The sequence below is a fragment of the Chenopodium quinoa genome, unplaced genomic scaffold, assembly GCF_001683475.1.
Source record: "Chenopodium quinoa cultivar QQ74 unplaced genomic scaffold, ASM168347v1, whole genome shotgun sequence".
NCBI lineage: Eukaryota > Viridiplantae > Streptophyta > Magnoliopsida > Caryophyllales > Amaranthaceae > Chenopodium > Chenopodium quinoa.
Genome location: NW_018745170.1, coordinates 2796668 through 2868756, shown reverse-complemented (window position 1 = coordinate 2868756; position 72089 = coordinate 2796668). Strand labels below are relative to the sequence as shown.

The 72089-nt window shown below is 37.9% G+C and overlaps 4 protein-coding genes and 2 long non-coding RNA genes across 7 annotated transcripts; 2 read left to right on the top strand and 4 right to left on the bottom strand.

Moving 5' to 3' along the window:
• Nucleotides 1-32274: 32274 nt before the first annotated feature.
• LOC110710333 (protein FAR1-RELATED SEQUENCE 5-like) lies at nucleotides 32275-34788 on the top strand. The gene is made up of 2 exons (XM_021888616.1): nucleotides 32275-32902; nucleotides 33427-34788. The coding sequence occupies exons 1-2, from the start codon at nucleotides 32803-32805 to the stop codon at nucleotides 34407-34409; spliced, it is 1083 nt and encodes a 360-aa protein (XP_021744308.1). The 5' UTR covers nucleotides 32275-32802; the 3' UTR covers nucleotides 34410-34788.
• A 2573-nt stretch (nucleotides 34789-37361) lies between these two features.
• On the bottom strand, nucleotides 37362-39018 carry LOC110710262. The gene is made up of 6 exons (XM_021888534.1): nucleotides 38599-39018; nucleotides 38352-38511; nucleotides 38121-38249; nucleotides 37902-38045; nucleotides 37587-37787; nucleotides 37362-37487 (listed from the first exon to the last, which is right to left on the bottom strand). The coding sequence occupies exons 1-6, from the start codon at nucleotides 38643-38645 to the stop codon at nucleotides 37362-37364; spliced, it is 807 nt and encodes a 268-aa protein (XP_021744226.1). The 5' UTR covers nucleotides 38646-39018.
• A 177-nt stretch (nucleotides 39019-39195) lies between these two features.
• Nucleotides 39196-39708, bottom strand: LOC110710369. Its single transcript, XR_002509156.1, has 3 exons — nucleotides 39676-39708; nucleotides 39531-39596; nucleotides 39196-39453 (listed from the first exon to the last, which is right to left on the bottom strand). It is a non-coding gene; the product is annotated as an uncharacterized LOC110710369 (long non-coding RNA).
• A 3500-nt stretch (nucleotides 39709-43208) lies between these two features.
• On the bottom strand, nucleotides 43209-44348 carry LOC110710390. 2 transcript variants are annotated; one of them, XM_021888681.1, is made up of 5 exons: nucleotides 44098-44348; nucleotides 43904-43996; nucleotides 43710-43772; nucleotides 43469-43549; nucleotides 43209-43383 (listed from the first exon to the last, which is right to left on the bottom strand). In XM_021888681.1, exons 1-5 carry the CDS (start codon nucleotides 44136-44138, stop codon nucleotides 43299-43301), a joined length of 363 nt encoding a protein of 120 aa, XP_021744373.1. In that variant the 5' UTR covers nucleotides 44139-44348; the 3' UTR covers nucleotides 43209-43298. The 2 variants fall into 2 exon arrangements, with proteins under 2 accessions (XP_021744373.1, XP_021744374.1); XM_021888682.1 differs by lacking the exon at nucleotides 43469-43549.
• Nucleotides 44349-45270: 922 nt separating this feature from the next.
• LOC110710305 lies at nucleotides 45271-46204 on the bottom strand. The gene is made up of 2 exons (XR_002509143.1): nucleotides 45409-46204; nucleotides 45271-45317 (listed from the first exon to the last, which is right to left on the bottom strand). It is a non-coding gene; the product is annotated as an uncharacterized LOC110710305 (long non-coding RNA).
• Nucleotides 46205-66079: 19875 nt separating this feature from the next.
• LOC110710197 (spermidine hydroxycinnamoyl transferase-like) lies at nucleotides 66080-68334 on the top strand. The gene is made up of 2 exons (XM_021888468.1): nucleotides 66080-67068; nucleotides 67695-68334. Exons 1-2 carry the CDS (start codon nucleotides 66164-66166, stop codon nucleotides 68128-68130), a joined length of 1341 nt encoding a protein of 446 aa, XP_021744160.1. The 5' UTR covers nucleotides 66080-66163; the 3' UTR covers nucleotides 68131-68334.
• The last annotated feature ends 3755 nt before the right edge of the window (nucleotides 68335-72089 follow it).

Genomic DNA, 72089 nt, shown 5'->3' with positions numbered 1-72089 from the left:
GGCTACACATGTGTGCTTAGCTTTTCAAACCTTAATTTATATGCCTCTCCACATCTTAAACATGATATTCATACCTTAATTGTCTTCCTTATGCCATATCCCCCAGGCAATCATACGCCTATGGCTAAGAGGCCACCATGATTTGGCCTCCAGCCCCTATTGAGTACTCATCATCGAGTATCCCAATGAACGTTCGACGGATAGAAACATAATAATGATTATGTAAGTCATGCTGTTGTACTCCTTGATCCCACCAAGGGTATATGGTTGTGGTCACAGTGGCGAATCTAGACATATAATCAAGTGGGGTCAAAAGACATTTGCTTAAATTCTAGGGAAATTGTTCCATGTATCCCTGAGGTTTTAAAAATTGCACCGTGTACCTCTGAAAACTTTTAAATGCACCATGTACCATTGAGGATTGTAAAAAACTTGCACCAAATACCCTTAGACTCACAATAAATGTTAATTTTGTTAAATTAAGACCCCTTAAGCATCAAATTCTATCAAATTATTACAGTTTAATGCTACTATAATGCTACACCATTTAATTATAAAGTAAACTTAATTAATAAGCAAATTTTAACACCCAAAAATTATGGATTTAGAATGATCGTTGGAGTTCAAATTTTGATGTAATTTATGCTTTTAGGCGGTTTTACTACATAAATATAAAATACTAAAAGTGAGTTAGTGTGTGGATATGATTTTATTTTGATAAGTCAATGATATGTGCATTTGTTAGAGGGTTAGGGTATTTGGTGCATTTTTTTACAAACCTCAGGGGTACATGGTGCATGCATTTGAAAGTTTTCAGGGGTACACGGTGCATTTTTTAAAATCTTGGGGGTACATGGAACAATTTCCGTAAATTCTATTTTTTTTTTCTTTTGAGGGATCCATAAATTCTATTATGATCAAAAGATCAAATTTGCTTTTTTCTGCATTGATGATCATCATCACGGGTATAACTAATCGTTAGAGTGCCATTTCAAAAAGGTTGTATATTATAGCCTTGTAAACAAGAGATCTTCCATAGTTCAAGATCTCTTCGACGATCATAATTTATATGAAGTATTTTTTTTTATTGGATTCAATATGTTATGTATTTGTTAAATGTGAACATATTTTGTAAACATTATATGATTTTTTTTTATTAATAGTTAAATTTTACTTTCCAAAATAATCGGCCGCCCAATGATTATAATCAAAATGACATAACATATATATGACGATTGTTTAGGGTGAAAATACCCTAAGACACGTGGCCCAATAAAGGCTTGACACGTGTCAATCTTTAAACGGTCTGCAAAGGCCCAATCCCTTTGCAGACACGTGTCCCTTATACCCTAATTGAGGTACAGTTCTCCCTTACTATAAATAGTAAGGGTAGACCTCATTTATGACATACATTAATTGCAACCACAAAAAAAAACCAAACAAAGCCCAAACCTACTGAAACGCTCTCGAACCGAGAAGCTTTTACTGTTCTTATTCCACTTCAAAAAGATACTAACTTAATCTTCGGAGGCGGAACTCCCACCCCCCATCCGGAGTCTCCGTTACTTGTGCAGGTACAGGCGTAAGAAGGAAGTCTGCTAGGTGCAGGTACAGGCGTAAGAAGGAAGTCTGCTAGGAAATTGTAACTCTCCCGAAGGACACATAGAAAACCCCCAAACATCTGGCGCCGTCTGTGGGGAGAGTACTTTCTAGATGACATCTGAGCCTATACTACCTGGTAAAGGCAATCTGCCTACTGGGGAGGTTGAGGTCCATTCGGACCAAGATACAGCCGATAACTATGACTTGGAAGCCTACACTGCTGCGGATGGCTCTTTGAGGACCAAGAACACCCGTTCCAAAGATAAGAGAGAACGGGAAGGGAACCAGGCGGCTCCTAGCAAGCCAACTAGGGGGCCGCTTGGGTTAACCTCTACCGCTGGAGACTCCCCAGTCTCAAGAGATGAGCTCATGAATATGATGATGAGCTTCAAAGGAGAGATCACAGGCCTTCTGGACTACACAGCCGGACCCCGTAAGGGTCAGGCGGAAGAAAGGCGTCACGGTAAAAAGACAGCCAAAACAGTAAAGGGTAGAGCATCTACCCCACATCCGAAGTCAGACATGCCAGCTAGGCTCTTTGATTTCTCAAAGATGCACACTCCTATAGATGGAGTCAGAAAGCCCGTCCGGCACATTCAGCCGGATGGAACCAAGAAAGTCTATTCTGATGCCAGGACGCTCATCCAAGATAAAAAGACTCAGCGATCCGAGTCGGCATCAACATCGACCTTTCGAGACAGCTTCAATGCCACCTCAGGAAGGCACTCGAGAACAAACAATGACAGCCGGACGAGCCAGGTTTCCGCTCGATCCGGCCCCCATATGATCCAACCGGCAGTGCATGGAACACCGTATACGCCCTTTGGATCCCCCTATGCACAGGCAGGTATTTTCGGGGGGCAGCATCAGTCGCCCGTCCAGCCTATGGACTGGCAGCTCCGGCTGCTCAACCTTGGGGAACAGCCAACGGCGTTCTCCAGAGAAATCACCGAGATGACCCAGCCGTCTAAAATAAAAAACGTGTTGGTAGGCGCCTACGACGGTACCACCAACCCGGAAGATCACCTTATGGCATACACCAACCTGATGTATTTGCAGGGTTTGGATGATGCCGCATGGTGCCGGTGCTTCCCGGCTACGTTGAAAGGGATTGCTCAACGTTGGTTTGGTAACCTCCCAGCCGGATGCATCAATAATTTCAGGACCTTGGCCTACTGGTTTACGTCCAACTTTTCTATGAACATCCCTGCCAAGAAAACAAGCCTTGATCTAGGGGCAATACAACAGGGAGACAAAGAGGGGCTCCGGTCATATGTCAGGCGGTTTAACCTGATGAGGATCCAAATCCATGGATTGTCTGATGACGTTGCCTATACTGATTTCTTCAAAGGCTTAAAAGATGGATCAACTTTTAAGTTTGACTTGGTTAGGAAGAGGGTCTCCACTCTTCACGAGACACTCATGAAGGCGGAGGCCTACATTCAGGCAGTGGAATTGTGTGCTGTTAAACTTCCAACGGGTTACAAAAGATCCGATAAAAAAGAGAATCGGCCTACCCAGTCGGCCAAAAAGGAAGACAAGAGAAAGGGGGTATGGGCGGCAGACTCATCCGGACAACCTTTCCAGAAAAGGAAGAGGTCGGATCCGTATGTGCCAAAGTACGAGTTCAACAAGGACTGTGCCTCCATTCTCAATGAAGTAAAGGACCGGTTGAATCTTGAAAAACCGTCTCCTATGAAGAGTCCTCTAAGCGCCCGGGATAAGAGCAAATATTGTCTTTTTCACGAGGAAATTGGCCACGACACTGAGGGTTGCTTTAGCCTCAGGCGGCTCTTCGACCGGCTCGCTGATGAGGGGGCTCTCAAATCTTATCTTTCCAAGTCAAGGGGTACACCTAAACAAGCAAGAGGACCGCCCCCAAAGAAGACGGCTACTCAATCGGATACGGATGAGGAAACCATCCTGACCATAGCCGGTGGCTTTGCGGGAGGTGGGCCTACCATCCGGGGTACAAAAGACAACATTCGGAAACTGGTCAACTCGGTGGATGAGGGCCAGTCGTCTGAATATTCATTTCCGGAAGTTAACATCTCCGAGAGAGATAGGGGCGAGGTCAGGCGGCCTCATGATGACCCCATAGTCATCGAGTGCAAAATAGCCAATCAAAGAGTTGGCCGGATCTTGATTGATACCGGGAGCTCATCCGACCTCATCAGCTACCGGTGCTTGGAGAAACTCAAGTATAAGCCCAGTAGCATGCTTCCGGCCTCATACCCTCTTGTAGGTTTTGGGGGAGGAGTAGTACATCCGGTGGGCATGATTGATCTACCCATCCGGTTCGGAGAGAAGGGTAAGGGCCGACATATGGTTGTCAAGTTTCTTGTTGTAGAAGAGCTGACTGCCTACAATCTGATTATTGGCCGTCCAACCCTTAACCTCTCAAAGGCAGTCATCATCCCATCTCTAATGTTGATAAAGTTTGAAAGGGATGATGGCACAGTCGGTTCCTTGAGTGGGGACCAAAAGATGGCGAGAGAGTGTTACCTCTCGGACATCAAACCAACGCTTGACACAGGCGGTCAAGAGAAAGAAATTGTTGAACTTGACGACTGTGATCAAAGCTTACCGGCTACAAAGCCAGCCGGTAAAAAGAGGAAGGCGGACCAACTGGCGCCTGTGAAGGAGAAACAATAGCAATCACTGTCCGGGGAGAGGACAAACGTCCTTCGCCCTCAGCCGGCTGGAGAAATAATTGATGTTGTCCTTGAAGACATCCGGCCAGACAGAACCGTCAAGGTTGGAACGGCTGCGTTTGAAAGTTTGGGATCAGGTTTGCTCCTTTTGCTGAAGGAGTTCAAAGATGTGTTTGCCTTTGAAGTAGAAGAGATGCCGGGTGTAAGTCCGGATCTTGCTGTACATAGACTCGCTGTGGATCCTAAGAAGAAGCCGGTCAGGCAAAAGAAACGGAACCATGGCGAGGAAAGGTCCCAGGCGGCAGCAACCGAGGTTAAGAAACTCTTGGATGCTGGATTCATCCGGCAATGTTACTACCCGGATTGGGTAGCCAATGTCGTCCTTGTGAAAAAGCCGAATGGAACCTGGCGGATGTGTGTAGATTACACGGACCTCAACAGGGCTTGTCCAAAGGATAGCTACCCGCTTCCAAAGATAGATCATTTGGTAGACTCTACAGCCGGCCATGCCCTGATGAGTTTCATGGACGCCTATTCCGGCTTCCATCAGATACCCTTGTGGAAGAAAGACCAAGAGAAGACGGCTTTCGTCACAGATCAAGGGCTATATTGCTACAAGGTGATGCCGTTTGGGTTGAAGAATGCGCCTGCTACTTTTCAGCGAATGATGAACTCGGTCTTTTATGATCAGATTGGAAGGAACGTGGAGGTGTACATTGATGACATGATTGTCAAATCAAAGCTGCAGGCGAATCATCTAGCCGACCTCCGAGAAACTCTCACCACCCTCAGACGGCATAAAGTCATGTTAAATCCTAAAAAATGCGTCTTTGGAGTTGAGTCCGGGAAGTTTCTTGGATTTTTGATTGATCAGAGGGGCATAGAAGCCAATCCGGACAAAGTACAGGCGGTGATTGACATGCATTCGCCACGTACCGTCAGGGAGGCTCAAAAGCTTACCGGTTGCCTGGCGGCACTGGGGAGATTCCTCAGCCGGTCAGGTGACAAGTGCCTGTATTTCTTTCAAGCAATCAAAAAGAGGTCAAGGTTTGAATGGGGTGAAGAGGCTGAGGCGGCATTTCAACGGCTAAAGCAACACCTGCATTCTTTGCCAAGATTGGTGAGTCCCCTACCCCAGGAGGCTCTCTACATGTACTTGGCCGTCTCGGATCACTCCTTGAGCGCCGTCCTCCTTGCTGAGAGAGACGGTAATCAGCTCCCGGTATACTTTATAAGCCATGTCCTCCGGAATGCTGAACTTCGTTATCCCATGATTGAAAAATTCGGTCTGGCTTTGTTCAAAGCAGTCAAGCGGCTGAAACCGTATTTTTTAGCACATCCGGTGACCGTTTACACTGATCAGCCGCTCAAAAGGCCTATGACCACTTTAGAGTCATCCGGAAGAATGATTAAATGGGCTGTGGAAATCCAAAGCTTAGAAATCACTTTCGAACCCAGGCGAGCAGTGAAGGGTCAGGCGTTTGCCGACTTCATTGTTGAAATGACAAGGCCAATACAGCCGGATAAAACTGATGAAGTTTGGAGGGTTTATGTAGACGGGAGCTCTACGCTGAATGGTTGCGGAGCGGGTGTAATTATTCACTCTCCGGAGGGGGACAAATACGAGTACGCTCTACGATTCAAGTTTCAAGCTTCGAATAATGAAGCTGAATACGAAGCCCTGTTAGCCGGTATACGCATGTGTAAGGCAGTCGGGGCAAGGAAAGTTGATGCCTGCTCAGATTCCCAACTCATCGTTAGCCAGTACAACGGTGACTACGAGGCTACCCATCCGGTGATGATTATGTATCTGCAGGCGGTCCAAGAGGAGGCTGGGGCATTTGATGAATTCAACCTAAGTCAAGTACCCAGATCCGAGAATAATCAGGCGGATGCACTATCCAAACTTGCATCCTCCGCCACATGTGATACGCCTAGATCAGTCTTCTGGGAAGTCATGGAAAAGAAAAGCATTGAACATGACCCCATTGGAGTTCTAGATCGAAGCTCCACATGGATGGACCCCATCCGTAATTACTTGGTAGACGACACTCTACCGGAAACCTCATCCGAAGCAGCTGCTCTTAAAAGACGAGCATTAAGCTTCGCAATGCACAAGGGTGAACTGTTCCGGAAGGGTTACTTGCAGCCGCTATTCAAGTGTGTTACCCCAGAACGGGGCAAGGAACTACTGGAAGATCTCCACGCCGGCTTCTGTGGATCTCACATTGGCGGGAGGACCCTCGCCAAAAGAACCCGGCGGCAAGGATACTTTTGGCCTACACTAGAGGCGGATGCATTAGATCTGGTGAAAAGATGCGACAAGTGCCAGAGGTTCGGTCGGCTGATAAGGCAGCCGACAACTGATATGACAGCTATTCACAGCCCAATTCCCTTTGCAAAATGGGGCATGGATATTTTGGGGCCATACACTCCTGCCCCAGGCGGCAGAAGATACATTTTGGTGGCTGTTGATTACTTCACCAAGTGGGTTGAGGCCGAGGCGGTAAAGGGCATCAAAACTAAGGATGTCATCTCCTTCATTTGGAGAAATGTCATCACCCGGTTCGGTGTACCAATGTCAATGGTCTTTGACAATGGCCCCCAGTTCGACACGCCTGTCCTGAAGACTTGGTTGCAAGATCAAGGGATTTCCCACTACTTTGCATCCGTTGGCCGTCCGCAAGCAAACGGTCAAGTTGAAGCTTTCAACAAGCTCATCTCAGGCGGCATAAAGAAAAAGATCGAGAAGGCAGGCGGGCTTTGGGCAGAAGAGTTAACTCACGTTCTTTGGTCCATCAGAACTACTGAGAAGGGGTCAACCGGTGAAACTCCATTCCTTATGGCATATGGCACAGAGGCGGTGCTTCCCATTGAATTATATGAGCCAACACTTCGAATCATGTTGTATGATGAAGAGGCAAATTGGGAAGCCATGCGCCTGTCTCTGGATACTCTTCCAGAAAGAAGGGGCAACGCCGCCTTGCGTCATGAAATCTACCGCCTTCGAATGACGAGGGCCTACAACAAAAAGGTGCTTAAACGCCCCCTCAAAGTTGGAGATTTTGTATTACGGAAGCTTGAAGCAACCGGTAGGGCATACGAACAAGGGAAACTAACCCCAAACTGGGAGGGACCCTACCGGATTTTTGAAGAAGTTAGAAACGGCACATACCGCCTGGAAACCCCAGACGGAATGCGGCTGCCTCGTACCTGGAATGTAGATAACTTGAAAAAGTACTACTTCTAAGGATTGAAATGTGAAAGCATATAATTTCCATTCATACAATTGTATTTGCACCTGTCTAGTGCAAAAACACAGACGGAAGAACACTTGTTAAAACCACTGCTCCAAAAAGAGCAGTCATCCGGTGACACCCATCCGGGTGAATCACTGAAGAGAACAGCTCCCTTCTGGGTGGAACATTGTTCTAGCGATCCCATAACTCAAACGGCGTTTGTCTAAAACGATTTGCAGCCGTTAGAAATGATCCTTTGCATCTGGGATTCATCCGGCAAGGACCCAAAAGAGGTCCATCCGGGTGAATCACTGAAGAGAACAGCTCCCTTCTGGGTGGAACATTGTTCTAGCGATCCAATAACTCAACGGCATTTGTCAAACAATTTTGCAGCCGTTAGAAATGATCCTTTGCATCTAGCATTCATCCGGCAAGGACCCAAAAGAGGTCCATCCGGAAAAATGAAATTCCTAATGAGCCACCGTAACCACCTAAACGGTTTTACATCCCATCCTATATATAATTGTACCAGACGGGGCAAGGTTAGGTCAGTCACTGACCCCCCATCCGGCTTCCATGAAACGACTGCCTGTCTACTGTTGGGGTAAACAGGTAGCCATTTCAGGGGCATATTGTGGTATCTCTTCTTCATCCGGCATATATAGAACGGCTGAAATACTTGTAAAAATGCATATAAAAAAAATTGCAAATAATAGATAGAAAACCCGACTGTGTCGGTTAATAGATTAATTGAAATGTTAGCCGGACCCCTGTCCGGGAAAGATACATGGAAAATACACGGCACGCAGGCCGGTAAAAAAAGAAAGAAAATATCAATCTTGCTGTTGCTCTTGTTGCTGAGGCTGCTCCAACTCTTGAGCTTGCCCAACCTGAGTCTCAGCCGTCTGCTCCTGCAGCTGCTCCGGCTGGTTTCCCATTGGCACCCCATCCGGCTCTGACCCTAACCCCTTCTCAGCCCACTCGTCGAAAGGAGGAGGGGCAGGAGTGCCGAGTACTCGAGCTTCATAAACTTCAGAAGCATACAAGTAACGGAGGTTGAAATAGTCAAAGTCAGAGTCCGGATGGATGAGGCCCCAAGCCAGCTTCATGCGCTCCTCGCAGTCGGCTTCATTCTCTGTAATCAGGCGGCTGAGTTCCTCGTTCAGCTCCTTTTTGTGGGCCGCCTGAATATTAGTGAGTTGGACAGTCAGCTCGCTGTTCTTCTGGCGGAGGTTGGCATTTTCCTTGTCAGCTCCTTCCAGAGCTCTGAGATCAGCCTGGAGGTCCTTGACCTTAAGCTCAAGTTCATCAACTTTCTTTTTGGCCTCATCCCCAGCCAGCACAGCCTCTTTCAGTAATTCCTCATATTGCAACTCTCTCTCTTTAGTTGCCAAATCATATTTAATAGTGTGAAATTGACTAACGTCAATTAGGTCAAGGGCACGCTTCTGAGCGTCTCTTACCTCCTCTTGCTTTTTACGCAAGGGGACTCGGAGCCCGTCCACTCTCAGCATCACCTATGGTACCAACCGGAAAAGGAGTTAGAACTAATGATGATAATTACTACTCATCCGGCAAAAGCAGAGCTTGAGACAAGCATAGGGCATTCGGGTTATTTACCTCAGCAAGAAGAGAGTTGATGCGATCCAGGTTAACCTGGTGTACAGCCGGCACCGCCTCCTTTTCAGAACGGGTCAGAGTCTTGACCATTCTCTTGGCGTATTGGTTGTAGTCGGGCCGGCTGGTAGAGTCATCTGCAAAGGAAGGGTTATCTGTCAGATACTGGGCATAGGCGCCGCCTATATTCATGCGGCTGCCAGAGGAGCCCCCAGACTGGCTTGCTTGAGTTTTGACTCTCATATGCCCAAGCGGCCAGGGGGGGTCAAAGGCAGAGGTTTTACCTTGTACAGGCTGTGGGGTGCCATCCCCCCCAGCCGCATCTGAGCCAGATCCCATCCAGGTCTGGCCCGCCGAAGCACTCGGCGTTAGCTGCAGGCTCTTCCCTGCAGTGGTTGGCCTGGCAGGGTCAGACGTCCTCTTTGCGGGACTAGCTGCCAAAGGTGGACCCGGCAGCCTTGGAGCTTTTGAAGCCGGCTGGGGTATCACACCAGCCGGTCTTTTGTGCATGCTTGCTAGTGATTTTGGCATGCCTTGGGTTCCACCCTGAAAATAGTCAAAACAAAGCAATCAGTTAGAAACAAAGGCAGATCATATGTCATCCGGTAAGAAATGGAAGAGGTTTTACTCCATTCTTGGCGGCCAGTGCCGCCTTCTTCTCTTCGATTTGCTTCTTTCTCAGCTCAATAGCTGAGAAGGCAGGTGTCTTTTCAGGAGGCACCATTCTTTTAGCTTTACCTGCAAAAAAGGGAAATTCGAGTTAGAGCGTGTACGCATAATCAGGCGTCAGAATACCGGATGGGTTAATGAACCTACTCTTTTTAAACATTGAACTTAGATTGCAAAGGGACAAGAAGGACTCGTCCCTGAACCATTCCGGGAGGGGTACCCAGAACTTTGGGATGATGATTTCACTACCGTCCTCCATCAGATGGGTCGTTTTGAGGAAGAGACCCGTCTCCATTATTTGGTCCCAGGCCTCAGACGGCACTTTCGGGAGCGCGCATTTTTTGCCCAGCAATGCCGGGTGCTTATTATACCGCCGCAGCCGGTGATTTAGGGAAGTGGAAGGAGAAGAGACGACATAAAATTTGCTCTTCCAGTTGGTCCACTTTGATGGCTTCTCCAAAGTCATCATGTATTCTTGGTTGGTGGTAAGGGTGTACCAGGCATTCCACCCACCCGGAGCCCGGCTGAGGTAATGCATGTGTGCAAAAGCCTCCCAACTGGGGTTCACCTCCTGCAGCTCACATGCGGCAATGTACCCCAAAATATTGACCCAAGAGTTAGGAGTCAATTGCCATACGCCCAAGTCATACCCCAGCAATATGTCCTTGATGCAGGGGTGAAGGGGGAACCGGAGGCCTGCTTTGAATGCCGCCTCATAACAGCCGAAAAAATCATCGGCATGGTCCAAGTCGTCCGTCTATACGACGGCTGCATTAACAGGCGGGACTCTTATTTCCCAGTCCTTCCCAACTGGTTTCCTTTTAAAAAGAAAGGCAGGAAGGGTTGCAGTAAGGGTGACCACGTCTCTTGCAGACATGGTCATGTCAGTCGGATCTCCCTTAGCCGGCCATTTGTAGGCCTCTTCAACAATAGGCTCAGCCTCATGTGCAGGGGCTTCAGATTCGGACCCAGACCCTTCTCCAGCAGATTCATCGCCGGATCCTTCGGCATTAGAATCAGAGTCTTCTAATATGCTGTCACCCGGTGTGCTCGGACCACTCGGGGAATCTTGACGAGTCCCCAGGGTTTCTTCCAAAGGAATTTCACCAGACGGTCCTGCCGTCTGGTCCTCGTTTCTGGGATCAGCCGGATCTTCGGCTGCGTCGTCGGACTTGTAATCCGGGTCAACTGCCGTCCATCTTATCCGAGCCATTCTGTCCTGCACATGAACAGAGACGGTCGGATTCGAGGTAGGTGAAGGTTCGCCCAAATACCCCCAGACGGCAGTCCCAGTCCTAGACTCAGCCGTGCCTGGTGACTGCCTGACAGCAGTCGTAAACTGTGCCGAGTGTATAATTGAAGGGTCCATATCCTATCTATGCAACCGGAAAATTAACAAAAAGAATTGAAAAAGGGTGCAGACGGTACCTTTGGAGGTTGGAATTTGCTGAGATGGTGGCTTGAAACCTACACAGGCGGAAATCTCCGAATGTGTTTGAAGCTGAAATAAAGAAAAATAGATCAGACATGTTTAATTGGAAGCTCATTTAAAAGCCCCCCAAGCGGTGGAGTCCCGGATGAGGGATAGCAGAGATGGGCTGGAAATTGCTCAAACGACCCCCATACGGTTAAAAGCCGGATGGGGGCTATTTGTATGTTTGAGAAAAAGCTAAAGGCTGCTCAAACAACCCCCATACGGTTAAAAGCCGGATGGGGGCAATTTGAAACAAAGTTTGAGCCAAGGAATCTCAAACGACCCCCATACGGGTAAAAGCCGGATGGGGGCTATTTGTATGTTTGAGAAAAAGCCGAGGCTGCTCAAACTATCCCCATACGGTTAAATGCCGGATGGGGGCAATTTGAATGATGTTTGAGAAAAAGCCAAGGCTGCTCAAACTACCCCCATACGGTTAAATGCCGGATGGGGGCAATTTGAAAGATGTTTGAAAGCAAAGGTTGATCAAACCACCCCCATACGGCTAAAGGCCGGATGGGGTTACTTATAACTAGTCTGAATAAAAACAAAGTTGGCTCAAAGGGGTCCCATGCGGCACAATGCCGGATGGGAGTATATTAAACATCCCAGACGGCAAAACGCCGGATGAGGGGGATTTTTGGACTTGTCCCAAGCCAGCCCCATGCGGCAAAATGACGGATGAGGGCATTTTACAAGGGAAATATTTCAAAAACCTCACACGGGAAATCCCGGATGAGGTAGGGGTAATTCAGAAATTTTTGGACAAAATATACCCAGGCGGCAAAATGCCGAGTGAGGTTCTTAATCTAGGGGCAAAAAGAGGGAGAATGCAGACGGTACCTTGCTAAATCCGCACTCAGCCGGAAGGCAGATGTCAAGTACTTGCGAAAACCGGATGCTCGAAAGTCTTGAAAGAAGTAGCCGGTATCAGAGCTTCTCAAGAAATTTTTGAAAATAAAAAGTGCGGAGGAAAGAGGTAGCCACCCTACTTATAGAAAGAGGCAGAAGGCGAACAGTCACCTTCTGCACGAAAATTTGAAATTCAAAAAAAAAAAAAAAAAAAGAGAGGGGGGAAGCAGACGAACCGTCACTTACCCCATGCACCCTACGTCTGTCACAGATGACACGTGAGCTTGCCACATCTCACCTGTGAGGGGCAGATGTTTAGGGTGAAAATACCCTAAGACACGTGGCCCAATAAAGGCTTGACACGTGTCAATCTTTAAACGGTCTGCAAAGGCCCAATCCCTTTGCAGACACGTGTCCCTTATACCCTAATTGAGGTACAGTTCTCCCTTACTATAAATAGTAAGGGTAGACCTCATTTATGACATACATTAATTGCAACCACAAAAAAAAACCAAACAAAGCCCAAACCTACTGAAACGCTCTCGAACCGAGAAGCTTTTACTGTTCTTATTCCACTTCGAAAAGATACTAACTTAATCTTCGGAGGCGGAACTCCCACCCCCCATCCGGAGTCTCCGTTACTTGTGCAGGTACAGGCGTAAGAAGGAAGTCTGCTAGGTGCAGGTACAGGCGTAAGAAGGAAGTCTGCTAGGAAATTGTAACTCTCCCGAAGGACACATAGAAAACCCCCAAACAACGATGAATAGGAATATTTGATGATAAAAATAAATAAATAAAATCGGCCGTCCGTCGAAATTAAATCTCTCCCACTATATATTCATAATGCGTTGTATGTAATTAAATAGAATTAATGATTAATGCATTGTATTAATTTAATCCATTTAAAACCAGTATATAAGCTAGCTTAGTCTTGCATGTTCTCTTGAAAAACAAACACTTATCTTCATCACATAGAGTAATTTAATTATTCGATCAGATAATACTACTTGTCTAATTTAAGTTAAGTGGTACGTACGTGTTAGAATGGGTAAGAATATCCCTTCAAAAAAACGAATGGGTAAGAATAATAAGGTGGTGTTTGGAAATAGGAATGCGATGTTTTTGGTTATCAGTTATACGATAACAACAGGTGCCGTAGCAACACTGGAGCAGTGCTGTAAGGATTATAAGGATGCCCGAGAAAATTATTTAAGGAATCCGACTCTATCCGCAAATAGAATTATGTACCTCGCGCACCAAAAATGATCGGGAAAATGACGACTGTTGGATAGCTTTATAAGTGGGATTTGTATGCATGCCATGCCATGCATCAGTTGCTTGTTTCTGCAACACTTCTTTTGAGTTTTAATGTTGTTTCTTTGTCTTATTCATCTATGTTCATCTTTTGCATTATATTTTTAAATTACCATTTGCTTATTATGTCTTCGGACATTTATATCGTCTATCTGCCTTTATTTGTGGTGAAAGATTAATAATAAATTACCATTTACTTTTGTGAAAGCTTTTGTGTTTAATTGTATTCTATTGATCAAATACGTACGACTGTACGAGAATTTTTTGGGTTATTATGTATTTGTTAGTTGTCTCTCGTTTTGTTACTTGATTAGATTTTGATTGTTGTCGCAACATTTGGCTGGGACTAATTATTCCGACGACTAGATTTAGAATTAATAATATATAGATCGAAATAAATGCCTATGGATAATGAAAATCTTGCAATTTACATGTCATGTTCATTGCCACCATCTTATAAGCATTTTCATGCAGCTATCTTGTATGGTAGCTAGAGATGGTTTCATGAGTATAGATCGAGAAATTGATGTTAGAGATGCTTTGACCCCAAAGGGAATTGATTGATAATAAGTTAATTTCAAAATCATCTAATATTTCCAATGATGATTTGTTTGTAAGAGGAAGAACTGAAAAACCTTGAGAGGGGTTTTTACTAGCTTAGTGATGATAATGGGAGAAGAACAAGGGTCGATCCAATTCAAGAAAATAAAATTGATCCATAACCATAATAAGGCTTAGCTTGCAATTATTGTTACATCAAGGGCAACATTAAGACAAAATGTATGTTGGAAGTGGACAAAGAAACAATCGGAGGAATGGTGATGCTAAGAATGAACACAAAGGGCAAGGAATCTCAAACTATCATTGAGTCGGGTTCTAGTTGGGTTACTAGTCGAGAAATGCTCAAGCCTAACCCTATGTTTCGAGCTCAGGTAAACCCAATGGGTTTAAGCATTATTGTTTATTTAATTTCTTTTGGCTAATTATTAGAAATATCTGACTTTGTTAAGCTTTCTTTATTATTTATTTTTCAGTTTGGTTAGTAGAACATTCTCGCCAATATATAAGTTAGCCATCACATTTCTATTTTCTATTATATAATTTAAATCGTCACCAAAGCACGTCCAATTCCTAACTAATTAAAATGAAAATAGAATTAATTATATAACTTGTAAATGGTGCTACAAAATCAAAGAAAAAGCTGACAATATTAATTGTGCGGAGAATAATACTCTGTATCTATCACTTAATTATCTCTTTAAACCATATATATTTGACACTATTAATTAATATTTAGGTGTATATAATCTCTTTGATTATGATGTAAATAATATCCTCATAGAGTTGCATATCACCCTAACCTAACTTACATTACATTTTATTAAAAAAAATACCTCAGAAAATTACGTTATCTTCATTGGCTATGCATTAGTACTGTTTCGGGGTTTTCTGATGTCCTGCGGGAGAGTTACAATTCCGAGACTGGAACCGGACGCCTGTACCTGCAAAATAACGGAGACTCCTGAGAGCTCCGCCTCCAACGGTCAAGTTAGTACCCGATTAAGGAGTAATCAATACAGAAATTAAAGTAATGAGATCTCTCTAGGTGAGAGTGCTTAGTGTTGGTAATCTGCGTTGTTAGCGAGATTAGCCGGTTGTTAATAAGTCTGTTCTTCTCTGCTTGATCTCTTAATTATTCGGTCCCCTGATTAATGAGGATTAATCGAGTATTTATAGCCTTGGGAAGCGTGCAACTCTCTAGGTTTAAGGTAAACCTAGGGCTGATCGGGCCTCTAGACTGAATTGGGCCTTGATGGCCGGTTGTCCCATTTGGCATGGGTGGACACGTGGCGTGTCTTAAGTGGTCCGTGGAGGACGTATCTGTGATTGACACGTGGCAGGTTCCTGTTGGCCTTCGTGAAGAACACGTGGCGGAACCTGGTTGGTCCACTTGTCAGACGGTGATTGGTGGATAAAAATCCCCTAATCATTTGCCCCTCACAGGTGGCACGCGACTGGTCACGTGTCGCCTGTGACAGGTGTCGCACGGTGACAGGCGACGGCCTGTTACAGGTGTCACCTTGCAGACGGCCGAGAGATTTTCCCGCCCAAATTTTGAATTTGGAAGCGACCCTTCGCCTTCTCACTTTGCCTATAAAAGGAAGTGCTGACTTCGGTCATTTTCACATTTGAGAACTTTTGCGAGAACATTCGGACCCCTGAACTTGCTCTGACATTTCGGACTTTTTCTGCCTACCGCCTGTTCTGACAAGCCGACTGACCCGAACTTTCAGGACTTCATCAACCGTCACTCGTTCAGGTAACTTAGTTCTCTTACTCTTAATTTTCTTTTTATTTTTTTGAAATGGCACCATGGAAGCACACGACACGCCCTAAGTTAGTGATCAGCCGGTCACCGGGGACGGCTGAATCTAGGACTAGGAGTGCCGCCTGCCCTTTTCTGGACCCATCTTTGCCCTTTATACAAAGTCCGACTGTATCTGTGTCTATGCAGAACGTGATGGCCAGAACAAAAAAGACTGCTATGATATCAAACTCAGACGGCTCCTCCCAAAGGGTGCTCCTTAGTGAAACATCTGACCAGGCGCCAGATGTAGAACGAGGCGACTGTCAAGCTGACAGTTCTGAGAGAGGGACCAAGGTGTTCCCTTCCCATCTTACCGTGGACATGTCTAATTTTCCGTCTGCTCCTTCTAAGGGAGAGGAGGCGGGCCCCTCTAGGAGAGGGGAGGAGTCGTCCTCTTCGGACTCGTCAGGGGACGAGTCCGAATCCAGCTCTTCTGACCATAGTTCTTCTGGCTCAGAAGAAAAACATAGCCGCCTACAAGAGGCGAGAAGTTCTCATGCAGTGGAGAAGGGGGATAATTGGGCAGAGCCGTCCGCCTCTTACAGAGAGGAAAACGCCCCCTACTACTGCAGGGTACCCCGGGGCCGGATTGCAACCATGCGAGACAACGTGGCGAGCTTTATTGCTAACCACAAAATGGGCCCGGAGTATTTACTGTTTGTGCCGGATCCAGAAGATACTGTCGTCTGGCCGGCTGGTACCAGCTATGGTGACGGCTGCTTTGGCTGCTATGTGGCGGCCATCAAAGCTGGACTGCGCTTCCCATTACATCCGGCTGTTCAGCGGATTTTAGATGGGTATGATCTGGGGTTATGGCAGTTAGCCCCCAACTCTTGGGTAAACGTACTCGGCTATGTGGCCGGGTGCGAACTGAACGGGGTGGAGCCAAGTTTTGAGGCTTTCGCCCACATGAACTATCTCAGCCGGACCCCTAAGTCGGGAGGTACCGGCTGGTATCAATTAACAAGCCATAGGGGTTACCTCATGATGAGAGGTAAGGCAAACAAATGGAAGGATTGGCGGAACACCTTCCTTATTATCGAGAGTTCAGACACGGAGCTGAACAAACGTTTTAACAAGTGGAACAGGGATCCGCCTCTTCTCGCAGGCGGCCGCAGCATGCCGCCTGTTCCCCCAAAGGCTAAAAAAGAGATCCTAGACAAAGGACTCTTCAAAGTAGAGACTAGGGTGAACTCTACTTCAGGGGTACGAGAGCAAGTACCCCTAAACTGCGTCCCGAGCTTCAAGTGGCTCTATGACGAGTACTTCTTGGCCGCCTGTGGCCTCAGCAGTCGGTGCTCTAGAGGTAGCCGGCCTGACGAATACTCTGTTTTTTCACGCCTTGTTTACTTGGGATTTTTACTAACTTTGCTGTTTATTTCTTTCAGCCGACGCCATGAGTAAAATAACAGCATCTAAGACTGCGGCGGCCATGCTGCGGGTCTCGCTAATGAAGCAGTCGTATGCCGACTCCCCCAGCAAGGAGGCACCCTTGGTAAGCTTTGAAAACTTCTCCTTTTAGTTGTCTTATGCATATACTCACTCTTTTTGTTTTCAGTCTGGCACTCCAAGGGCTTCTTCCTCGCAACAGCCGGACCCCAAGGCCCGGAGGACGACTGTTGCAAGCTCTCCTGGGTCTTCCAGGAAAATAGTGGCGGCTGAGAAGCAGCCGGCCACTTCTTCAAAAACCCAGGCGGGGCCGCCTAGATGTATGGACACTTGCTTGTAAAAACTCACCCTTGCTTCCTTCTTGATTAGATCTAACTTGTTTTTTCCTTTCGCTTAATGCAGCCGGCCCCCAGGGACTAGACTTGGTTGAGGTAGCCAAGTCTATGGTTAAAGTAGTTCCTCCATCTGACAGGGAGGCGGTCAAGGGTGCCGGCACCCTTGACCTCGATGGAATTTCAGGGGTCCTAGCTGAGGTATACTTAGCACCTTTTTGAGCTTTTGAGTTCCAGGACGCCTGTTAACTCTTTTGATTGGAAACTGACGTCTGTTTTTCTTTGTACTTAGGCCCTGCTCCGAGTCAACAGCCTTCGCAAGCCGATTGATCGGAAAAACAAAGAGGTAAAGGCCGCAAAGGCTATGGCCGCCTCCAGCTGTGATAAGGCAATGTTTCAAATTGCCCAAAATGAAGTACTGACCATTGATCTTCTTTATTATCAGGCGCAGGCGACCGCCGCTGTTCGGGCTCAGCTAGAGGCGGCCCAAAAGAAGGTTGACGAGCTGGAGGGGACCGTCACCAACCTTAAAGCCGAGCTGAAACCCCTTCGCCAAAAAATGCACTCTTACGAAGCCATGGAGAAATCTTTGGCTAACGTAAAAGAACGCCTGGTGAACCAGGAGAAGAGTCTTACCCAAGAGCTCTCGGACAAGGCCGAGCAAGAGAAACAAGAGCTCGTCCGGGAGATGGTGGAAGACTCCGCCCAAATCCAACGCATGACCTGGGAACGACTGTTCCCCAGTGCCGACTTTGCCTCATGGGAAAGAACGTACCGCCAGTGTTCGGAAATATATAATCAACAGATCCTGGCGGCTGCTGAAGAAGAGGCGTTGGACGGTGCGTTGGAGGAGGAAGAGCCGGTTGTGGCGCTTGTGCCACTTGGGGGTAAGGCATCAAAAGATGGTGCAGCTAAGGCCGAGTCCAGCAAGAAGAGTGCTGACCAGGCGGCTGCTGCTGATACTGAACTGCCCCCTTCTTAAGCTTTAAGTATTTTTTCTTTTCACGGCCTGCGTGCCGTTTGCTTTGTAATTACCCGGCCAGGGGGCCGGGGTTTTGAATATTCTGCTGGTCTTTTATGGCCGGCTCATTTTAATCAAATTTTTTGTTTTGGTTCAAATTTGTCTAAGTATTTGAAATTTGCTCACTAGACCGACTGTTGTGTATGGCCGAACGTTAAGACAGGTACAAATAGTAAGTATGCCACAGGTACAAATAGTAAGTATGCCGCCTATGCCCCTGGACGACTGGTTGTCTGTTTCCAGGATAGATGATCAGTCGGCCATTTAATCAATCGGTATTCGAACTCTTTATTCAATTTGACCAAGTAAATAGAATTACCTAGTAGCCAAGGAATTAAGTAGGAAAACAAGCGGCGGGTACCGGTTGTTTCCCTTTATTGCCAATGTTGGCCTTTAATTTGTTATTTGTTAACCTAACAAGAGTATTGGTTGAGAGCCTTTGTTTATTAAAAACAAGTGGACGACTCATACCTTTTAGGCTCCATACTAAGTTTGAGTGACTATTAAGTTAACATAGGAGTTACTTAGTCTTTGTCACAATCTTGATTGAGTAGTAGAGGTATCAGGCGGCGTAGGCCGGCTAGACCCCTTGATTCACCAATGTCTGTTGGCTATTAACTCAATAGGTTATCCAGTAGGAATAGGGGTTCGAGTGCCCTTGTTTGTTTAAAACAGGCGGACGACTCAAACTCTTTGGATTCCATACCAAATTTGAAGGAGTGACTATGAGTTAACTTTGGAGTTACTCAGTCGCCGTCACTTTTGTTTGAGAAGTAGAGGTACCAGGCGGCGTAGGCCGGCTAGACCCCTTGATTCGCCAATGTTTGTTGGCTATTAACTCAATAGGTACCCCCTGCATTTATCCCAAGTAATACAGGCGGTTATCTGACTCAGATGTCTACTGCTACCATTGGTTTGGTTAGTGATAGAGTTATCTTTGTCTCAAGAACGGCTACGTGGTTGCCCTTGGGGACAGTCGTATAGGTGCCGTGTAATTAGTTTATAGAACAATGTTCCACCCAAAAGGGAGCTGCTCTCTGCGACGAATTTCATCCGGAGGGATGCCGTCGGACGCCTGCTATGATGTTGGGACAGGTCGAATTAGTTTTGTAGTTTTGATCAGGTGGCTTGGCGTCTGGTCTGATCATTCGGCCGGTGGCCTTGGTAAGTTCTTGGTGAACGTAGGTGCTAAGTAAAAGAAGGGTAGCCGCCTGTTAGTTACAGGATCGGCCAGGCCCTAATCTTTTTAGCTAAGTATTGTGAGTAAAATACTCGATGGAGAGTAGCCGACTGTAAAGGAACAGACGGCATGCCCCTCTAAAGATAAAGAGTGAAACTCAATGGAGAGTAGCCGACTGTAAAGGTACAGACGGCATGCCCCTCGTAATACAATATTGAATAGTAAGTGCAAACTTTATTAAGTAGCTCTTTACTTTACATCATTCAGAAAAAATATTTTTTAAGGTTATCTACGTTCCAGGTTCGAGGCAACGGTTGTCCGTCTGGTGTTTCCAGACGGTAGGTACCGTCCCTGACTTCCGCATAGATTCGGTAGGGTCCTTCCCAGTTGGGAGTTAGTTTTCCAGACTCATTAGCCCTACCAACTGCTTCCATTTTTCTAAGTTCAAAGTCCCCTACTTTGAGTGGACGCCTGTGTACTTTCTTGTTGTATGATCTAGTCATTCTCAGGCGATAGATCTCATGGCGCAAAACAGCATTGCCCCTCTTTTCAGGAAGTGAGTCTAATGCCAGGCGCATAGCTTCCCAGTTTGCCTCTTCGTCATATAGCATTACTCGAAGAGTCGGCTCGTAGTGTTCTATTGGAAGAACAGCTTCTGCACCATAAGTTAGGAGGAAGGGAGTTTCTCCAGTCGCCCCTTTTTCAGTCGTCCTAATGGCCCAAAGAACATGTGGTAGTTCATCTGCCCATAGGCCGCCTGCTCGTTCAATCTTTTTCTTGAGACCGTCTGAGATGATTTTATTAAAGGCTTCTACCTGGCCGTTTGCTTGTGGACGGCCGACAGATGCAAAGTAATGCGCAATTCCTTGGTCTCCCAACCAGCTTTTGAGAACAGGCGTCTCAAATTGGGGACCATTATCAAAAACCATAGACATGGGAACCCCGAACCGAGTGATGACGTTTTTCCAAATGAATGAAATTACATCTTTCGTCTTGATTCCCTTTACAGCCTCCGCCTCTACCCATTTAGTGAAGTAGTCAACGGCAACAAGTATATACCTTCTGCCGCCTGTAGCAGGCGTATATGGACCCAGAATGTCCATCCCCCACTTAGCAAACGGTAGTGGGCTGTGAATGGTAGTGAGGTCAGTAGCCGGACGGTGAATTAATTTGCCAAACCTTTGGCACCTGTCACATTTTTTCACCATCTCCATTGCATCTGCTTCCAAAGTAGGCCAAAAGTAGCCCTGCCGCCTTGCCCTTTGAGCAAGCATCCTACCACCTATATGGGAAGCGCAGAAACCAGAGTGAAGATCATCTAGTATCTCTCGTCCCTTTTCAGTAGTAACACACTTTAAGAAGGGTTGAAGGTACCCCCTCTTGTGAAGTTCTCCCTGTATCATTTCAAAACAGGAGGCTCGTTTTTTCAGTGCTGCCGCCTGTTGAGGATCATCCGGTAGTGTACCGTTTGTCAGATATGCCCTGATTGAATCCATCCAGGTTGAGCTTCTGTCTAGAATTCCAATAGGATTTTCCTCGATGCTTCTCTTCTCCATTACTTCCCAAAACACAGTTCGAGGAGTATCGGAGGAGGCGGATGATGCTAATTTCGAAAGTGCATCTGCCTGGTTGTTTTCTGATCTCGGCACTTGGATCAGATGGAAATCCTCAAGGGAGCCGACTGCTTGTCGGACCGCCTGTAAATACTTGATCATGGCCGGATGTGTTGCTTCGTATTCGCCATTGTAATGACTCACTATCAGTTGTGAATCAGAACAGGCGTCTATTTTCCTTGCCCCTGCCGCCTTACACATGCGGATCCCGGCTAGTAAAGCTTCATATTCTGCCTCATTGTTTGAAGCCTGGAAACTGAAGCGTAGAGCATACTCGAACCTGTCGCCCTCTGGAGATTGACATACGACGCCTGCTCCACAACCGTTTGAAGTAGAGCTTCCGTCCACATATACCTTCCAGACTTGGTCTGGAACTTGAGAGTCAGGAGGACGAGTCATCTCTACAATAAAGTCAGCAAAGGCTTGCCCCTTCACTGCTTTTCTAGGCTCGAAAGTAACTTCGAGACTCTGCATTTCTATGGCCCATTTGATCATTCGTCCGGAGGACTCCATGGTGGTAAGGGGCCGCTTGATCGGTTGGTCGGTATACACGACGACTGCATGTGCCAGAAAGTAGGGCTTCAATTTTTTAACAGCCATGAAGAGTGCAAGACCAAATTTCTCCACTAGGGGATACCTCAACTCGGCATTTTTCAGTACGTGACTGACAAAGTAGACCGGAAGTTGACAGCCGTCCCTTTCAGCAAGGAGCACCGCGCTTAACGCATGATCAGAGACGGCCAGGTACATGTAGAGATTTTCTTTGGGCAAAGGGCTGACCAGCCTCGGCAAGGAATGCAAGTGAACCTTTAATTTCTGGAAGGCGGCCTCAGCATCCGGCCCCCATTCAAACCTTGCCTTTTTCTTAATTGCCTGGAAAAAGTATAGGCATTTGTCGCCTGATCGACTTAGGAATCTTCCCAAGGCCGCCAGACAACCTGTTAACTTCTGAACCTCTCGGACGGTACGAGGCGACTGCATGTCAATGACCGCCTGTACCTTCTCAGGGTTCGCCTCTATTCCTCTCTGGTTGATAAGGAATCCGAGAAATTTCCCAGACTCAACTCCAAATACACATTTCTTGGGATTGAGCATGACATGGTGCCGCCTGAGTGTGGCGAAAGTTTCTCGGAGGTCCGTCAGATGATCTTTCTGAAGTTTAGTCTTGACAATCATATCATCAATGTATGCCTCGACGTTTCTCCCAATCTGATCAAAGAACACTGTGTTTATCATTCGTTGGAAGGTAGCCGGGGCATTCTTAAGACCAAACGGCATGACCGTGTAACAGTATAATCCCTGATCAGTGACGAAGGCCGTCTTCTCCTGATCTTTCTTCCATAAAGGAATTTGATGAAAACCAGAATAGGCGTCCATAAAACTCATCATGGCATGGCCGGCTGTTGAGTCGACCAGGTTATCAATTTTAGGCAGAGGGTAACTGTCTTTGGGGCACGCCTTGTTCAAGTCTGTGTAGTCTACACACATTCGCCAGGTGCCATTCGGCTTTTTAACAAGTACCACATTTGCAACCCAATCTGGGAAGTAACATTGCCGAATGAACCCTGCATCAAGTAATTTTTTGACTTCGGCGGCTGCCGCCTGACCTCTTTCTTCACCATGGTTCCGTTTCTTTTGTCGTACCGGCTTCTTTTTCGGATCCACAGCGAGTTTGTGTACTGCCAGATCAGGACTAATGCCTGGCATTTCATGGACTTCAAATGCAAAGATGTCCTTGTATTCTTTCAACAGGTTGTGAAAGTCGTCACCAAGGTTTCTCAGAGCAGTCGTCCCTACTTTGACTGTTCGGTCAGGATGGGAGTCGTCTAATATCAGGTCCACATGCTCACCAGCCGGCTGAGGGCGGAACTCATCCGGCCGGTCCTCTGCCAATGATTGCTATTTTCTTGCTTTTTTTGCGGACTCAGTCTGGGACGCCTTTCTTTTTCTGTCGTCTGTTTCTTGAACAGGCGCACTCTCCTTGACATTGTCAAGGTCTGTTTTTTCTCCACTTGACCCAGTGGCCATAACAGTGGGCTTGACATCCGAGAGATAGCACTCTCGGGCCATCCTCTGATCTCCCCTTAGGGAGCCGACTGTTCCATTATCCCTTTCAAACTTAAGCAGCATAAGTGACGGGATTATAACAGCCTTGGAATTATTCAGGGTTGGTCGACCCAGAATCATGTTGTAGGCCGAGAGTTCCTCTACCACTAGGAACCGGACTACCATGTGTCGTCCTTCCCCTTTTTCGCCCAGGCGAATGGGTAGATCCACTCGTCCCAGGGGGTGAACGACTCCTCCTCCAAAACCTATTAAGGGTGGGAGGCCGGATGTATGCAGTCCGTCTGATATTTCAGTTTTGACAGACATTTGCTGCTGATGAGATCTGAAGAGCTCCCGGTATCTATGAGGATTCGGCCAACTCTCTGGTTGGCCACTTTACATTCAATAACGAGAGGGTCGTCATGCGGTCCCCTTATTCCTCCTAGATCCTCTTCAGTGATGACAATCTCAGGAAATGTATATTTGGACGGCCGTTCTTGGTGAACGGAATTTATATCTAACCGCCTTATATTATCTTTGTTGCCCCTAATAGTGGGGCCGCCTCCTGAGAAGCCGCCTGCAATGGTGTAGACGACTGCATCATCTGTATCGGAACTGTCGGCCTGTTGATTCTTTTTGGCCGACTGCTTTTTTGAGGAAGTATTCCCCGTAGATTTCTTGACATAAGTGTCAAGATCACCTTGATCAGCCAAGCGGTCTAGGTACCGCATGAGACTGATGCAGTCATTGGTGTGATGACCAATGTCATCATGATAAGCGCAGATTTTGTCTTGGTTCCGGTTGCTCGCAGAACCCTTCATGGGGAGCGGCTTCTCAATTGAGAGCCGTCCCTTTATTTCTTTTAGGATAAACTGGTTATCCTTGTTAAATACATACTTTGGGGAGTATGGTTTGAATTCTTTTTTCTTTTTCTGGGCCGGCTGTTTAGAGGAATCAGCCGCCCAGACCTCTTTTCTTTTTTCATCTTTGTTGGACGACTGTTTCTGTCGTCCCTCTCTTTTGTCGAACCTCTTCCCGTCCGACTGTTTCATCGTACACAGATCAGTCGCCTGTATATAGGCTTCTGCTTCAATCAAGGCCTCTTGAAGAGTCGCCACCCTTTTTCGAACTAAATCAAATTTGAAGGTAGACCCGTCTTTGAGACCTCTAAAAAAGTCAGTATAAGCTACCTCATCCGGTAACCCTTGAATCTGTATTCTCATCAGGTTGAACCGCCTGATGTAGGAACGAAGCCCCTCCTTTTCACCCTGCTGAATTGTTCCCAAATCAAGGGTCGTTTTCTTCGCAGGGATGTTCATAGCGAAGTTGGAGGCAAATAAGTAAGCAAGCGTCCTGAAGTTGTTTACACAACCAGTCGGCAGGTTGCCGAACCTTTGCTGTGCGATTCCCTTGAGAGTCGCTGGGAAACACTTGCACCAGGTGGGGTCATCCAACCCTTGAAGGTACATCAGGTTGGTGAATGCCATCAGATGGTCTTCTGGGTTAGTAGTGCCGTCATAGGCGCCTACTAGAATATTTTTTACTTTGGCCGGCTGAGCGGTTTCAGTAATTTCCTTGGAGAAGGCCGACGGCTGTTCACCAAGTCTAAGCAGCCGTAGCTGCCAGTCCATAGGTTGGACGTTTTTTGCTGCAGGTCCACCAAATGGAGGTGGCTGCATAAAATACTGTTGTTGCGGCACAAATGGTAAGTTTGGTACCGCCTGGGCACTATGAAAGCCGGACTGACGGGAGGTGCCGCCTGACTGACTCTCATGGTACGACTGAGTTGGCCTCATCGAGGCATTTCGCAAACTGTCCTGAAAATTTGAAGTAGAAGCCGACTCTGATAATCGGTCACTCTTCTTCTGCTCTAGCAGGTGCCGAGCATCTGTGAACGTTTGCTTTGACCCGTCCGCCTGAATATGACGAACCGGTTTCCTATTTCCCGTAGGATAACGGAGTTTTGTGAAATCAAGAGCAGACGGCTCCCGCTTCTTGGATTTAGGATGGGGAGTCGCCTCTCGCCCTTGAACTGGCTTCCTCTTTAGTGAAGTGGAAGGTTTCTTGGCCGACTGCTCTTTGACTGAAGCAGGCGGTTTTTTGTTGATCAACTCTTGGATCTCTCCCTTGAAGTCCCTCATGAAGGTCATGAGTTCGTTCCTTGTGATGGGAGCAGACCCATCAGTCAGCTGTTGCCGAGCAAGCGGTGCGCCTGCTGGCTCGCTTCCTGTTTGAAGATACTCCCGTTCCCTCATTTCGGTATGACGGGTACGTCGGGCCCTTAGGGTCCCGTCTGGAGCTGTATGAGTTTCAACTTCAAATTCACTTTCGGTATCATGGTCCGACTGAACTTGAGGGTCGTCTAGGGGACGCCTCACTTCTGGAGTCGGTACAGACTTGGATGCCATCTCTGAAGTACTCTCCCCACAGACGGCGCCAAATGTTTCGGGGTTTTCTGATGTCCTGCGGGAGAGTTACAATTCCGAGACTGGAACCGGACGCCTGTACCTGCAAAATAACGGAGACTCCTGAGAGCTCCGCCTCCAACGGTCAAGTTAGTACCCGATTAAGGAGTAATCAATACAGAAATTAAAGTAATGAGATCTCTCTAGGTGAGAGTGCTTAGTGTTGGTAATCTGCGTTGTTAGCGAGATTAGCCGGTTGTTAATAAGTCTGTTCTTCTCTGCTTGATCTCTTAATTATTCGGTCCCTTGATTAATGAGGATTAATCGAGTATTTATAGCCTTGGGAAGCGTGCAACTCTCTAGGTTTAAGGTAAACCTAGGGCTGATCGGGCCTCTAGACTGAATTGGGCCTTGATGGCCGGTTGTCCCATTTGGCATGGGTGGACACGTGGCGTGTCTTAAGTGGTCCGTGGAGGACGTATCTGTGATTGACACGTGGCAGGTTCCTGTTAGCCTTCGTGAAGAACACGTGGCGGAACCTGGTTGGTCCACTTGTCAGACGGTGATTGGTGGATAAAAATCCCCTAATCAAGTACCATTGGGATGATGTGGGTTATACGGATGTAGTTGATGTGGGTAGTTATTGGTTTGGGTTACAGTTGGTGTGGATCTGAGAAAGATGAATGTGGGCTCGTATGTAGATGGATGAACAAACTCAGTTAAACAATTAGGTTTTTTTTTCTCCAAAATAAAATAACCTTTATTTCACTTTAGATTTAAAATTAGAATGTAGCAATCATGCACAGTTGTACTCATTATATATGTATCTCAAAGTATGTTAACTACTTGTTTCTTTGATTGAATCAATATCTATTATGATCTATGGGTAATATAGGAAAATTTGTGTACAACTACCCGTTTTTTAGCTCTTTTGTGAACAACTACCCGTTTTTAAGAAATTTGTTAACAACTACCCATTTTTTGCAAAAGTTTGTAGCAATGTGTTAAGAGCAGAGCAAAAAACAGACATCTCATTACTCGGGTGTGGTTAATGGTACTATTAATGTTGTTTTTTGGAGGACGTGGAGTTCACTTGAATGAATTTAGTTGGAAAGAGGCGAGACATCTGAAGGAGGATTGAGAAAAGCCCTAAGTGATGAAATTTTATTCCCTCTTAACTTATTTATCTTGGGCTTATCTCATAAACATATTGGTGAGGTAAGCCTCACCTAATAGCTTTTCTATAAGATTTCTAAAAGATAAGAAAGCAACCAAAATTCCTACAATAAGTAATTTTTTTTTTGTTTTTTTTTTTTACATTTACAATAAATAAACTTTATTGCAAAAACAAATTTCAAAATAAAAGTTTCCTTAAACGCTTGAAACACGAAATACTATGACTGGTAAAAACCTATAAGTTGAATAATTTAAGTAAGAGAAAGTCACGGTTGATCACACATCATAATCTCCCTCTTATATTTGAATATGTCTTCAAGTGTACGTGTAATACCTTGAAATTTGGGTATATAATCCGATAAATAATTTTGGATCCAATTTTCTATATTTTTTTTTTAAAAAAATTTGGTTATTTGGGTCGGAAATAGTTTAATTTTTTCGAAAATAAGTTGAAGAAATAAATTAGGCCCTGTTCTTTTGAGCTTTTGGGCAGAGTAGAGTAGAGCAGAGCAGAGCAGGGATAAGCAGAGCAGAGCAGATTTTAACATCATTATTATTATTATTATTATTATTATTATTATTATTATTATTATTATTATTATTATTATTATTATTATTATTATTACTACCGGTTGGGACTGTTCTTGAACGTTTACTCTCACTTAGGTGGTGAATGTATGTCTTTTTTTTTATTTTAAGGAACACCTTGGCTTACCATTTCCTCACCATGTTCTCTGGGTACATATGTGGGTAAGTAATTATCTACATCGTGTACTTGGAGAAGTGGGGGGAAATGCTGCCGGATTTTCCTTAAAATTGGAAAGTCGACATACATTCACTAGTGAGATTAGACGTTAAGAATGGGTTAGGTTGGAGTGATAAGGACCCTTTGGAAGCATGCATTTTTTCACTATATGAATGGTATATGCATGATGTGTGTTTGAATTTGATTTACATAATATATGTAGCAATTATACATTATTCATAATATGTTGCTATGTTTAGAGACAATTTACTAAATGGAGAAGAATCGTGGTTGGATGTATGGTAGACGTAATACATTGGAATTCTTTCATGGGGTTCAAGAGTTTTGCAAGAGGGCTTCATCTTATCAGCGCATAATGGGTGTCGATTACCTCTATTGTCCTTGTGTTGATTGTAATAATGTGAAGGTGGTCAATAGTGTTGAAATCATTAGAGATCATGTAATTTGTCGTAGGTTTAGGCTTAAATACCATGTGTGGATTTGGCACGGTGAAGAAGGAGAGTACAGTGGGGATGTTGATGGGAATGATGTGCATGATAGAAGCAATGAGATTCGTGTGGACAAGGAATACGGGAATGATGAATATATTATTGATAATGGTGATGAGGATGGATTTGAGGATGATCAGGTGGATGAGGTCGAGGATGAAGAGGTGGATGAGATGATGCATAGTGTTGAAGGTGACGTGTTTGAGTCATTATCGGAGGCTTCTAAAAAGCCTTTGTATCCTGGGGAGTCTTGAGTTAAGGCAGAATTTTTGTTTTTTTTTTTTTTTTTTTTGAGGAAAAGTGAGTGAGTGCATATTGGTTATTCAACATAAAATCTAAAAATCTTACCTCGTTGATCAACCTTACCCAAGCACGTGACCATTGCACAAAGCTACCATTTGCTTCCCAAAGTGTAGTAATCCCATCCTCCTCTATGGGCACCGGTAGTCGGATGTCATGAAACCCCACAATCATAGAATTGATCCCGACCGAGTAATGTTGTGGCCTAAGTGATCACAAATGGACCGTATCATAAGTCGGTTGTGTACTAGCATACGCCACCAAATGCAATCCTCCACTGTTTGATAGCCCTAGGTGTAGAAGTGCACAACGGGTCTCTTCCTACACCAATTTGGAAGATCACTTATAAGAACCAAACATATCACAAGGGGTCTTCTCCTACAGAATTGATAATGTAACGAAATTCACTACGCTAGAACTAAACAAATCACCTGTAAATCTGGAAATTCATGAGGTGTTAGATTATCAAGCTCCCTCGAGTCCGCATGTGTAGGAGTACCAACCTGCAATAGTAAATTAATAATGCCACCTTAGATCTCACTTAACTCAATGTGCCAAAACTAATAGATTTGAAATTACCTCATGTATCTCATCTTCTCCATGTATCCTCATCTTTTCGTTGTCCTTGTGGGTGACTACATGAGTCGATCGGTGTAGTCGAGGGGAACGACAAGCTCGGTAAGTTCATTTGCTTCGCCCAAGCATTGAATTCACCTACTATCTCGTTGCGTACTTGTTCCTTAATTGATGCCACCTTAGCATCCAAGTCATGTGGTGAGTTAATAATTGCTCGAGATCTTCCTGATTTGGTGTATTCTGCACCCATCACCTTTTCCCATCCTAAAAATGTCCCTCCCGAACCTACTACCCGTCCTGGATGGTAGGGCTTTCCCAAAGCCAAGGTGAAAGGGTCTTTCTCTATAGTTGGGATGAGCTTGCCTTCAACCAGTTCTTCAGTGTACTCAAGCTTTAGCAAAAACAAAAAGGTAACATGAATATAGTTAATGTTTTTGTATAGTGATATTTATGCAAAAGCTTCATAAATTTCACAAGTTCATAGTTAGCTTACAAGTTTATCTGCTATTTTTTTGGTTTCCGAAGCCTTGATGACCCATTTTCCGGTTTCCTTGTCAAGCGCATGCAAAGAACAAATGAAGTCGCCAGCACGACTCACCAATGTAGTAATCGTGGAATTAGAGGGTTTTTTGGATCACCCTAGAAACGAAGTGGGGTATACTCCCTCCTTGACCCACGTTTCCCTCCATTCACCAAATGTCTTAGACCCTATACGATGGGTGTACAGCCTCTGCAATGCATTTTTTAAATTTTGCTCCCGCAGTTCCTACATAATTAGAAATGTTAGTATCATTACTTCAAAAAGAGTCAATATATTATACAATTGTCATCAGATTTACCTAACTTACAATTGCTTCCTTTTGATTTCTTTGAAGAACAAAACCTTCCCAATCATCCTTCGATAACTTCGTCATTTCCACCTTCATTATCCTTTCCCTTGCAAGCTTTCTTCTTCTATGGTTTTCTCACAAGTTTCTTAGTGATCCATCTACAAACTAAGGTGGTTTTGAAGCCTTTGAATCTTTCCGCTACTAAAGATTCAAACACCCTTCGCTTGGCGTCATCGTTAGGAATATTAAACTGACTCTGCAAGCACAAATAAAAGCGATTATTAGTTTCTCCTTTCAAAAAACAGTAAGGTGAAGGTATTTATAATTGTGTAAATGTGCCAACAAAACACTTGCCCTTGTATCATCCCAAAATGTTTTAATCAAGTCTAGAGGTACTTGCCGCCAACCAAGTGTAATGCGGATTTTGTGCCCACATATGCCAACTTGAACAGCATATTTTCGACGCCATTTGCCGTAGGTTGGCCTACCTTGTCATACTCCAGGACCATGGGACCAGCGGGTTTCTTAAAACTTGTCGTCGGACCCCTACCCTTTTTCTTAGCCAGTGCCTTTACCCCCCTCTCCACCACTTGTGCTATTCATTTGACCTTGTCCTTGGCTTTGAGTTTGAGGAGTAGGATTCTCACCAACCATCTCAGAAACTGCATTTTCAATAGGAGGTGCACGTTCAGCTGAAATTTCAAATTTATCAAGCCTACGCTCAAACTCATCCTGAGCCTGATCTTCTGGCTCACCCAAATCATTCTCCTTGTTGACATCATAAAGCTCGTCCTCATCCTTATTGACATCATCATCATCATCCTCCATATCCTCTACACAATTAAGGTCCTCATCGTCCTCCATGAGATATAAACACCTGCCATTACAAACATAACACGTTATTATTTGTAATAGAAATAAATTTGTTAGGTAAAGTTATCAAATATAAATTTATGAATTATAATATAAATCAACATAGAAAATGGGCAAGTAAGTTAACATATAGGTCATTTTTATTCCATTATCACCAAAATGACTCTCTAAATCACCTAACTTGTGATTTTATGAAACTGTCAACACTTAAAATATTATATCCTATCATATTTAACATGTTTTGAGAATTAACTTGTTCATTTAAAAGAAAATGTGAAAAATGGGCAAGTAAGTTAACACTTTCATTCATTTTCACCAAAATAATTCTTTAAATCACCTAACTTGTGATTTTTATAATACTTTCAACGCCTACAATTTCAAAATCACAAATAATAGTACCTCAATCTAATATTCCTTCATTGTGGTCTGATCGCATATAATTTTCTTGGTTGTCTATGTCATTTGGTACAACAGGTCTAGGAACAGTGAAAGGTGCTGAATCATAAACGCATCATATTCTTCCTCATCCTCAACATTGACAGGCTAAAGTCGTATCACCTAATCAAAAGTAATTCCTAAAACTACTAACTAAAATAGATAGGAAAGTAGGGTCGAATGCACAGGGAAACAAGTCTTTTTATTCCTAATTAATTAATATAAGCTAAATTATCAAGTAACCAAATTGTTTTTGTGAGAATTAAACTAATAACTAAACTAAAGCAATTTAAATAAGGGAGGAAAACAATAATAAAAGGCCTAGGGTATAGGTTCACCAATAAATAATATTCTAGGGTGAAAAATAACAATCAATTATCAATGTATGAATTAATCTGATCATAAAGGGCTTTCGCTACGTATTACAACCACAAAATTAATCTACCAGTATTAAATCGCATCTCTCGTATCTTGACTTAACCATTTATAAATTAACATGCCTATTGAAACTAAGTCTAAACATCAATTCTCATCTCTTCAATCTCGAATCAATATTGCATAACTCATACAATTAAACCAGCGCTAATCTAATTGCATAGCAGTAACTCAATCAATAGGAAATTAATCTGAAACATTAATAATCAACATTAATAAATTACCCCTTCATATTATTTATGGATCCCCACAAACCCTAGTATAAAACTACTCACGCATAATTAAATCTAAACTAAGCAAAGCAATTAAACAAAGCATATTAAATCAAAGCAATTAAATTAAGCATGATTAAAAGCAATAACGATAAAACTAAAATAAAGAAGCAAAAATAAATAAAGAGTAATAAAATAAAGTATACGTAAAACAAAATAAAAAGCATCCAAAGAATCTAATACTAAAAGTATTTATAAACCAAAAAGAACAAAACTAAGAATAGGCTAATAACTACTTAAAAAAAACTCCCTCCTACGTACTGCTACTCCTCTGTATAAGAATAAGAAAGAATCCTAGCCTAACTAAAAGTCTAAGAAGATAAGAATATAAAATAGAAAACATAAAACTATTTAAAGCTAATAAAACAAAAGTTGTTGAAAAGATTAACTAATCTAAAACTATAAAGCTATTAAAAGATAGCTAAGCTCAAAACTCCTCCGCTAATCAAGCTTCGTGAATTTAGGCCCAATTGGACTACACTCGCCAGACCGTGCAAGGCCCTGCCTGATCAGGCCCAGTAAACTTCACGCCCAGCAGCTTCTTTCTTCTTTGCTGAAAATTTTACCCTACACCCTAGTGTAGGGTGTGTTCCCTACACCCCCCTATCCTACGTCGTTTTGTAGCTAGTATTGAATTCTCATGTGCAGCTTCTTTCCTTTTTTTTTTTTCCTTTTTTTCTTTTTTTCTTTTCTTCTTCTTTTTTCTTTTTTTCTTTGTTTCTTATTATTCAAGTTATGTATATATATGATTTTAAACCCTATTTTTTCTCTCTCTTCAATTGATCAACCTCCATTTTTTATCTACATTTTTCTCTCGCTAATTCATCTTCTTCATTTGATTTTTTGAACGAACTCGTTAATTGTTACCGATCATCAATGGCGAATTCTGCATCTGGAGATTGCGTTGATTTTGATCGTGATTGCGAGCGTGTGTTTCCTTCTGGAGTTCGTTTGGTTGATTCGTTTGTGCAACAATGTGAGTAATTGTGATCATAATTTTGCAATTTTTAATTATCTCTAATTTGTTCTGTTATAATGCTCTGTTAATTTGAACTTAATTGATGTATTATTATTCACTTTCGATTTTTGAATTTACTACTTTGATTACATTATGATGAACGTTTTTGGATTGTTATACTTTGTATGAACATTTTGTTGCTTCATTTGTTGTTTCATTTGTTGTTTTCTCTGTGTTTAAGAATTGTGTGTTTTTGTCGTATATTTTGTAGATTATACTTTCAATTAATCGTTTATGTTTTCTTATTCATACTTACTAATGTGTTTATGTTCAGTCTTAAAGTCATTTTTGATCATTTATTTTTACATTTTTATATCGATATTATGTGTAGTGGTAAATAATGAAAATATTGTTCAAAATATTATGTGCTGAAATTCTTTTTGCAATTGATCATGTGCTGTTTTGATATTGAACATTTTACTTATTTGTTATTGTTCATTCATGAAACTCTTTATGATCATTTATAATTGTATATTGTGCAGTGGAAAAAAATGATGATATTATGTATTTAGAAGCAGAACAGTCTGAATTAAAGGATAAAGAATTTAAATCTGAAGATGAAGCTTTCGAAGCGTATAATGAATATGCTTTTAGGAAAGGTTTTGGAATTCGAATTGGGAAGAGTAAGAGAAGAAGAGATGATTCTTTTTTGATGAAAAGATTTGTTTGTTGTAATGAGGGATTCAAAGATAATAAGTGTAAGAATAAAAGGATTTATGAGAAGTTGGATCATCGAACTGGTTGTTTAGCTTTTGTGCAGTTTCACATTGATCATTTAGGGGTCTATACATGTACAAGACATGAAATGGTTCATAATCATGCTATGATTCCTCCTGAAAAAAGGCATTTGATAAGGTCTCAAAGAGATGTGAATAAAGAGCAGCTTCTTTTCATTTCAACAATGAAATTGAGTGGAGTCAAAGTTACTGATTCTTTGAGGGTTCTAAAGAAGGAGGTTGGGGGATCTCCTAATCTTTGTTTTACTGCTTCTGATGCTTATAATGCATTGTCATCTGAAAAAGCTGCCCAAATTGAAGGATGTGATAGTAACCAATTGATTAAATATTTTGCCAAGAGACATGTGGATGAGGCAGATTTTTATTATGATTTTGAACAAGATGATAGTGGTGCTTTAGTTAGTTTTTTTTGGCGTGATGGTAGGATGATGAGAGATTATCATTACTTTGGAGATTTGTTGGTTTTTGATACAACTTATAGAACTAATAAATATGGAATGATATGTGCTCCATTTGTTGGGATGAACCATCATGGTAACAATGTCATGTTTGGTATGGGTTTTATTCTTAATGAGCGCACCGAGTCTTTTTATTGTTTGTTTGATATATTTTTGCACTCAATGGGGAGGAAAAGTCCCATTACAATTATGACTGATCAAGCACAAGCGATTGCAGCAGGTATAAGAAACATTTTTCCTTCAACTGTTCATCATCGTTTATGTGTATGACATCTTGAACAAAATTCTAAGAAACACATTGGAGCATTGAGAGCTTTGGAAGGCTTTACAGATTTGTTTGGATATCTTTTGAAGTATTGTGAAACTCCTGCTGAATTTGAATATTTCTAGAAAAGGTAAATTATTGTTTTTTGTATTTATTTTTTATTTTTATTATGTGATATATTTGATTATTATGTGATATATATATGAACATTTAGTGTTTTACATATGATCATACAATTTACTTTGTTATGTATGTTATCATAATATTATTAGTGTCCATATTGTTTATGATCATTATTCTTTATACAAATGTACATATTTTAATTTATATTTTGTTCATTTTTCAATTAATATATGATCATTTCTGTTATACAGGATGTGTGATAAATACAAATGTGAAAATGATGATTGGTTATGTGATTTGTATAAAATAAAGAAAATGTGGTGTCCTGCTTATTCTAAGAAGTATTGGTCTGGTGGTATATTGTCTTCTCAACGTAGTGAAACTACTAATAAGTCAGTTTCACAACGTCTTAATAAGACTCAAGGTTTATGTGATTTTTATCATGTTTTTCTTGATGTCATTTCTGAGTGGAGAAGTAAGGAAGGTGCAAGAGATTACAATACTCTGAGGGGTAATAGGCACCTAGCTTTTGCTAATATTGGTATATTAGTTCATGCAAGATCATTGTACACTATTCAAGCTTATGTGCTTTTTGAAGAGGAGTTCATTAGGGGGACAGCTTATGATCATGTTGATAGTGGTTTGCGTTTTCCAGAATATTCATATCTTCTTTGGAGGCCTGGGAAGGATATAATTAAGCATGAAGTTGTTTTTAATAAGGAAACACATGCAATTTGTTGCACATGCATGTACTTTAGTGAGACTGGTTTACTTTGTTCTCATTCTCTTCGAGTATATCATTTGCATTGTGTGCGTAATATTCCACAAGAGTATATAATGAAACGATGGACAAAGGCTGCCATGTGTAGTCATGGTATTGAAGAACCTACTTTGAGGACAAATGTTGTGGCTACTAGTGTTTGGAGGTCACAAACAATCAGAAAGTTTGTTAAGTTGATAACAAGTTGTCAGAATTCTTTGAATGCAAGGGCAGAGGTTGAGTGTTATTTCAATCTGTTAAAAGAAAAGGTTGAGAGTGTATCAGGTGTAATTGACTTTAGTGAACCTGTTAAAGAGGTTGAAATTGTTGATCTTGAGATCAAGAATCCTCCAAAAGCTAGGCTTAAAGGTGAGAGGAATGTAAGGCCTAAGAGTACCTTGGAGAAGCAGTGTAACAAGGAAAAGGGTAATTTCAAGAGGAAAAAGTCTCTGTACACTCCTTACAAAAGGGGTATAGGGCAAGCAGTTGTACATGTATATGATCATTTCATATTTTCAAATTGATCATTTCAGTTTTCGTAAATGATCATTTATGTTTTTTTTAAATAGGAACTTGATGAGAACGGTTATGCTGTTACTTATGCTAATTCTATTAGTGATCCCATTGAATTGATTGTTTTGAGCAATAAACGGGCTCAGGTAAATTCAAATGTGCCAAAAAAAACATTTTATTTATATTTTATTAATATTGATTTTTATAATTTAAAAATATAGGTCGGCTTAAAATTAGCTGTTGTAGAAGAAATTCCTTCTAGTTCTAAGGAATCAAATCATAGTATTTCCAATGATTTTGATCAGGTATGTTTGTTTGTTATTGATTATAAATTTATTTTATTTTTTGGCATTTATGATCTATATTATAATTTTTTTTTATTTAATTTTTAATTTTTTATATTTTTTTTTGGTTTTTTTGTAGGCTACTGGTTAAAGCTCTCTTTCATCTAGCATATCTATTGATGTTGATATTTCATCTATTGCTAAGGTTTTTTTTTCCCATATTTGTTTGTATAAGTGTTTGTAACTGATCATATACTGGTTTATTAATGATCAATTTAATTTTTTTTAAAGGCGAAGGATTTAAATCTTGAAGGTGTTTCTGCTGTTCAAGCTCGTTCTAATGTTGGTGCAAATAAAGGTGCTTCTGGTGTTAAAACTTACTCTCAAATTAATCCAAGAGTTCCAATTCATACTAGTGCGTCAACAAAATCTCCTGTTGTTATTCAACCTACTGTTCTCAGGAATGTTCAAAATCAAACTCAGAATTGTTCAAACACCAATCCAGAAATGAACATATCCAACTCCAGGAATGTTCAATCAACAAATGTTCAAGTTATTTCTCCTACGGTTCAAATAAATGATCAAGGATTTCGTGTTCAGAATGTTCAAGTTACTCCTCCCACAGTTCAAAGAAATGATCAAGGTGCTCGTGTTCCAATTCTTCAATCAAGAAATGTTCAATTAGGTTCTAAAAAGATTTCTTCTAAGTATGATAGGTTGTTAGCCTTTTTTGATACAAGTGTAGCTAAACGTTTGGCTAATAAAGATAAATAATTAGTATTCCAAAACTTTATAAACATTAGACTTTTTTGTAATGTTGATTTAATTACTATTTTGTAATTTTGAATTTTCGATCTATTATGCAAAAGACATAAATATTATATTTTATATAGTACTATTTTTAGTATATTTGAACTTTATATTAGAATTTTATATGTTTTTAAAATTATACATTTATCAATGATTATTTAGTCATTAGAATTTTATATGTTTTAAAATTCTACATTTATCAATGATTATTTAGTTATTTGTATATGAACAAAAGTAAGAACCAACATCCAATTTATAAAACTTATAAAAAACTTTCATTCAAAGATTAAAATGAAATATCAATTACAATAATATTAAAATAAAATATAAAAAACTTTCATTCAAAGATTAAAATGAAATATCAATTACAATAATATTAAAATAAAATCCATAAGTCTATTTCTTAAAAAAAAAATAGTCATATATAAGAAATGAACATATACATAGTTGTAAATGAACATTTGAAACTACAAAGTTGCAAATTTTCTAGCTTTCCTTCTATTTGCTCTTGATTCAGTGTTTTCTTCAAATAACATCAGTGTTTTCCTTCTATTTGCTGTGTATTGGAGCCTTAGCTTTCTAATTTGTTCCACCTGTTGAACAAAATGAATTGTCAAATTTTAATTAAACAATCTTTACTGTTTCATAAATGAATATTATATCTTAAATAATTGATCATTTATAACTCTTACATTGTTTGGTTTTAAATCACAAATCCAGCTCTCATTAGGATCAGCAGTGAAGGTTTCCATATGCTTCATCATGTAAACTCCACAGTTTGTATAGTCATTGTTGCTACGCCATTTCATCTTTTCCAAAACAACTGTGTAGTCTTCAATTCTTTTTGCATCTTGATATCCAAGGTGTTTCATGTACTCTGCCAATCCTTTTAACTGATAGAAAAAAGAGTAAAAATTGTTTAGAAGTTTGTATTGTGATGAAGACATGAACAATTAATAAAATATAATTGATCATGTAGCCAACTATAAATGAACATATTATCTCACCATCATTTTTGGTTGTTCTTCATATTTTGCTTGGACTGATACCTTTTTTGGTAGTTTTCTATTGTCAATTATATGAATTTTGTCTTCTATATGATTGACGCACAACAGAAAAAAATGTTGAGAAGTTGATACTGGGAAGAAGACCTGAACAAATTATATAATGTTATTGGACAATATATTGAATGTAATTTAACATTTGTATTAAACAAGAATTAATACCTGTTTATATCCAACAATGCTGTCAATTTTATTCAACTTCAGTTCATTGTCAATTCTTTCTATGAAGGCATTAATTCTTGTCTTCATTGATGATCCTTCTCGACAAACTCTATTTGTGCACATAATGTGCTGTTGAAATAGAAACAAACATATAGAAGTTAAATGAATTTTTAGCAATTATTTATCATAGGAAAATAGAATCAATAATATAAAAAAAGAAGAAAGACTAACATGAAGCACTGTTGAGAAATAAATCTTGTTTCTCGGCTTTTTATGATTAAGAAACCTTGCCCATCCATCTATGACACAATTTGTCACTTCAACATCATCTCCAAGAGTTTTCATTTCATTTCTATTGATGAGATTCAAGCCATCATAGTATAAGAGTGCACTGCATTATGAACATTTAATAATATGAATGTGAACATATTTTTATAAAAGATATTAAACCTTAATTTTAATTAGTGTAAGTAATTACCTTTCATCTTTTCCACCAAGAGCAAAGTCTACTGCAATTTCGTTCATGGCTTTCTCATCTTTAAACAGATCCTTGTACTTGACCAAGTAAGGAGATCGGAAAGCAGGAGGAATTGTTTGCTTTTCGCGTTTTGGTCTTGTTGTTCAATATAAAATATTGTTAAATTAAGAAAATTATGAGGAACATAAATGAACATTTGAGTGTATATAAATAAATTTGAAATTATACCTTTCAACCTTTTCCTTTTCAGTTTTTTTCTTCTTTTCTGCAATTGACTTTTTCTTATCATCATTCCTGGTCATATTACATAACACAAATGTACATTTAGGTATATGAAAATGTTCATTATTATTTTTGAACATTTACTTAATATAAATAATGTACCTTTTTGTGACTTTTGAGGATGAAGCAACAATCTTCTTGTTTTTCACTGAAAAGTCAAACAATGTCAGTACATATTAATAAAATATAAGCTTCTTATGTAACACCCTGAATCATTTTCAATTCATAAAATGAAAGATATTGATTTAACATAAACCACACATTCATATTACATATTCAACAAAATAATGTACACACATACACTAGTTTGAGAAACTCCAGTTTCAAGTTACAACACGATAGTAACATAAGTTAAATTGTTCCATCTAGATATTTTTTCCTTACTAATTACATAACCCTAATAGTAAGACATGTCTTCAGGATTTTACCCCTCCACTTTTTCATCATTTTTTGTTTTTTCAAAAACATCTTCCTTGTTTTGTTTTCCACCTCCAACTGTGTTTTTTGGATCATCACTTTTTTCACCACCATCTGACCTAGGGTCAGCATCAACCACTGAACCAGATCCTGCATCTAAGAAAAAATTTAATTAGATATAATATTATTTCTTTGTAAATGAACATTTGAGTATTTATAATTGAACATTATACCTGTTCTAGGCAATCCTTCATTATCTGACCTAGTGTCAGCATCAAATTTTGAACCAGTTGCTGCGTCTAACAAAAAAATACAATTAATAATGAATATTTCTTGTTTGTAAATGAACATTTTACACTTTTTAATTTAACATTATACCAGTTCTAGAAAATTCTTCAATTCTTTGTTCTAAAGCTGCTGAAGTTTTACCCACATCCTTTTCTCCAGCTGTATTATAAATCATCATTTTGGAGATACACTAAGTTAATAGTATTTACACATAATAATTAGAAATGAACATTTCTACTTAAGTTTATGTACATTATTATTAAATATATGAACATATTACCATTTGTTGAAATTATTGGTTGTTCAATTATATCACCAAGTGTTGAAGAGGTGGGCCCTGTTTCTGTTTAGGACAATTTAGACCACAAATTTAGAATTTTTCATATAAAAATTAGGATATATAGTCTCTTTTAGTTAGAATTTACCAATGGCTGGAGAAGGTGGAGTCAACCCCAAGCTGAAAGCTTTTCTGATGTCATATTCTTGTTCTTTTTCCTTTCCCTTTTTGGTTAATTTCTTCCTAGTCATTTGCTTCTCAGTTGTTTGCTTTTCAGACCCTTGCATCAGATTCTTCTCAGCTTGTGCAAGTGCATTTAGGAAATCCTCACTACCAAATAATTCTTCATCTTGGCTTAGAATTGATGGTTCCCTAGCTGCCACCTTTCCTAAAACTTCATCAACTTTTTTCACCAAGTCATTTCCAGGGAAGATATCCTTTGCCTTCACCAATTTTGAAGAAAGCTTTGACAGGTTTGAACAAGTTGTTTTTACCAGGGAAACAAAATCATCCATAAAAACCTATATGAATGAATATTAAAAATTATGCAGTTGAACATTTCAGATTATACAAATGAGGTTAACAAAAGTGATCATTTTATAACCTTAGGACTTTCTTCAACTTCTGCAGCAATCCTTGGTAGAATTTTCCCTCTCCCAAATCCCAATTCTAATTCAATCTTCAACCTCTCAAGAACCATGTCTCTATTCCATGCAGATATGATAGGAATTGTTCTTGGAGGCCTTTTGTCTAACCTCTGAACTCTATCAAAATAGAACAACTACAAGAAAAAAGAAAACATGGAACAGAACATAAACAATAAAAAAAAGTGCATTTATTTAAATTTAAAAGAACATTTTGTATCTAAGAATATACCATCAGAAATTGAAGAGGGCCTTTGTAGAACCCCTTGCCTTGCTGCTTTCTCCAATCAACATGACATTTGATAAGTGAGTCATATACAAACTGACACCAGTTCAAATTTTTTATGTTTTCTTTGTCCATCATAGAATAAAGAAATTTGAAATGGCATTGATTGTTTGATACACATTTCATCAAGCAGTTCACAGCCACTGCTAAAAAGTTAGTAATGAAATGTTCACTTGGTGGTCTGTTGTTGGTGAATTTATCATTTATGTATCCATTCACAATCTGCAAACAAAATGAACAAAACATTTATACTTTTGATCATTTAATGTATTTAAAATGAACATTTAAAACTGATCATACCTGACTCACTGATGGAGTTTTTCCTGACCATGATTTTCTCCATTTCTTCAGAAATTCTGCATACTCCTCACTAATTTTATCAGACTTTGGCTCAACAATTGGAATTTCTCCAGTAGGCAAGCCATAAACTACCCTAACATCCTCTACCTCAATTTCTATTTTTTCATTCTTTGGTAGTTCAAAACACTGGCTATTTTCTTCAAAACTTCCCAATAACCAATTACAGAACTTTTGATCAAGTTGAGGTAAACTAATGTCAAGAAGTGATCCTAACCCTATATCAACAACTTGTTGTTTTTGGGTAGGTGTCATCTTTTTTATCCATGCAATGAACTTCACATGTCCTCCTCTCTTTGAAGATTTCTCTTCCTCAAATTCATCTTCCTGAATTTCCTCAACTTCATCAGTTTCTATTGCTTGAACCATTTCAGTTTTCATTTTCTTTTTTCCCCTACCTTCAATCTTTCCTTCATCATACAGTACCATCTTTTGCTCCTCCTTTTCAACCTTTGCCTTCACTGAATTCCCTTTCTTTGCCTGTTTCTTCCTTGGCTTTACTTCTTCCTCTTCCTCCTCTTCCTCCACCTCATAATCATCCTCACTGACAGGCTCTGCTTCTGCTCTATAAACTGACTCTTCACTATCATCATCACTGTCAGTAGAACTTTCATCAGTAGGATCTTGAGAGGGTTCATCTGATGGTACTTCTTGTATTTTTTTTCTCTTTCCAGCATTTCTCTTGGCAGGACTGACATCTGAAAATTAAATATATAATTTTGTTTAAGTATTGAAAATGTACAGTAAGCAAATGATAAAATGAACAAAATTGTTTTCTCAAATGATCATTCTATATATAGAAATTGAACATTTATAATATATCATTATATACCTGCTTTTCTTTTGCCAGCAACCTTAGAAGTTTTCTTCACTTCTTCTGGAGTTTTCTTTTTCCCACCTATATATTGAAATTGAACATTAATGATATACCATCATAAATGATCATTCTATACATTAAGATTGAACATTTACCCTTTTTGCCTTGGTCTGGAGGATATTCAGCAGGAGCACCTGCCATTTTTTTTATTGGAGTAGGTGCTGGAGGTGGTGCATCAGCTTCCTTTTGAATAGGAAAAGTCCTTGTAGACATTCTTCTCTTCTGTCCTATTTTTGCGGTTTCTTTAGCAGGTTCAACATCCTTCTTCAGGCTTCCTTTTTCAGATTCATCTAACAGAACATCTATTGTTTTTAAAAAAATTTATGTTAGTATATTTGAAAGTGTAATATTTATTGTGAAACAGAAAAGTATTATGATTACCTTGGCTCCTTGTAATTCTACCACTTGGCACAACAACAAGGCTTTTGTTTTTGTTTTTCCTTGCAACCATTTTGTATCTTGTTTTCATTTTGGTTGAATGATCACTTTTTTGTGATGATGGAGTTGTCTCCTCACTAAGTTTTGTGGAAACTTTATCATCATCTTGATCTAGAAGATAAGTTTCATCCTCAATTTGAACAAAATCAGGTGCAATTTGTGCTGCATATGAAATGATCAAATATAAAAGATTAAATAAACATTTATTTAAATTGGATGACAAATGTTTACTATATACAATATAAATGAACATTTCAGATAATGAATATGTACATTTTCTACTATTTACCTTTCGGATCTGTTGTCTTTGTAGACTCATCTTCCACTGTTTTCTCTTTAGGGATTTTCTCCTTTTCAAGCTCTTTTTTTCCCTCTTGTCCTTCTATGAAAATTTAATTAGTTAATATTTATATATTTTTTTAATCTTATTGAACATTCAATATTATGTAGATCCAATATGAACATTTTATGTAATAAAAATGTACATTTATAAATTTTTACCTTCTACATTTGTTGTCTTTGGAAAGACATCTTCCACAGTTTTGTCTTTAGGGCTTTTCTCTTTTTCAGTCCCTTTTTTTTCCTTCTTGTCCTTCTATTAAAATTTATTTAGTTAAAATTTAATTTTTTTAGTCTTATTGAATATTTAATATTATGCTTTTCCAATATGAACATTTTTTGTAATAAAAATGTACATTTTAAAATTTTTACCTTTTTCCATAGTTTTCTCTTCTATTGGCCCTTTTTCTTTCTTTTTTGCTTCACCTTCAAAAGTAATAGTATTGTTAAAATTGATATTTATGACTATTAAACAAAAATATTCAATAAATATGATCATTTACCTTTCCTGATTTCCTTGCTTGCCTTTTCCATTCTTTTGAGATTTCTCATAATTTTGATTGTCGATTCTTTGTACTTCCTGTAAATGTATGATATTGTTATATAACTTTGAAATATATTCATTAATTGATTAAATTAATTCAATTATTTAAATTTAAACATACTTTGGGTTTCTCTCTATGTCTAAATGTATTTCTTGCATCTTGTCCTTTAATGTTGTTATTCTTGCATCATCTTTGGGTTTTCTGATATTTCATTAAAAATATGTTTGAATTTACAATTTTGATTAGTAAATAAAAAAATGAACATATAACTTATATTACTGTTGGTCATGAGCAAACTTTTTTGTACTGATTTTCAAATGAACATATAGTCTATCTAAATTGAACATTTAAGTTTTCTTACTTTTGGCCAAGACTATTCTTTACTGGATTGCTTTGCACTTTTGGTTGAACTTCTTCTTGCTTGCTGAAATCAATATTAAGAAATACTTTAAATAAAAATGAAATACTTTTAATAAAAAATGCACATAAATTGTACACAAAATATACTGTTATAAAAATGAACATTTGTTGATATAAAATTGATCATTAGTATACCTTTCATCCCTACTCTCTTTGTCAGTTGTGTTATGTGTAGCAGACACACTCTTAGTTGTTGCATTAGTAGCAGGAATGTTCTCACTTTGTTCACTTAAAAAAACAAAATTATTTTATATAATATGATATTAAAGTATGAACTAATTTATACAATGAAGAAGATGATTAGTTATTTTGGTATAAAGCTTTTATACCTTATTGTTTGATTTGTCTCTGGTGGTCTTGATTTTGACATAACAAATTTCACTCGAACCTTTTTTTTCACTAAAATTTTAAGAATTACCTAATAAGTTTGGTATATATATACAATGTACAATAATTGAATGTAAAAACAATTATTTTATACATATAAACTTACTTGTTTAAAGTGTATCTTTCATAACTATTACCATATTCATTTTGTTCTATAACCTTCTTTAGAGTTAATGGTTCAGATTTCCCATCTCTAAATTGAAGCAAGCGTATCACTCTAAATGGCACATCACTACATTATAAATTAATTACATGACATTAGTTTGAATGCATATCACTGAAATGATTATTATCATATTTATATATGTGCATGATGATTTAATGAAATGTATATTTGTTATTTAAATCTCAATGAATACTCAAATGAACAAATATACATATATGATCATAATTATATCTATAAATGAACATTATGAGTATCAAATATGATCATATACAATGATGTTTCAATGAAATGTACTTTTGTTCTTAAATCTCAATAAATACTCATATGAACAAATATACATATATGATCATAATTATATCTATAAATGAACATTATGAGTATCAAATATGATCATATACAATGATGTTTCAATGAAATGTACTTTTGTTCTTAAATCTCGATAAATACTCATATGAACAAATATAAATATATGATCATAACTATATCTATAAATGAACATTATGAGTATCAAATATGATCATATACAAATAACATATTAAACAAAGATAAAACCAATTTTTATCAAATACAACTAGCATATTAGACATGAACATAATATATTCTGTAAATGACTAATTACCTTGGTAGTGGAGACATTGTTAAATCCGTACCAATTGAAATGTCAATATCTTTTAAAAGTTCCGGATCTACAATTGGATCATTTTAGCGGTTTTTTTTCAATTTGTCTACTCTTGACTGAAGAGGTACATCATCATCATCGTCTATGTTTTATTTAATAAATTGTTAATGTTTTAGTTATTTTCAGTAAAATCTTAGAACAATTACTACAATCGCAAAAATTTTTAACAAAAATTAGGTTTTACAAATAAATTCGCTCTATAATTTTCATCGCAAGAATATGAACAAATTAGGTTTTACAAAAGTTAGGGTTCATACATTTCTTCAGAAATTTTCAACAAATTACTCGTCTCTGAAGTATTCTTCTCCAAAATCATACTACAATTGCAAAAAATTGAACAAAAATTAGGTTTCACACATAAAATCGCACTATAATTGTCATCGAAAGAAAATGAACAAAATTACTTACTCTTTAGATACATTTTGCTCCGTTTTTGCAGTTTCTTCTTGCATGTTCTTCTCTGTAGTGGTTTTTTGCAAAATCGCACTACAATCGCAACAAAATGAACAAAATTAAGGTTTCACACATAAAATTGCACTACAATCTCAAAAAATGAACAAAACTAACGAAATTACTTACTCTTTTTGTTGTGATTGTTTAATTTCTTCTCGAATATCAGACATTTGAAGCAATTTTGGAGTATTTTGAAGCAATTTTTCAGTGATTTAAATTGAAATTTGTTCCGATTCGTTGGGTTTGATGAGAGAGAAACTCTAGAGAAATGAAGAAGATGGTGTTTAGAGAGAGAGAATGATTTGAAATTGATTTTTTTTTTATTTTTTTTATGTATATATATATGTGGGGTAGGGGAAGTTAGTTATGCAGTTACTGTGGTTATTGTGGGGAGTGGGTAATTATTGTGGGTTAGTGGAGGGGGTGTGGGTAGTAACTCTAAACGCTGCGTTTAGAGGGAGTGTAGGTTGGGCTACCTACACTAGGGTCTAGTGTATACCAATTACTTCTTTGATGGGATTTGCAAGCTCGGGCCCCTTCAAGCTTTTGGCCCAAATTTCTTTCCTTGATTGGTCCGTAACAATAACTTGTAAAATCTTGGACCTTCTCACATATCGAGCCCTTGATCGCCGAACTAACTTTTTTTAACTCGGTCTTGGGCTTTAAGTATACGGTCATAAAATACGATCCAAACTCTAATATCTTCGTAGTGGCTCAATAAGCTCCGAAATTATCAAATCTGTAAATTCTTACAAAATAATACCAACTCTACAAAAACACTAGAAAACGTATATTAGTAATAAAAATAGCTCCGTAGAGCTCAAATAAGCACAAATATGACCGTGGGAAGGGGAATAAATAAATATATATATATATATAATAGACTCATCAAACATCTCCAATGCCTAGGATTCTTCTTTTGCCGACTAGCACCATAGACCATTTTGAATCGACTGGGTCGGTTACATAGAACACTTGCTTAGCTTGAAATGCAGCTCAGGGATGAATGGTTTTGCACTATCATTCAGGTGGCCAAGATCTACAAGAGTAAAGTCATCATATTTGACGTTACACTTGATATTATCAATCCACTTACACTGGAAAAGAGCAACTGTGAAGTTACAATAATCAAGGTCCCATATTTCTTGAATTCAACCATAGTATGACAACCCTGTATCAACGGGTGATTTATCCTTAGCACTTGCAAACTCCCTTGACGATGCCATAAGCATTATACCACTGTTTTGGGTAGAGGAAGATTTCAAATCCTGACGCTCAGTCCAAAAAGTGTACCCATTTATGTCATCCCTCAAATGAGCGAACATCATCCCTAGGACCATAAGCAAACCACCTTACTATATCAGTGACACTCTCATCCAATCGATCCATCACTTGATCACGAAACCAACACACAAACCTCTTATTATGCAACTGCATCAGTGCCCTTCACCTTTTGATGGAAATTCATCACGCAAACTAGCCATGTGCTCGTCTAAATATAGGTGAACATCTGCAACATGGTGTAACACAAATAGGTGTGCTTGTAAGAACTTATCTCGGTCAGGTGACATTCGTTTGGACTCGATTTTTCCATGATCATCAAGTCTCCCTTCATGTAGAGAAGTAGGAAGACCAATAGGTTCAGCAACAGCTATATAGTCGGCCACAAAATTACCAATCTCCTCACCCACGGTCCCTTGAATCATACTTCCTTCCGGGTGAGCCGGATTCCTTACTTTATTTTGCAATGTACCCATGTGTCTTTCAAAAGGATAGCACTACCTCATGAACACTGGACCGCAAAACTTAATCTCACGAACCAAATGAAGAATCAGATGCACCATATGTCAAAAAATAAGGGTGGGAAATACATCTCAAATTTGCACAAAGTCACAACCACATCCGCATGCAAAGCATCAAGTGTATAAGGATCAAGCACTTTGCTGCATATTGTATTGAAAAATGAACAAAGGCTTGTAATAGCTTCCCTCACGTGCTTCGGTAAAATACCACGTATTGCAATTGGTAGGAATACTTGCATCATAATGTGACAATCATGGGATTTCATACTTGTCAACTTCAATTCTCCATTTAAGGATACAAATCTTTTCATGTTAGATGCGTACCCTGATGGAACCTTAATTTCGTACATACATGCACAAAACATCCGTTTTTCTACCCTTGACAATGTGTAGCAAGCCGAAGGTAAATAAGCCTTTTCATCCTTGCCTTTACCCTCATATTTCTTCTTCGACGCATCTGAGGCCTTTCCCTTTTCCTTTCCCTTTCCCTGGCTCTTCCCTTTTCATTTTTTCGAAACAATTTCATTTTCCTTTTCCTGTTCCTTTCCCTTTCTAACCTTTTCCTGAGCCCACAATTCTGAACGAACCTCCATCTTTTTCCAAATCTAACCGTGCACCCTTTCCATCCTTTGTTTTGCCTTGAATATTCATCAGCGTTCCTACAAGAGCATCACACACATTCTTCTCTATATGCATCACATCAAGACAATGCCTAACGTCATGTTCTTTCCAGTACGGAAGCTTCTAAAAGATTGATTCTTTTTTAAAGAGAGCAGTTGAGTCCGCAGCTTTTTCTGTTTTTCCAAATACTGTTCGTATACCCTTAACTCCTCACCAGTCAATGGCCTTGGCGCAGTCCCCTATTCCACTGTCCCATCAAAAGCCTTTTTCTGCCTACGGTTCGGGTGATCGCGCCTGAGAAACCTTCGGGTCCGCACGTACACCTCTTTGTGAGAATGATCAAGGTGTATGCTTGGTGTGTCATCAATACAAATGGGGCATGCTTTTTTTCCTTTGTTCTTGTACCCAGACAAGTTGCCATATGTAGGAAAATCATTAATGGTCCACATAAGAGCTGCACGCAATGTGAACATCTCATTCTTATGAGCATCAAAAACGGAAACCCCTTCATCCCACATCTTTCTCAAATCGTCAACAAGTGGCGCAAGATAAACATCTATGTCGTTTCCAGGTTGCCTTGGCCCCATTATTAGCAGTGAAAGCATTACATACTTACGTTTTATGCACAACCAGGAGGCAAATTGTAGATCACTAAAAGTACCGACCATGTGCTGTGTTGGGTACTAAAAGTGCCAAATGGATTCATCCTGTCCGTGCACAACCCAAGCCTTAAATTTATGACTTCATCACCAAATTTCCCAAACTTCATATCAATGTTCTTCCATTGCAGGGAGTCAGCTGGATGCTTCAGCATTCTGTTTTTCTTTCTTCCCTCTGCATGCCACCTCAAGTTTTTAGCGTCTTTTGGTGTAGAGAATAGACGCTTAAACCTTGGAATAATGGGAAGATACCACAACACCTTAGCAGGAGGTCCCTTCGTACCAGCATTGCAACTCATGCACTTGTAGCGCGACTTCTTGCATCGTGGACACTCCTCCAATTATTCATATTCATTTCGATAAAGAATACAATCATTAGGACATGCATGTTAATACAATCATTAGGACATGCATGTATCTTCTTATACTCCAAACCAAATGGACACATGAGCTTCTTTGCATAATAGTAAGACTCAGGAATTTCATTCCCGTCAGGCAACATCTCACTTAACGCGGTCAACAAAGAAGTAAAACTAGTGTCCGTCCACCCATGCTTCGACTTAATGTTAAAAAGTGTTAGCACGGCTGATAGTTTGGAGTATTTTTTGCACCCAGGATACAAAGTCTTTTTAGAAGCCTCCGATAATGACTCAAACACGTCACCTTCAACACTATGCATCATCTCATCCACCTCTTCATCCTCGACCTCATCCACCTGATCATCCTCAAATCCATCCTCATCACCATTATCAATAATATATTCATCCGTATTCCTCGTCCACACGAATCTCATTGCTTCTATCATGCACATCATTCCCATCAACATCCCCATTGTACTCTCCTTCTTCACCGTGCCAAATCCACACATGGTATTTAAGCATAAACCCACGACAAATTACATGATCTCTAATGATTTCAACACTATTGACCACCTTCACATTATTACAATCAACACAAGGACAATAGAGGCAATCGACACCCATTCTGCGCTGATAAGATGAAGCCCTATCACAAAACTCTTGAACCCCATGAAAGAATTCTACTGTACTACGTCTACCATACATCTAACCACGATCCTTCTCCATTTAGTAAATTGTCTCTAAACATAGCAACATATTATGAATAATGTATAATTGCTACATATATTATGTAAATCAAATTCAAACACACACCATGCATATACCATTCATATAGTGAAAAAATGCATGCTTCCAAAGGGTCCTTATCACTCCAACCTAACCCATTCTTAACGTCTAATCTCACTAGTGAATGTATGTCGACTTTCCAATTTTAAGGAAAATCCGGCAGCATTTCCCCCCACTTCTCCAAGTACACGATGTAGATAATTACTTACCCACATATGTACCCAGAGAATATGGTGAGGAAATGGTAAGCCAAGGTGTTCCTTAAAAAAAAAAAAAAAAGACATACATTCACCACCTAACTCTTATACTATCTTGTACAAGTGTTATATATATATATATATATATATATATATATATATATATATATAATAATAAAATTTCTCATGACGATATACATTCAATAATACAACCTTGTCACTAATCTCACTATAATTAAATTGACACCAAAACTTTGTCATGTAGACTATCAATCAGTGACATTTCGATAATCGGAGTATGTTTTAATCACCGAAATTCAATAAAAAAAATCAAAATAATTTTTAAAAAGTTGAAACAAATTTTAATTTATTTACAATAATAATGAATAAAGAGCAAATTTCCTAATTATTATCCTAATTAAATTCTAAACCTAATATCCTCATTATTATCCCTTAGCTTCTCTTTCACTCTTAATTTGAAGATCGAGTTTCGATGAACTAACAATAATGTTTTAGTTTATTAAAAAATTATTTTAGCTTATTATTACAAATTATTTTAGCTTTTTAAAATTAAACTCACTTATGTCAACAAAATGTCACTGATGGTCTTTAATAATCAAGCTTGTGTCAATTTAATATAGAGACAAGCTATGGTTGTATCAATGAATAGCTACACATTAAGTTGGTGTCATTAAATGTAATCTTGATTATGAATTTTATTTTCCTTTTCATCACAAATTCACAATTAAAAACGAATTAAATATTTATAGCATATGGAGTAAAAAATTTGAACATAACTCTCCCAGCTCCACTCATGTCCTCCAATCAAAGGGCCCAATTCCCCAAATAATCTATTATATGTATGGAGTTTTTCCCGAATCTTTAGAGAGCTACGTAGGATTAAAATTTCTTAATGCGCCAAGTATATATGATTATTGTTTAGGATAAAAATACCCTAAGACACGTGGCCCTATAAAGGCTTGCCACGTGTCAAGCTTGCAACGGTCAGCAAAGGCCCAACCCCTTTGCGACACGTGTCATTGTACCCTAATTGAGGTACAGCTCTGCCCTACTATAAATAGTAAGGGCAGACCTCATTAATGGGGATCGAATCATTTTCCACCAACCAACAAAACACAAATCCCCTTGCAAACGCTCTCAAATCGAGAAGCATTTATTGTCTTATTTCCTCATTAAGAAAGAGACTAACTTAATCTTCGGAGGCGGAACATCCCAGCCCCAGCCGGAGTATTCCGTTATTTGTGCAGGTACAGGCAAAGGAAGGAGCATACTAGGAAATTGTAACTCTCCCGTAGGACACATAAAAAACCCCCAAACAATTATAAATTCTTTTTGAACAAAAATTGATTCATAAATAGTTATACGACATCGAGATTTATATCAAACAAATACATGACTATTAAATCAAATAAAAACATCCTTTCAGCAAAGTTACAATCGTTGTTGCAAATCGTACATTCTTTATACCTCTTTCACATCGCTGTGATTTACAGCCTTCTTCGACGAGGGGGTTTATCGATCTGATGTAGCCATGAAGAAAATTTTCGTCGCTAAATTCGTCTGGTTGTAATCGAAAGATTAATCTCTTTTTCGATTCCACACAAATCTTTACCCATGAAACAACTCTACAACAATCCATCAAACAAAAAATCTAATCCTTCCTCAAAAGAGAGAAGAAAAATCTTTTCTTTCGAAGGAGAAAAATCCTCCTAAAGAAGAAAAACCCTTTCTTTCGAGGGAGAAATGTTCCTCTTAAAAGAGGAAGAGTTATTATAAACCTAGAACAAACAAAAACAAAGAGAAAAGGCACACAAAAAACAAAAATTGGGGCTTTCCACCGGTAAAAGCCGATGGAAGCCCCTCCAAAATTCAACAATGGAGGCTAGGAGTTTTAGAGAGAGAGAGGAGAGGGGAGAGAGGAGAGAGGTTGATTATACTTTTTTAGTTATAGCCAATTAAATGGGATATTTATATTTTCTTTTAGAATTAAATAATTCATATGCCACATAAGCAAAATTGGCGAATGAGATTTTAAAGTTTAAAGTAATTAAATATAATATTTTATCTTTTAAGATTAGGAATTTTATCTAAATATATAACGAACAAGATGAAATTTACAATTTATTTTAAATTAAAAATATTAAATAATATATATATAACAAATAAAATAACAAATTTTATCACATAAATACAAACATTATTTGTTTTAAAAAATACAAATAAATCGTGCATTGCACATGCTTCATCAAGTCTTATTATATATATATATATCGTATCACTAATAAATAAAGCCGGTCTCGCAGCTAGATCACGAGACATCGACACTTGGCATTCCAGTTTTTCGCCAAGTGTCAAGCCACGTAGACAACAAATAGTTATTATTATTGTGATTAGATTAGATGCCACGCACGTTAGATTGGATTGGATAAATTTATTTAGCATAAAAAAGTATACATAAAATAATTTATGATTCTTTTGAAAAAAAATTATATTTATAGTCCTATACGAATAACCACGTATCATTGATTTTTTTAGTCTTCCATTGATTTACCATTAAAGATTTTGAATCAGGTATTCTTCATATTCGGTTGTAGTATTTATGTGTATGTTTGTGATTTTGTTAATGAAATTAAAGAAGTCAAAATCTACTAAAATTAGGATACAATAGAAAGTAAAAAATTGTACAATATAAGGGAATCTTGAAGTGAATTCAGATCAATGTTAGCAAGATCTTTGAATTATACGGGTTTTTCACTTAAAAAGCGTTTCAATAATTTTTTTTTTATGCTAATCATTTTTTTTTACTATTCTGCATTATTAAAAGGGTTTAATTAATGGACCATATTTAACATTCAAACCAAAAAGTTTATCATAAAATTTTATCAACAATTCGGGCATCGCCTGAGCACAAAACTAGTACTACCTCCATTCCTAAAAATTCGACTCAGTTACTATTTATGTGGTAAAAATAAAATAACTTTGACCACATTTTATGATTTATACAATCAAAATAAATTAACAAGTTTGATCTTATTAGATTCCACTTATGATAAAATTTTCAAATATCAACTTTTAAAAAAATTTACTTATACATAGCCGAAGTTATTAATGGTCAAAGATGCTCATTGGGGACTGTGCAAATGTAAAGTGAGTCGAACTTTCAGGAATTGAGGGATTATATATATATATATATATATATATATATATATATATATATATATGTATATATATATGTATATATATATATATATGTATATTATATGTATATATATATATGTATATTATATGTATGTATGTATATATATATGTATGTATGTATATATATATATGTATGTATATATATGTATGTATGTATATATATATATATATATTTATATATATATATATACATACATATTATATATATATATATATATAGGTTCGGGATCCGGTGAGAACCACCTTCTATGTGAGAACTCATCCCATATGTGAGAACAAATCTCAGCCATTCGAACGGCTGTGATTAATCACATAAACCTCCTACAAACCACTTAACTGTCTTCTCTCTCTACCCAGTTAACTGACTTCTCTCCACCACGAAGCTTCATCAATGGCGACTGATTAATCCATTTAAAGGCTTGACAATTTTGATTTCATCTTCTTCTTCACAAGTACGAATAACTTCGATTAAAGAATATGAAGGCTCGATAATTATCAAGGTTTGTTCAACTTTTCAATTTCGATTTTACCGCTCTAAAAATTTTGAATTGCATCAATTATTAAGGCACTGTAAGTTAATTTGATTTTGATTTTCGTTGTTGTATATGATTTAATTTGAATTTTAAATCAAGATTGTGCGATTTTGATTACAAAAATTTGGGTTTCACATTTTTTAATTTCGATTTTTAGTATTCTGGAAATTTTTGAATATGAATGTTCTTAATTTTGGTTATCCGAGTTTGAAATTCTAAATTTTACTCGATTTTTTTTGCTTTGAGTGTTCTCAATTTAGGATTTTCGTTAAAATTTTCAATAGGATTTTCAATTTTGCCTGTAGACAAGATCCTTGACACCATCGAGGAGGTTGCGGACGAGCTGGACTTGCAGGTCCGCAGGAGGAAGAAGTATGGTGTTGAAGACTTGGTTGGGCCTAAGGGTGATTTCATTGCCAGGGTAGAAATTGATCAAGTAACTGAACAATTGGTAATTATCAAAGAGTTTGTTTTGAATATCCTGATAGTGCATACAAGGTGTTTGATAAAATGCTTGTTAGAAAATGCTTGGTAATTATTTGTTGTTTGAGGAATGCTATCACATGGAATTGAACAAGGGACTATTAATGCTAATCAAATGATTACTCGGCTTAAGGAGAATGTAGTTGGTAGAATTAGATGTTTGCCATGTAAAATGAGTGCTAAAAACAGAAGTTGGTTTGATAATATGTGATGTATAAGTTTCTTTAGCTGCTTGTTTTGATAATATGTGATGAGCAACGATAATAAGTTAGTTTCTCATTTGTCAAATGAGCAAATAATTAGTTGCTCATTTGTCAAATGAAAAAAATAATTAGTTGCTCATTTGTCAAATGAGCAAATACTTATTTGCTCATTTGACAAATGAGCATTGAGTTATTTGCTCATTTGACAAATGAACATTCAATTATTTTCTCATTTGACAAAAGATCAAAGAATTGTTTGCTTATTTCACAAATGAGCATTGAGTTCCTTGGTCTGCTTGCCTATGCACAAGCCCCACCCCCTTCTTCTTGGTCTGTTTCCTGCACACCAACCACACTCCTTTCTTCCACTTCCCTCCACAAACCTATCCCCCTGCCTCCTCATCTTTCTGCTTGCAGTTCTGATTTCAGAAACTGATTTCAGTTCTAATTTTAGATTATGAAACTATTGTTTGTTTGTTTGTGTGTGTGTGTGTGTGTGTATGTGCGTGTGAGTGTAAGAGTGTATGTGTAAGTGTGTGTGTTTGCTCCTGGCCGTGTACATTCTTATTTAAGAATCCGATTTCAGTTCTAATTATTGAGAGTGTGTGTGTAAGTGTGTTTAAGGGGGTGCATATTCACTTGTTACTTATTTACTTGATAATACTTCCTAGTAGTAGTTGTGTTGGGTGAGCATGTGTTGGGTAATTTGTGAGCTATGGTGGCTGTTGTAGTAATAATGGACGCATTTTAGTTTCTACATTTTATTGTTTTTCTCTGCTTCTATGGGAGGGCGTTTGATTAGGGAATTTTTATCCACCAATCACCGTCTGACAAGTGGACCAACCAGGTTCCGCCACGTGTCCTTCACGAAGGCCAACAGGAGCCTGCCACGTGTCAATCACAGATACGTCCTCTACGGACCAATTTAGACACGCCACGTGTCCACCCTGATACGTCCTCTACGGACCAATTTAGACACGCCACGTGTCCACCCATGCCAAGTGGGAAAACCGGCCATCAAGGCCCAATCCAGTCTAGAGGCCCGATCAGCCCTAGGTTTACCTTAAACCTAGAGAGTGGCACGCTTCTCAAGGCTATAAATACTTAATTAATCCTCATTAGTTAGGTAATGGAAGAATCGAAGAATCAAGAAATCAAGCAGAGAAGAACAGAAATATTACGGAACACCAACAACCGGCTAATCTCGCTAACGACGCAGATTACCAACACTAAGCACTCTCACCTAGAGAGATCTTATTACTTTAATTTCCGTATTAATTACTCCTTAATCAGGTACTAACTTGACCGTTGGAGGCGGAGCTCTCAGGAGTCTCCGTTATTTTGCAGGTACAGGCGTCCGGTTCCAGTCTCGGAATTGTAACTCTCCCGCAGGACATCAGAAAACCCCGAAACAGCGTTGATCTATATCAAAGACCTATTAGCTCAAGTGGTAGAGCACTATGCAAATGCATAGATGATGTAGGTTCGAATCCTACATAGGCTGTATTTATAAATAACTATATAAAAAAAAAACCTTCAAAAAAAACTGGATCATCTCTCCTTTTCTGCTCAACTATATCGTTGTTCAATTCTTATACATGTCTTATAATTGTAATATGATTTATGCAATGTCCGAAATTTTTAGCACGAATTAGCCTAGGCAACTTCCTCTTGAACAAATAATAGGTGTTCCTTTTCCAGCTTAACTTCAAACTTTTGTAAGTTATAAGTTAATCATGCTTCCTGTTGTATACATACTTGCAGTACTTCTGCTTCTAATGCCAAGCTACACAAGCAGTGTCAATCAAGGAAGATACAATTGCTTAGTACACAAGAATGTCGCAGTTAGCATTGGTGTAATAATTGATCGCATCACTCATGTGGGAAAGGAACAGGAAATAAGAATGAAGATTGCAGTTCAAGATGTTTATAGAGACAGCAGTGGGTGTCTTTTGTATTGTTTTCCCAATAGCCAAAAGAAATAAATTTCATTAACTACTCAAAATTTTCAAACTCTGCATTTTCACACTACTCTACATGCTAATTGAGTGTAGTTTGCTCATTTATTTGCTCACACTACAAACTTGTGTCTCCACATTTCATAAATGAACCTACGTGGGATTAGAACCCACATCTTTTGTGCATTTGCACAGTGCTCTACCCTTGAGCTAGTAGGCTAACGTATTTAAAACATTCAAACACACTCACAAATGAGCATTAATTTAACAAATGAGCAAGAATCATTTGATCATTTGACAAATGAGCATTAAATAGTTTGCTCATTTGACATAAGAGCATTGAATTTTTTTGCTCATTTGACAAATGAACAAAAAATTATTTAATGCTCATTTAAATGAGCAAAAAATTATTTGCTCATTTGATAAATGAGCAAAAAATTATTTGCACATTTTATCAATATAAAATGTGTTTCCTAATATCAAATGCATGAGAACATTATCATGTAATTCAAAGAGGACAGACAAAAGCAGCGAGAGAAGCAGAAAAATATACTAAAATCCCGCACAGTTACAAGATAACATACTCTGAACATACCAAGATAAAGTTCCAAAATAGCTTGTTCTATCTCAAGAATCAACAGTAGAAACCATTTGCCTACAATATATATAATTTTATGTAGTTATGATGGTGACTACATATATATAATATCTCCTTTACAATTTTATAGGAGACAACAAAACAGAACAGTTTTCATAATTTTTTAAGTTAAAAATATCTAAACAACATAGCTAGACAACTCCGGTCATATCAGTAAGACGGTAAAGATACCACCTGATTTTTACTATGAACAGATAAATATACAAATACACAGCAGATGTGAATTGCCAAAGCAATAACCAGTAGCTACTGACCAGTGACTCATCCTTCACAAGAGTTTCCTTGCTATGCCTGATTTTTTTTTTCTTTTTAGGTTGGGGGAGGAAGAGGGGGGTCATATTGATACAGCCTTGCCCTCATGGATGCAGAAAGGCAATTCTGTTAAGCCAATACTTGCAGGATTTCAAAATTGAATTCAAAATAATTACTAATATAATCAAAATTGAAAATAGAAGCAACAAATAAAAAAAACAACTTTACCTCGATGTTTTTTATTCCAGAAAGCTACATTAATAGTCCGATATTGAATTAGGCGTGATAAAACATCAAGGTATTAAATTCAAACATCTTTATTACCTGAATCTTTTCTCTGTACCGCAAGTAACAAGAGCATAAGGATCTAATGTGCCATTCACATTTCCAGCGATAAGATACTTTGCAGCCAAAGGCCCAACTTGCATGATAAATGATTCTATAAAAGTCTCAAATAGAAAATCAATTTTAAATGCACTCCTCAATAAAATTCCTTCCACAATGTTTGATACCTTTTTTTTCCCAAAATAATGGAAGCAAGCATATCACTAAGCACCCCAGCAGTTTAATAAATCTTATTAATCTTATTAATATACAACCTACACCTACATCTTCCCAAAAAGGTTTAAACATTTTAATTAAATAGTAGATGTATTTGGTATCTACATCTTAGATATTATGTCAAAATTTACACTTAAAATTCAGAATACAGGTTTTGCCTGTGCTTTACAGGCTTTACGTGAAATCTTCAACACATATCAAAATAGAAAATTTGATGCTGAAACTTGACCATACCTTGATCAAGTACCTTGCGTGAGTTTGAGGGTCACATTTCAGCTTGCCAATCTACAAAATTTTTGCAGAAATCCATGTCAAGAAAGATGGAATTACTCCAAGATATCAAACAATCAAATGTAGCATGCCCCCTAGATTAACAAAAGAATATTAGGCTTCTCTAGCTTGGCTGATGTTGGCAACCAATAAACATAGAAAGCAAGAACAGTACTTGGTCAGAAAGATAGGTGTTGGTTATACATATATAAACCTACAACTTAAAGCAATGCAAAGCTAAGGGCCTAGGCATAAATTGAACATTACAAACTCAGAAAAGGACAAAAACATTGCTACGATCAAAATTGAGGTTAAGGTACCAAGTGAAAAGCAGGGAATACCCAAAATTGAAGAAGCAAAGAGAGAAAGGGAACAAGAAAAGCATCACTTATCATAGTTTAATTGGTTCTACAATTTACAAATTATGGTATCACTAAACATAACTTAAAAGTTTACTTTAGAAAAACAAAGCAAACCCTTTCCCCTTATTCACGGTTCTCTCAATAATAAAGACTTATAAGTCACTCCATTCAAATGTGATATCTTCCATGATCTCAGTATATCACTTAGCATCGCGCTACACTGTTTTCTTAATATCTTCATTCTTATATGGAAACATATATGCGCATAACCTCAATTCATTCTCCGTCATGCTAATGAAAAAAAAAATCAGCTTACTAAACAAGTTCCATAAGTCAAGAGACTCAAGACTATTAGTAAACCATTCTATTAATGTTACAGGCAATCAACGAACATTCTCAAAGTCAAATCGCGCCATTCTAATACAAATAAAATAAAATAATACACTACCACCACTATAATAAACATCAAAACCAATACATAATCTTACATTAGTCATTTCCTTTTCTTTACATCCTTCAAGAAGTAAGACCACACTTACTCCGAAAGCAAAAACAATATAAAACCCAAAAAGGAAAAGCAACCTCCTACCAAAAAAAAGGCTTAAAGTAGTAAAATACCAATTTAAGAAAAGAATCAGACAAACAACACATTCAATTTTCCCATGGTTATGAGCAACCCTTTCTTCTGTGACATCATATTTGTCAATTATTAGGATTCCATAAATGAAGAGACGAGTTTGAAAACAACATTAGAATGCTAATTTCCACAATTACTTTAAGAAACAAACATAAAGCAGTCAACCTATTTAGATCTGAACTCTATTGCTCTTAGCAATAACTATGAAAATGACATTGAAAATCGAAGAAATAAGTCACAAATTTGCATATTTCATTTATCTATAATCTGATCATATCAGAAAGGACGAGATCATAAATCCTAATTTGAGTTTTCATAAATCCTAGAATGAATAACAATCAAAATCACAAATACACAAACAAATGATCAGGAAAACCCTAAATTTTGCAATCAAAATCAGAAAAAACTTGTTACAAAATCGAAAGTAAATCAAAGAAATATAATGATGACAAAAATCAAATCAGGAAAACTAACCACAATCGCCGCCGCAAGGTACACCGACGATTCCACGAACATCAGCGAAATCTCATCGTTCTCGTACATCAAATTTATGACATCACAACAAACCTCAATGCTCACCATCTCACCAACCTTAGCCTCCTCTTTAAGCTTCATCATCAATTCTTCAATCACCAAAAACACGAATTCTTCATGGTTCGGAACTTGAAACTCAGGGATTGCAAAAACAGGATTTCGGCGTCTAAGAAATCGATTTTTGTGAAATGCTGATCTTTGATGCGTTGATCGTCGATTGATCTTAGAGTTTTGAGAGAAAGAGGGGGAGAATCGTAGGTTTTGCTGGAAATCAAAGGGAGATGAGAGAGAATAGCTGCAATTGAGGGAAATTCAGCAATGGTGATGAAGGAGGAGAGAGAAAATGTTGTTTTTTTTTTTAAATTATATTTGACCGGGATAAATGGTAACCATTGGATGCAATTGATCCAACGGTTGTAATATGTCCTCACATATACCAGGTTCTCACATAAGGGATGTGTTCTCACATGATCCCATTTCTATATATATATATATATATATATATATATATATATATATATATATATATATAAATATAAAGGGGATTTTTTTTCCTGAGTTTTTAAAGAGCCACGTAAGATAAAACTTTCTTAACGCGCCATGTAGGATTATAAATTTTAGTTATAGCCAATCACATGAGAGATTTGTAATTTCTTTTAAAAATAAATACTTCCTCCGTTCCTGAAAGTTCGACTCACTTACTATTCATGTGGTCAAAATAAAATAACTTTGACCACATATTATGATTTATACAATAGAAATAAATTAACATGAGGGATCAATTTAGATTCCCCTTATTATAATTTTTTCAAGTATCATATTTTTAAAATTTTCACTTATAAATTGCTGAAAATATTCATGGTCAAAGATGTTCATTGAAAACCGCGCAAATACAAAGTGAGTCGAACTTTTAGGAACGGAGGGAGTAATTCATATTTCACATAAGCAAAACTGGCGAATGAGATTTTAAAGTTTAATTTAATTAATTATAAAAGATTTTCTTTTAAGATTATGAATTTTATCAAAATATAAACTCACAATTTATTTTAAAGTAAGAATATCAAATGATATACTACATACAACGAATAAAATAACAAATTTAATCACATACATACAAAAAAAATATTTATTTTAAAAAATACAAATAAATCGTATATCGCACGGGATTCATCCAGTTTTTTTTAATTATAAAGAAAAACCAAAACTTAGTTCACGTGAATGTATCTAGGTGGTAGGGAATGGGGATTAGTACTTTGTAATAAATTATCAAAATCTAGCCAAGTTTGGCAACAGATAGAAAACGTCTATCATATGTGATTTTCTTAAGATTATACATGAACTTATGGGGCCCTGACAAGCAACTAGGCTCTACAAATAAACAAGCAATAAATGACATTATTCACTAAAATAAGACTCAAATTCAAAAATAAGCCACAAAAAAATAACCAAATGAAAATGAAAACCATCTCTAAACACATACGTACTGAAAATTGAGAAAATTAAGGGGGCGTTTGGTTTACAGAGTGGTATGAGTTTGGAATCAGGAATGAAGTTAAGGTGGTATCGGGTTGGAACTTGATACTTAATACCATGTGTTTGGTATAATTTTGGAATGGAATCTCTCACTATTTTCTCCTTTTATTTGATACCTAAGGGAATGTAATGGGCCAAACACACCTGCCCCCCAAGGTTTCTAAACCCCATACCTCATGGGTTTGAGGTATAGGTTTGAAATTTATACTTTTGACAACCAAACATATGGTATGGGTTTTAGTCATTCTAAACCCATACCTCATACCTATATTCTGCGAACCAAACGCCCCATAAAGGATTCTAATTCTTAAGGGATTAATACTTAATACGCAATTTGTCAGTATATTTTAGTAATTGAATGACCGCATAAAAAAGATGCGTTAGCAGTATGCTCAAAATAGTTAGTTGGAACTTATACGAGACATATTTTCAGGTCGGTTTTTGGTTAAGGATAACAATTTAGTCTTGATTGGTAGGTTATGATGATCAAGGCCTAAGAGATGATCATGTTGATCGTGTTGATTGTTATGTTGATCATGTTGCCGAGGTTGATCCCAAAGATTTTGTTGAGAGTTAATCTTTATGAGCTAGTTCCATAATCTACATGAGCCCAAAACTCATTATATGAATTAACTTTAAAGGCATTTGCATATTCCTCTCTAACATCCACGTTAAAAGGGACTGTCGAAACTGCATTACATGAAATGCCAGAAATCAAAGTTAGTTGACCAATTACTAATTTACCTAATGAAAATTTATTTTCTTTCCATAAATACTACAATTAGAGATAAGGAAATATCTGAATGTGATCTTCTCCATGCATGTTTCTTGTGACAAATTATGTGCATCACAATTTAGTTAGTTGAAAACTTGATGTTAGTTTAATACTAAGAGTAAAGTGTGACAGTCAATGACATAATAATATGAAAGAGATGTGATTATTAACAGAAAGCCACTAACAAAAAAATTAAAAAAAAAAAATCCAACAACACTTTTAATACGATTTATGCCAATATATAAATTTGATCAATCAACCAACCAACTACCTAATCTTATCTAGCCGTTGCTTCAACCACTAGACTTGCTGAATAAAAGGATGCATAGCCTTATTGCGATATCACATTTCCAGTTTTCCACACTCTTAATTTTTTGATAAGCACACTCTTAATTATTTGTACGTAGAAACTTAATTGTTGGTTGAACAAATATAGTACGGACGTATGGTCGAATTAAAGAAGGTGTCACTGTTTTTATTGTTCTCGATTGGCCAGCTTATAAATAGTTGTTTTCGTCCCTATCTACAAATTAATGCAATTTTTACCTCATTTAAAAATACATTTAAATAAGGGGTTTTTGTCAAAAACTATCTAGTAAAACCTAAATTTTGTGAGAAAGTATCTAATAAAAAAAATATTGTCAGAAACTACATAATAAAGGGTAAAATGTTGTAAAATATTACCTTTGACCGAATTTTTAACGCTTACCTAATTTTTCGACGTTGACCCACCACAAAATACCCCGAAAACCACCTGCTTTCATCCCCCAAAATCAACACACCTCTCGCTTCAAAATGCCTCTACCTAGCCGAGACCACCCTCCAACCCCAAAAGGCTAGGGTGGTTTCGGGGGGGTGTTTTGTGGTGGGATCAACGTCGGAAAAATTGGTCAAATTTGGAAATTCGGCTAAATGTAGTCTTTTATAACATTTTACCTCTTATTAGTTAATTTATTACACCATTTTTTTATTAGGTAGTTTCTTACAAATTCTAGATTTTATTAGGTAGTTTCTGAGGGAAAAAAAAACTCTAAAATAATTTTTTTCTTTAAAGAAAAAAAAATACATTTAAATATTAATCTCCTTAATTGGTAAAATTTTTAAACAACGGTATCAATTAATAACACATCATATACTTTTAAAATAAAGTTCTCTATAGTTTAATTTTCAAGAGATGTACGTATAAATAGCTAGACTTATCTATCTTCATACTCCTTTCGCGAGTTCATCTAAATTTCCTAGACCAAACAAATTTTTATTTAACGCAAGATGGATTAGGTTAACTTCACAAACACTTCAATTTAGTGATTGATCGTATTACTTATTATATATAATTAAGGTAACAACTATCTAAAGATTGAGTTGGGGAGTTGGGGTACATTAGAGATATGAATAATTCCTCATTCAAGGACCAAGAAGGGACTTGAATTCATACATGCTGGACGTATCAAAATGAAAGCGAGGTTTAACTACATTTGCCTGCTTAATTATTTATGCATGTGTATTTCACACACTATGCATGGTAGGGACTACGAAGTATACGATATATTTCATCCGTTTTTATCTAGTTGAAATTTAAATCTAGTGAAATGGCAAAGGAACGACTTCAAACACACATATCTCTCAATCAAGATGTGATATTGAGGTGATTCAAGTTGAAGGTGATACCTTGTTCCAAGAGCTTTTCAACGATAGGTCATATGCCACCCAATTTTGATAAGAAACGAGAAAGTTATGACCGTTTTACAAAGAGTTATTGAAACTAGGGAAGGAACACGGACGTGCCCTTCATAGCACACCCGTGCCTATAGGTCGAGTGAAGATGTTTTTGCTTCCTATTTTCAAGTAAGCTTATGACGGTTACTAATGATATTCCTTGGGGAATAATTTAGGGGTTTCTTATGTTATATAGGGAACCATTGGGTGAACAATTAGAAGTGCTCAAATTGATTAACCTAGCCTAGCCAATTCAAGCCAATATGTAAGTCAACTTGAGGGGTTTTGTGAGATGGAGAGCGTTGTATCTCCTTGTTATTTATCTTGTTTATCCTCCATGAAAACTAATAAGAAATAGTATTCCTTACCATGTGAACATAAGTCTAATTTGACTTAACCACGTATATCTGCGTGTTCATCTCAACTATTTTCTACCAGTACGTACTTTATTTCTCAAATTTACGCTTCATATATTATTGTCTATGATCCGCACAGATCAAACACATTACTTAATTTAATCGATCCTCATCTATTTCTTAACAGGTGGGGGTAAGAGATTTTATTAAATAAAATTGGGTCTCACCTAGTGGGGTCATGGATAATAAAAAAAAATGAATAAAATGTGGTCATAAAAGATATAAAGTAATAGGGAGTAGAATTTAGAAAAACAGATTAAAACAAAAAGTGAGTAAAAATTGAGAAAACAAAGGTAGTAAGGTACTCCCTCCGTCTCATAATACAATGTCTCTTTTCATTTTTGGGTAAACCAAAATACAATGCCTCTTTCTATTTAAATGTTGTATTTTTTAACATTATTACCCTCTTTTTGATGAGTTGTCATGTTTTTTCCTTTTCTTTTTTGTACTTTTAACATCAATTTCTAACACTTTCTCTCTCTATCTCTTCAATTATTCCTAACTACTTTTCTTTTTCTTTTTCTCTATCTCTCTCTAACCCCACATGCCCATATATACTTTCTAATCATTAGTTTCTAGAAATTTACAAATTTCTTAATTCCCGCCTAAAACCCAAAGAGACATTGTATTATGAGATGGAGGGAGTAGTATTAAAAAAAAAAATGTGTACAAATGTATTATAATGTACTTAACATTAAATGTGATCTAATGGGGCCGTCAGCGTGACAAGCATTTTGGCTCAACAAGACTATGAATGGCTAATAAATCAATGGTAAAAGTGAACTCAATTTAAATCTAATATAGGGAAGACTATTTAATGGCTACAACAAAATTGTTGCTATTGTAATTAGTTTTAATCTTGTATAAACTCTTAAATAGATTCGGTTCACACTAAATTATTGTGGACCACTAATATTAGGTCACTATATTTTAATATTGTTATTTAAATCTAAGGGATTTTATATCAATAAAAAGGTCACTATGTTAAAATAAAGGTGATTATGTTAAAATAAAAGTCAATGTGTTATAATAAAGGTCATAAGAGATTAATATAAATTATAATGAAAATTTTAATATATTGGTCAATAAGAATATTAAAGGTCACTATGTTAAATTAGAGTTATTATGTTCAAATTAACGTCAGAGATACATTTGAACCTCAAACCAAGCTCGCACAAATTTTAATAACGGTGACTATATTAAAATTAGGATCTCTATGTTAAAATTAGGGTCACTATATTCAACATAATGTCATTTATTGTCGTGTATAGATATCGAGTCCACAATAATATTTTTGCGAACCAGGTCCATACAAGAGTTTTTGTTAATCTTGGCCTTATATTTTTAATGTTCAATCTTGTCCATTCATCCAATTGACTTTAATTTTTAATAAGAAATGAATAAAAGAAAAACAGTTTTTTTGATTACGGGTATAAAAAATAAAAATAAATAAATAAATAAATAAATAAAACTATTTTACAGTTTCTAAAGAAAAAATTCTGAACTTTTCCATTATGCATATTCTTACAATTTCTAAGTTCGTTCAAATGATTCTCTCATCTCCATTAAAAATCAACATTTGATTATAGTTTATTAACAATAAACCTGTTTACCGCATTATATATTACAAGGCCCATAATTTTTGCATCAAATTTATCAAAAAATGAATCATCCTCCATTAAAGAAAATCAGAAAAAGGGAGAAAAAAAGAAGAGGATGATAAATAAAAAAATATAAAAAAAAAAAAAGCAAAATTTGTCTCTAATTTTCAAGAAACCAATCAATTGCCATTAAAGATGAAAACAATTGAAAACATCAAGTAAGATAAATTAGATTTTTTTCTATTTTTTATTTATTTATAAATATTTTTTTTTACCGTCAACTAAATAGATGAATATGATGAATTTTATTAATCGGAGGGTTGTGATTCAATCAGATACGATGACCACAATTTTGTTTTACCCATTTGAAAAATGTCTATAGATAAGAAATCACTAAAGGCCTAAAGCTCAGAGATAAGAAATCACAATGGCCACAATTCGGTATTCCATAACTTTTCAAAAAAAAAAAAAAAAAAAAAAAAAAAAAAAAAAAAGAGCTATATTATTCCATAATAAGCCACATCCAAAAAGAGCTATATTATTCCATAATAAGCCACATCCAAAAAAAAAAAAAAATGAGAACCATCTCTAAACACATAGTGAAACCAGCTGAACCAACATGGAATGGCCTTCTCCCCTTGACTGAACTTGATCACATTTCAGTCATTACACATTCGTATATAGTATACTTCTACGATAAACCAATTGAACACGATTCGTTTGTAACATCGACCAACAAAATCGTCAATACTCTTAAGAACTCCTTGAGTCGTGTCTTGGTTCCGTATTATCCTCTAGCCGGCCGGTTGAGTTGGATAGGAGGTGGTCGGTTCAAGCTCGAGTGTAATGCACTCGGTGCCGAGCTTATTGAGGTAGAGTCTACCATGAAAATCGCCGATTTTGGTGATTTTTACTCATCTAGTGATAAGTTTTATAATCTATTACCTGAAATAGATTATTGTGGACGTCCAATCCAAGGCCTTCCTTTGTTATCCGTGCAAATTACTAGATTTGCATGTGGTGGTCTTAGTGTTGGGCTCGCTATGTCACATATTGTGGCAGATGGGGCGAGTGCGTTCCGTTTTATCAAGAATTGGGCACGGCTCACTCGTGGCGAGCCATTAGAGGTTGTACCTCTACTAGATCGACGTATCCTTCTAGCTGAGGACGCCGATGAATCTAGTGTAAGGGAAGAAGTTGATGATGGTGGAAGCATGAAATTTTTTAGCCAAGTAGGGTTAGGGAAAGTGGGAAATAATGTGACTCCAATTTTTAAACTCCTAACAAAAGAAAAAATTGAACGACTTAAACAAGTTGCTAACAATAGCAACAATGATAACAATGGGCATCCATACAGTCGTTTTGAGGCTATTACGGCTTACTGTGTGTGCAAGGCACGACAACTCAAGGGAGAGGACATTACCACATTAACTATTGCTATCGATGCACGACGTCGTATGGATCCACCATTACCATCAAGGTATTAACTAACTCAGCTCCCATACATTTCGTATATACATATTTTTCTAGAAAAATATAGTTATCTTAATCTTGTAAGATTCACTCAATTTATACTTTTACAGTATCAAATTGTTATAATTTTGTATTATAGATACTTAATCACAAAATTTTTATGTGGTTGGCCACACCGCGTGGCCAGCCATCATGAGAGCTACTTCGTTATTGTTATATTGGCTACTTGGTTAGTGTTATAGGGGTTACTTCGTCAGTGTTATAGCTTTACAGGGGGTATTTGTCAATATTATAGGGGTTACTTGGTTAGTATTACAAGGTTACTCGGTCAATATTATAGGGGTTATTTTGTTCTTTTACAAGCGGCCACGTGATGTGGCCAGCTGCACACTAAACACGCAGCTGTACTTAGCGACTAAAATACTTTCCCCGTTTTGAAATAATGGACACACTTCCTATATTTGTCCATTTTAAAATATGCACAATTAGGTAATTTGCCCCCACTAATGTCAAACTTTAAATGTATTTAATTCATTTGATTTTCACTTAACTAAACTTATGTTAAGCTGGTTTTGAACCCTTATAATTCTTCTTGATAGAAAACATGATCTTTTATTTCTTACAATCTTGCAGTTACTTTGGCAATGCTGTTATCGACATTAATGTATCAAGTACGGCAGGGGAGATAATGTCGAAACCTCTAAGCTATGCTTGTAGTAAGATAAGAGAAGCCACAACCAAGGTGAATAACAAGTTGGTTTTGGAATTAATCGACTTTTTAAAAAGCCAACAAAGTCTAATTAATCATCAATTTTTCGAGGAGCGAGGAAAACAATATAGCCCTCCGTCTCCAAGTATCGACCATGGTAAAGTAGAGGTCATAAGTTGGTTGAACCTCGGGTGTTCAGGAGTTGATTTCGGGTGGGGTTTCGAGACCTACATGGGGCCTCCTATGGTCCATGGTAGAGATGGCACTTTTATGATCACTCCTTTTAAGCTCGATGGATCTATGGTGGTTGGATTATTCTTGCGAAATAAGTCTAATGTGCAGTTTTGCGAGCTGTTGTAAAGGCGAAATCACAACGTTGTAATGCTTCATCGCAAATAAGCAAGAAATTCTGCATACCGCTAATGTAATGCTTTAATCGTTAGTCAATGTATTTCCACAAAATTTTGAGTTAACCTATAAATTAATATTTCATAAGCATTTCTAATTCTAGGTGTATGAATGCATGAGTGTATCCTGTATCGTTATGCACGTGTTATGCATTGGATGGTGAAAATATCTTTAAAATTTTATTTAGCACCTCTCTTTCAATCAATCAATCAAAGCCTTAATCCCATAAGTGGGGTCGGCTAAGTGGGGTCGACTACATGAATCAAATTTGATTATTCCGTATAGTCATCCACAAAAATCTTCCTCCTCCATCTCTTACGATCCAATGCTTCATCCTCGTGCAAATCCATATACATCATATCCTTTCTACCTCCTTCCAACCAAGTCATTTTTCGGTCCCCCCTCTCCCTTGTTTAACCCCTCCATGGTCCCACTCTTCCGCTCTTCAAACGGTGCACCCTTGGGTCTCCGTCTTACATGCCTAAACCAACGCAGACGATTTTCCCTTAGTTTGTCTGCAATGCCTGCCACACCTACTTTCTTGCAAATAACCTCATTTCTTATTCTATCTCTTAGAGTGTTTCCACACATCCACCTTAACATGCGTGATGCGGATCAAAGGCATCATGACTAAGATTTTAATTACTTTTTTTTTTAATTTTGGTTGAGTCGTCTATTAACCGTGAGATTGAGTGGTGTCAATCCAAGAGTTATGCATGGTTAAAAGATTAAGTTGTTTATTTTTATCTTATAATTAGGATATTTGTTAGTTTAATTCGGTTAGTAGAAGATAGCTTAACTTTAAAGATCATATTTGCAAAATATTATCTTTACAAGGCAGGGTTACTTTCCTAGTTAGATTAGAATTTGTTCTACGCGATTTTAGGCTAATTGTTTAGCTTATATTTACGTGGTTAAGAATTAACGAAAATCAAATTTGAGTTTTGATTATCATATGAAAAACGTGAGCTTAGCTTGTGTTTATGGTTTGTTAAACCTTGCCGTTGTGCTAAACTTTGATTCTTGAACCGAGCCTTCCAGTATCGCCTCTCAACCCAGCCTTGGCAGTTCTATCATTGTTTCACAAAAATTCTTTAACTCGTTTGTCCTCAAGAAAAACGAATACATACCACCATAATTGTATAATAAACATATCAAAATCCAAGAAAGGATTAAAGATTGTTTCTTTTATTAAAAAAACTCAAAATAGCTGTGTAAATATGAATCAATACGCATTTCTATAACCTCTATCTTTTTAATGTGCTTCTTCTTAGAAGCCCAACATTTTGTACCATAGAGCAATACTGGTCTAATGGCAGTCTTGTAGAATTTTCCCTTCAACTGTAAGGGAATGCTTCGGTCACATAACACTCTCGTGGCCCTCTCCACCTAAGTCACCCCGACTTAATCCTGTGGGCCACGTCTTGATCAATGTCACCATTTTTTTGGATGATCGACCCAAGATACTTAAAACATTCACTCATGGTCAATTCCTTTCCACAAACTCACCACTTCATCACTTGTCCCCCTCTGAGTACCAAAGCGGCATACCAAATATTCAATCTTAGTTCGACTTAGCTTAAACCCTCTAAATTCCAACCTTTGCCTCTATTGCTCCAACTTGGCATTAACCCCATCTTTAGTTTCATCCACCAAAACGACATCATCTGCAAACAACATACATCAAGGAACCTCATCTTGAATGGGTCTAGTAACTTCATCTAGAACCATTGCAAAAAGAAAAGGATTCAATGCAGACCCTTGATGCAATCCAATTATAATAATAGGGAAATCTTTTGTCAACCCTCCACATGTCCTCACATTTATTGACACATCCCGATACATATCCTTAACCAAGTCCACGTACCTTCGTGGGATACCTTTCTTCAACATTGCCTACCAAAGTACCTCTCTAGGCACCTTGTCATACGCCTTCTCCAAATCAATAAAGACCATATGAAGATCCTTTTTCTTTACTCGACAAAACTCCATCATTTGTCTTATCAAATGGATTGCTAAAAAACTTAACTACACGTTCGCGAACACAAAATTTTGATTGTTATCATCTTTAATAGTCTATTATAGTAGTCCATTAACATATTACTTTGTAAGTAATACAAATGTATTTTTTTTTTTTATGTGTATTGTTAAAATCAAGTCAAAGTTAGTACTCCGTAGATAAATACTCTGTAACGCTCAACTGACACAAGGCAAAGTGATGCAATTATATATATATACGAATAAAATTACTAATATACTCCATATTACTCCATTTGTTTCATAATATTCACAATATTTTAATTTAACTAGCACACATGTCAATGTACAACTTTGACCATTATATTTGTAATTATATATTACGGAGTATTAAAAAAGTATAAAAGGTTAACTTAATGAAAATATACATACAAAAATCAAAAAATATTATACTCGGCAACATATATTTATTATAAATTAATAATAATTAGACCTGGCAATCCCGACCCAGACCCGATGACCCGACCCATGACCCGAAATTAACCCTAAAATGACCCGAAATCCGAAATTGACCCGACCCGACCCATACCCGACCCGAAAATGGAGTTGACCCGAACCTGACCCGACACCCGAATTGACCCGATCCGAAGTTGACCCGACCCGAAGTGTTTGACCCGAACAGACCCGATACCCAAAATTGACCCGAACAGACCCAATACCCGACATGTCCCGAACTAAAATTACCTTATAATTGAACTTAAAATGTCTTGTACCAAAAGTAACTCAAATTGTTCATCTTCAATCGTAGCTAAGCTCATAAACTGAATTGATAGTTTTTATTATAACAATAACAAAATATATATTCCATATAAAATTATTCATTTGAACTTGATTCACAAATAAAACAACCCGAACATGACCCGACCAGATTTTGACCTGATCTGAATATGACCCGAACATACTTGACCCGAAATTGACCCGACCTGAACTTGACCCGATACCTGACCCGAAGTTCACCCGAAACCTGAATCGACCCGACCCATATCCGACCCGAAATTGACTCGACCCAAATCCGACCCGAATGACCCATTTGCCAGGTCTAATAATAATTATAGTCAAAGTAAGCTTATCAATAGTGCAAAACTAATCGTTACACTTAATACGAAACGAGGGTGGTATTATATATATATTCGTTCTCTTTGTCCTTTTCCTTTCCACTCTTCTTGTCGTTGGACTAGGCTCCGATCTTTGAATGGACTGCAAAGAGATGGGGGGCCGAGGGCTTCTTTAAATCTTACCGCATAGGAAAGAAAGATTCGCATGCCAATTATGGATTTGAATAATTTTGAGGAAAGTAGCCCGATGTGTACATTCATTCTTTTCTACAGTAGTGAGTTAGTGACAGTACATAGTCCATTTTGGTAGAAAATCATTTTTCCGGATATCAATTTTCTTATTTTTTTTTTTGGTGTTCCATCCGATTCATCCTTTGGGCTAATTTGGATTCGGGGCTCAATTATGAGTGGTTAGGTTCACCCCCCTCTCACTTGTTGCGAGGGATCGAACACGCGATCCTCCCTACCAAGTGCAGCCTTAATCACCACTACACCAGCAACCAATTGATATCACTTTTCTTTTAGGAAAATTTGTCAAAAAAAACCTTTTAAATGCACCATTTTGCGAAAAAAAAAAAACTATTAAAAGCTTTTTCGTAAAAGAAAACTCGAAGTTAAATTTTTTTTGCAAAAGAAAACTCAATTGTGAAATTTTTTATTGAAGACAACCTAATGCCTCTAATTCACTTAATTAAACTCTAATTTCTTCTAATTATCCTCTAAGTCTCACTTAACCTTTTATTAATTAATTTAACTTATAAATAAAAAAAAAATACCCAAAAACCCCCACCCCCACCACCAACCAGCCACTCCCTCCTT

What these genes read in the sequence shown, in the direction of transcription:
- LOC110710333 (XM_021888616.1), top strand. Translation starts at nt 32,803, where the DNA reads ATGGCGAATTCTGCATCTGGAGATTGCGTTGATTTTGATCGTGATTGC. An exon ending in TGATTCGTTTGTGCAACAAT is followed by an intron (nt 32,903 to 33,426) that starts GTGAGTAATTGT and finishes TATATTGTGCAG; the next exon opens with TGGAAAAAAATGATGATATT.
- LOC110710262 (XM_021888534.1), bottom strand. Translation starts at nt 38,645, where the DNA reads ATGAACGAAATTGCAGTAGACTTTGCTCTTGGTGGAAAAGATGAAAG. An exon ending in GCATTGTTGGATATAAACAG is followed by an intron (nt 38,046 to 38,120) that starts GTATTAATTCTT and finishes TAATTTGTTCAG; the next exon opens with GTCTTCTTCCCAGTATCAAC. An exon ending in AAGAACAACCAAAAATGATG is followed by an intron (nt 37,788 to 37,901) that starts GTGAGATAATAT and finishes TTTTTCTATCAG; the next exon opens with TTAAAAGGATTGGCAGAGTA.
- LOC110710390 (XM_021888681.1), bottom strand. Translation starts at nt 44,138, where the DNA reads ATGTCAAAATCAAGACCACCAGAGACAAATCAAACAATAAG. An exon ending in AAAGAGAGTAGGGATGAAAG is followed by an intron (nt 43,773 to 43,903) that starts GTATACTAATGA and finishes TATTGATTTCAG; the next exon opens with CAAGCAAGAAGAAGTTCAAC. An exon ending in AAGAATAGTCTTGGCCAAAA is followed by an intron (nt 43,550 to 43,709) that starts GTAAGAAAACTT and finishes ATGAAATATCAG; the next exon opens with AAAACCCAAAGATGATGCAA.
- LOC110710197 (XM_021888468.1), top strand. Translation starts at nt 66,164, where the DNA reads ATGAGAACCATCTCTAAACACATAGTGAAACCAGCTGAACCAACATGG. An exon ending in GATCCACCATTACCATCAAG is followed by an intron (nt 67,069 to 67,694) that starts GTATTAACTAAC and finishes ACAATCTTGCAG; the next exon opens with TTACTTTGGCAATGCTGTTA.